At 41.7% G+C, this 72089-nt stretch overlaps 1 protein-coding gene across 1 annotated transcript; it reads right to left on the bottom strand.

Annotated features, from left to right (window-relative positions):
- Window positions 1-22238: 22238 nt before the first annotated feature.
- LOC115154814 (GDNF family receptor alpha-4-like) lies at window positions 22239-70717 on the bottom strand. The gene is made up of 8 exons (XM_029701420.1): window positions 70125-70717; window positions 37517-37780; window positions 37326-37418; window positions 36279-36630; window positions 26867-26976; window positions 26446-26580; window positions 25840-25991; window positions 22239-24428 (listed from the first exon to the last, which is right to left on the bottom strand). The coding sequence occupies exons 1-8, from the start codon at window positions 70231-70233 to the stop codon at window positions 24234-24236; spliced, it is 1410 nt and encodes a 469-aa protein (XP_029557280.1). The 5' UTR covers window positions 70234-70717; the 3' UTR covers window positions 22239-24233.
- Window positions 70718-72089: the final 1372 nt, after the last annotated feature.

The following is a 72089-nucleotide window of genomic DNA, read 5'->3' as shown; positions in this document are numbered from 1 at the left end:
ATCCTCAGAGCAGTTGAAGCAACGTGTGTGTTTGTGATGGACTTTTGTATAACAGTGTGCCATCTTTGGCGACAAGATGGAGCTGTCAAGCTCGTAAAACGCATTCCAACAGAACCAAGTTCTCAGGCACACGCTGGCGTATTAACCGTACCATAACAGTCCCATCTGTTATCCACGTGTGTGTGTGTGTGCATGTGTGTGTATATGCTTGTTTGTGTGCACGTTAAGTACAAGTCAAAGGTTTGGACACACCTACTCATTCCAGGGTTTTTATTTATTTGTACTATTTTATATATTGTAGAATAATAGTGAAGACATCAAAACTATTAAATAACACATATGGAATCATGTAGTAACCAAAAAAGTGTCAAAATATATTTTTTATTTGAGATTCTTTAAAGTAGCCACCCTTTGCCTTGACAGCTTTGCACACTCTTGGCATTCTCTCAACCAGCTTCAGGAGGTAGTCACCTGGAATGCATTTCAATTAACAGGTGTGCCTTGGTAAAAGTTAATTTGTGTAATTTCTTTCCTCCTTAATGCGTTTGAGGCAATATTGACAAGGTAGGGGGATAGCCCTATTTGGTAAAAGACCAAGTCCATATTATGGCAAGAACAGCTCAAATAAGCAAAGAGTAATGACAGTCCATCATTACTTTAATCATTTTTTCAAGAATAATTTTTTTTGAAGAAATTTCTTCAAGTGCAGTCGCAAAAACCCTCAAGCGCTATGATAAAACTGGCTCTCATGAAGACAGCCACAGGAAAGGAAGACCCAGAGTTACCTCTGCTGCAGAGGATAAGTTCATTAGAGTTACCAGCCTCAGCAGAGGCTAATAGCAGACACATCTCTAATAGCAGACACATCTCAACATCAACTGTTCAGAGGAGACTGCGTGAATCAGGCCTTCATGGTCGAATTGCTGCAAACAAACCATTATTAAAGGAAACCAATAAGAAGAAGAGACTTGCTTGGGCCAAGAAACACAAGCAATGGACATTCGACCGGTGGAAATCTGTCCTTTGGTCTGATGAGTCCAAATTTGAGATTTATGGTTCCAACCGCCGTGTCTTTGTGAAACGCAGAGTAGGTGAACAGATGATCTCCGCATGTGTGGTTCCAACCATGAAGCATGGAGGAGGAGGTGTGATGGTGTGGGAGTGCTTTGCTGGTGACACTGTCAGTGATTTATTTAGAATTCAAGGCACACTTAACCAGCATGGCTACCACAGCATTCTGCAGCAATACGCCATCCCATCCAGTTTGTGCTTCGGGGGAACCAGGCTGTGTAAGGGCTAATTGACCAAGAAGGGCAGTGATGGAGTGCTGCATCAGATGACCTGGCGTCCACAATCACCCAACCTCAACCCAATTGAGATGGTTTGGGATGAGGTGGACCGCACAGTGAAGGAAAAGCAGCCAACAAGTGCTCAGCATATGTGGGAACTCCTTCAACACTGTTGGAAAATAATTCAAGATGAAGCTGGTTGAGAGAATGCCAAGAGTTTGCAAAGCTGTCATCAAGGCAAAGGGTGACTACTTTGAAGAATCTCAAATATAAAATATATTTTGATTTGTTTACCACTTTTTTGGTTACTAGATGATTCCATATGTGTTATTTCATAGTTGTGATGTCTTCACTAATATTCTACAATGTACAAAATAGCAAAAATAAAGAAAAACCCTTGAATGAGTAGGTGTGTCCAAACTTTTGACTGGTACTGTACGTGTTGTGAAAGTTATAAGAGCAACAGAAAGTGCAGAGAAGAAAAAAAACAGAGGAGATGAGGAGATGCATATTGATTAGCTATATAGGCAAGGTGGTATTGAAAAACAAGACACTCCAACAACACTGCTGTCTGTGATAGAAGTAGAGGCCCTGACTCCAACAACACTACTGTCTGTAGTAGTCAGAGGAAGGACAGGGTTGGGAGCCCTGGAAGCAGGGCAGGCACAGAGAAGCCTGCAGCCCAAACACAGCTGCCCACTGAATAAGTCAGGCCACCCAAAGGATGAGAGGAGCCAAAAAAGAAGAGAGGAAGAGATGGAGAGAGAGAATTTCCACAGACTATCAAAACAGCAGCACGAGAGAGAGAGAACGAGTGGGAGGAAAACAAAGATCCTCCCCTCTTTGTTTCTCAGACATATCCTCATCATTAAATAAAGAGAGAGTGAGTGAGAAGAACATTGACAGAAGCAATAAATATTAATAGCAGATTAAAAATGAGGAAAAATAAGAAAACAGTATAGTTATGGTGTTTATGTTGTTGCAGTACATTGCCACTACATACACAGGTTACCTGAAGCCACAGATGTACCTAGTGAAGGACTGGCAGGAACAGTTAGTGAGACACGAGAGAGAGGGAGAGAAGGAAGTGATAGCGTGAGAGGAGTGAGAGACATGAGGTGACAGATGGAGAGAAAGGAGCTATGGGGCTGACAGAGAGGTGACCCTCCAGAGAGAGAGCGTGAAGGAGAGAATAGAAAAAGATGGATGTTGATTCTAAATGATTGAGAAATAGATGTAGACTTATAGAGAGGAGGCCAGGCAGTGAGACAGAGCAGGTGCTTGAGTAGTGGAGAAAAAAACAGATTAAATCATAAACGCAATTCATCGATAGAGCAGCTTTGTTTCACCTTATTACAAACATCAGCGAAAGAGAGATTGCATTATAAAAAAAACAGAGCTGGTGGAAGGTGTGGGAGATGAAGTATGTCTGTTTTTGCGACAACAGGAGTTATAAACAAACACTTCAGAGATTAAAGGGGTTAAGAATCCACAATCTCAATAAAAAAAATACCTGCCTCGATAAGTGAGTTGTAAAGATGGGGAACAATTTGCCGAAAGCATCAGCAAATTGACAGCTTGATCAACTCCTGTTCCTCTACAGAGTGACTTGCCTCTACTGTTGTGCAGATAGATTTATGAATCTAGACACCTGGTGATATAGTTGTTCATATTGATGTAAGTATTGCGATGATATTATTATAACAATGCTCTAATATACTAGCTGTCATGGCAGTAAAGTAGTAGTACTGTAATGGATGTAATTGTATGGTGGTAACCAGAGGAATATATTTATAATAAGGTAGGCTAGTCTTTAAACTAAGAAAGTGACAGGCAGCAATCCCATAGCTATACAGCTCATGTAATCATAAAATAGCTCAAAATGCCATTTGGTAAATGCTGCATGAGCAGAACTTGGCATAGCAGTGATGGGATCCTCTGAGCGGAGGGAACTCAGGTCTGGACACAGATGGGAGGTCATCACCCTCTAATGGAAAAAATATTATATTCCAACCCAAGTCTTCTTTTGGGGGATTTGTATCTTGTCCAGGCAAAGACAGCAATCTGAATGTGCAGAACTTTTCTCCACTTCACTGGGATTTAAATGTTTAATCTCGCCAGGCTGAATTTACAACAGTCCAAAATAGGAATCAATATTTATGGAAGTTGGAAAATAACTGAGTTAGAGGAATAGAGTCCATTTGGTAATACTTCATTTTAAGGGGTCTGTAATTACAGTGTAATTACATGTGTAAATACATTAAAAGTATTGTAACTAATTGTAATAATTCATAGTTACACTGTTTTCACAAGTAAATGGTGGTAATTGTGATCTGTAACTACAAAGGTGTAACAATGAACGCTTGTTATCATGCTTGTTACAAATGTTCAAGTTTCCGATAGCATCCAAATGCAAAAACGTTCAGCCTGCACAAACCATGTAATAAGTGTTAGCCAACTGAAAACCAACCACTTCATTGACACAACTCTGCTATAAAGGGCTCTGGAGTCTGATGCCCAGGACCAGATCAAGATTTCGTTTGAAATGCATGGACGCTTATGAGCGCTACGGCAAAAACAGAGGGGTTATATCAACATTAACCTGTTGGGGTGTAGGGGGCAGTATTTTCACGGCCGGATGAAAAACGTACCCAATTTAAACAGGTTACTACTTTGGCCCAGAAACTAGAATATGCATATTATTAGTAGATTTGGATAGAAAACACTCTAAAACTGTTTGAATGGTGTCTGTGAGTATAACAGAACTCATATGGCAGGCATAAACCTGAGAAAAATCCAAGCAGGAAGTGGAAAGTCTGAGAATTGTAGTTCTTCTTTTGATTCTCTATCGAAACTACAGTGTCTGTGGGGTGACTTTGCACTTCCTAAAGCTTCCATTGGCTGTCAACAGCCTTCAGAAAGTGGTTTGAGCATTCTCCTGTCACTGGGCAGATAATAGGAGCTCAGTTACTGAGTGGACGGCCTGGAGACAAAGGGATTGGATATGCGCAGTCACGCGAGCGCGCCGTTCCTTCTTTTTCTTCTTGAATGAATATGCTATTGTCCGGTTGGAATATTATCGCAATTCTACGTTAAAAATACCATAAAGATTGATTTTAAACAGCGTTTGACATGCTTCTAAGTACGGTAATGGAACATTTTGACTTTGCGTCTCTGGTTCCGCGCTCGCGCGTTATGCCTTTGGATAAGTGATCTGTATGCACGAACAAAACGGAACAAAAACAAAATTTCTTGTGGAAGTAGCAGTCCTGGGAGTGCATTCTGACGAAGATCAGCAAAGGTAAAAGAATATTTCTAATACTAATTCTGAGTTTAGGTTGCCCCGAACTTGGCGGGTGTCTGTATAGCTCGCTGTGATGGCTGAGCTATGTACTCAGAATATTGAAAAATGTGGTTTCTCCGTAAAGCTATTTTAAAATCTGACACAGCGGTTGCATCCAGGAGTAGTCTATCTATAATTCTTTAAATAACTGTCATATATTTCGTCAATGTTTATGATGAGTATTTTTGTAAATTGATGTGCACATTCACCGGAAGTGTGAATGTAAAATGCTGTTTTTGGATATAAATATTAACTTTATCGAACAAAACATCCATGTATTGTGTAACATAATGTCCTAGGAGTGTCATCTGATGAAGATCGTCAAAGGTTAGTGCTTCATTTCGCTGTGTTTTGGGTTTTATTGACACATGTCCTTGCTTGGAAAATGGCTGTGTGATTATTTTTGTCTATGTACTCTCCTAACATAATCTAATGTTTTGCTTTCGCTGTAAAGCCTTTTTGAAATCAGACAATGTGGTTACATCAAGGAGAAGTGTATCTTTAAAATGGTGTAAAATAGTTGTATGTTTGAGAAAGTTGAATTATGACATTTAGTTGTTTTTGAATTTGCCGCCCTGATATTTCACTGGCTGTGTCCCGCAGGTGCTAGCATCCCACGTCGCCCATAGAAGTTAATGATGCATTTGATCTACATAGCGACAGTAACTAAGCAGTGCGGGGCTTAACCATCAATCAATACATGTTAACACATTAATAAGCAGTTATGGTTAAAGCTGCAATCCATAGCGGTGAAACTGCCACGTCCGTTTGCGACATAACAACAATGATATTATTTCAAACAACAAAAACTGTTTTCTTTTGTACATCATTGCACGCACGGTAGAACAGCAGAGTACAGTATGTACTACGATTTCTTTTTACCACAATGCTAGATTCTCATTTGCTCAAAACAAAAACAATAACAAATGCACCTGGGGCGGCCAGTGACGCTGCTTCGCCTATCGCTGATCTCATCTTTAAAACCGTCAGAGAGTCATTTAGTGTTTGCCAAATTGTGACCCTATTAAGCTCGGTTGAATAATGGTTTGTAAATGCACTTAAAATGGTCATAAGACAACGTCTTATTTCATCACGTACTGTTACAAGGGGTTCACGGTTGATGAACATTTTCACTTTTGGATGGGATGCATTGGTGCACTTATTTATTTATCCGAGGAATTAAGACATTGTGTCAAGATATATATGCCCATATGCACAACGCACTCAAAATAACACCGACCACGAACGTGCTAACAATTTGTGTTGACACGGATGTCAGAAGCCCCGTTTATACCTGGTGCTAACATGTGTCCTTTATCCTGATCTTGTCCACATTCTGATTGTGCCCACATCTTCAGACAGGTGCAGATGATTAAAAGACACATTGTGACACGAATCCGGATGCTTATAAGAAATCCTGTTACGCCCACCAACGAACCATCAAACAGGCAAACCGTCAATACAGGAGTAAGATCAAATCCTTCTACACGAGCTCTGATGCTCATCGGATGAGGCAGGGCTTGCAAACTATCATGGATTACAAAGGGAAACCCAGCCGAGAGCTTCCCAATGACTCGAGCCTGCCAGACAAGCTAAATGCCTTCTATGCTCGCTTTGAGGCAACTAACACTGAACCATGCGTGAGAGCACCAGCTGTTCTGGACTGTGTGATCATGCTCTCCATAGCTGATGTAAGGCCTTTAAACAGCGTAACATTCCCAAGATGTGTACTCAGAGCATGCACTGACCAGCTGGCAAGTGTCTTCACTGACATTTTAAATCTCTCCCTGAACTAGTCTGTAATACTTACATGTTTCAAGCAGACCACCATAGTCCCTGTGCCCCAAAATGTCAAAGTAACCTGTCTAAATGACTACCGCCCCGTAGCACTCACATCTGTAGCCATGAAATGCTTTGAAAGGCTGGTCATGGCTCACATCAATACCATCAACACCATCATCCCAGAAACCCTGGACCCACTTCAATTTACATAACGCCCAAACAGATCCAAAGATGACACAATTTTTATTACACTCCACACTGCCCTCTCCCACCTGGACAAAAGGAACACCTACGTAAGAATGCTGTTCATAGACAACATCTCAGCTTACAACACTATAGTGCCTTCCAAGCTCATTACTAAACTAAGGTCCCTGGGACTGAACACCTCCCTCTGCAACTGGATCCTGGACTTCCTGATGGGCCACCACCGGGTGGTGAGGGTAGGCAACAACTAGGGCAGTTACGGTGACCATATTACCGTCATGCAGGCGGTCACGAGTCACGATGGCAGTCAAATTCCACGTGACCGTTTAGTCACGTAATTAGGCTTCTCCAAGCTCTGATACTGCTGATGGTCATTAGTAGCCTACCAAACTTGCTAACTGCCTGGTACTCAGCACTCTATTGTCCCTCTAATCACTCTGACATCAATGCAAATGTAATCGAAAATCTAATCAAACACCTCCTGAGTGCCCATGACCTCATGATGCGCAACATTTCTATAGGCTGTGCAATTGTGTGAGAAAACAGTGTTTTGATGACCTCGATTAAAAAGAGGAGGATCCCATCAGCTTTCTATAGGCTAGGCCTATTACATTTTATTTGTCAACTTTCCTATTTATAGCCTACCTGGCTGGCATGAAAATGAACCATGTGAAAAGAGTCGTCCATTCACTATTTAAGTGCAACGATTAGATGTTTTTTCCCACCCCAGAACCCTGCTCCCGAGACAGGTGCATGATAATGGTCCATTCTAAATTGCAATTTCACACATATATTATTTAGTATGTGTAAAGACACTTGTGAATGATGCCCAGCTTGCGCATTAAGGCAAGAAATAGCGCATAAATAAGATAATTAAAAATGATAATTTTGTAACATTCGCCCTTGTAGCCTTGTAGCGCATTGCTGAGCTTATAATGTGAAAAAATTGCCTAATAGTTTATCAACATTTTAAGCTAAACAATCAGCCTCATTGCTTTTAAAAGGTTTTTTAAAAAGGTTGCCCCCAAAGTATGTTTGGAATATGTATCTATTGCACAGAAGGACAAGTTGACCAATAGAATAGGTCAACTTCTGTACTATGGGGGATAGTAGATTGACATAGGCTAGTGCTTTTGCTGTTTGTTAGGCCTACTCATCTTGTTGGCTGAAGAAAAGTAGGCTAAATGTAGACAGTTCTAGCATCTTCAATATGTGTCTGTCTTCATTCACTTGTAGCTGTCTTCTTGGTAAGCAACTCCAGTGTAGATTTGCGTTGTGTTTTATGATGTTGTCCTGAAAGGTGTATTAGTCTCCCAGTGTCTGGTGGAAAGCAGACTGAACAAGGTTTTCCTCTAGGATTTTGCCTGTGTTTAGCTCCATTTCATTTATTTTTTATCCTGAAAAACTCCCAGTTCTTAACGATTACAAGCATACCATAACATGATGCAGCCACCACCATGCTTGAAAATATGGAGAGTGGTACTCAGTAATGTGTTTTATTGGATTTGCCCCAAACATAACACTTTGTATTCAGGACAAAAAGATAATTGCTTTGCCAAAATGTTTTGCAGTATTAATTGAGTGTTTTTTTTCCAACAGGATGCATCTTTTGGAATATTTGTATTCTGTACAGGCTTTCTTGTCACTCTGTCGTTTAGGTTAGTATTGTGGAGTAACTACAATGTTGTTGGTCCATTCTCAGTTTTTTTCCTATTGCCCTCATGGTGAAATCCCTGAGCAGTTTCCTTCCTTTCCAGCAACTGAGTTAGGAAGGATGCCTGTATCTTCGTAGTGACTGGCTGTATTGATATTGATCATTATTAGCGTCACCATGCTCAAAGGTATATCCAATGTCTCTTTGTTTTTTTACCCATCTACTAATAGGTGTCCTTCTTTGCGAGGCATTGGAAAATCTCCCTAGTCTTTGTGGTTGAATCTGCTTGAAATTCACTGCTCGACTGAGGGACTTTACAAATACTTGTATGTGTGTGGTACAGATATGAGGTAGTCATTAAAAAATAATGTTAAACACTATTATTGCCCACAACTTATTATGTGAGTTGTTAAGCAAATTTTTACTCCTGAAATTATTTAGGCTTGCCATAACAAATACTTATTAACTCAAGACATTTCAGCTTTTAATTTTTTATTAATTAGGAAACAATTCGAAAAACATAATTCCACTTTGACATTATGAGGTATTGTGAGTAGGCCAGTGACAAAGGCATCTCAATGTAATCCATGTTTTGATTCAGGCTGTAACACAACAAGATGTGGAAAAAGTCCAAGGGTGTGAACACTTTCTGAAGGCACTGTATAGGGAGGAGGTCAGAGACCTGGATGTGTTGTGCCAGGAAAACAACCTCTCCCTCAACGTGGGCTAGAAAAATGAGCTTATTGTGGACTATAGGAAATGCAGGGCCGAACGTGCCCCCATTCACATTGACTGGGCTGTAGTGGAGCGGGTCTTATTTATCTTTTCGCCGAGTCACTTTCCACCTACCTCTATGTACATACTGTATCTACTTCAATTTCTTCGTACCCCTGCACATCGTCTCGATACCCCATATACTATATATAGCCAACCTATTATTGCTCAATGTTTATTTATTCCTAGTGTTAATTTTTTTTCTTCCTATTATTATTATTATTATTATTATTATTATTCTGCATGGTTGGGAAGGGCCCGTAAGTAAACATTTCACTGTTAGTCTATACGGATCAGGACAGTGAAACCATTTAAATCATCATTATCTCACCTTCTAAAATCATTGACAGGTGGCCCCATTGATTTATGGCATAAATATGTGTCTTAAAATAAATAAATAAATAGAATTTTGAAAGACTAGCTGTCAAATCATTTTCATACAGGGAATCTGGTCACAATGTGGACACAGTGGACGGATGTGAGATTCATTTTAATACCAAATGTAGCACAGGAGGTTGGTGGCACCTTAATTGGGGAGGACAGGCTCATGGTAATGGCTGGAGTGGAATAAATGTAATGGTATCAAATACATCAAACACATGGCTTATATGCATTTGATGCCATTCCATTCACTCCGTTCCAGCCATTATTATGAGCCGAGCTCCCCTCAGCAGCCAAGACATATTTAAAAAAATGTGGGCACAATCAGAATGTGGGCAAGATCAGGGCGAATGTTTGCACCAGGTACAGTATAAACAAGGCTATAGTGACAGTGCGCAAAGAACCGGGATCAAGAAGATGGTTGTGTGCAATATCCAGCTAGCTAGCCAACTACCTTAATCATCCAGCAGAATGCCAAAAACTACCTAGCTAGCTAGCAAGCAAACGTTAGCTGCCGTTTTTGTAGGCCTACTAACTAGGATAGCTAGCTTGCTAGCTTCGTTTTTGTATTTGAATTTATTAGAGATCCCCATTAGCTGCTACCAAGGCAACAGCTACTCTTCCTGGGCTCCAAACACATTAAAGCACTTACATTACATATAAAACAAAAGATAAAACAGTATATCATATAACATTACTACAGCACTACATATCTACAAAACAAAATCTATAATACCAACATGCAACAATATTACAATGTATGTGTGTTTAGAGTGCTCGCGCTTGCATGTGTCTGTACCTTTGTGAGATTCTCCCCATCTTAGCTGCTGTAGTATCAATATGTTTGGACCATGACAGTTTACAATCCAAGGTTACTCCAAGCAGTTTAGTCACCTCAACTTGCTCAATTTCCACCTTATTAATTGCAATATTTAGCTGAGGTTTAGGGTTTAATGAATTATTTGTCCAAAATACAATGCTTTTAGTTTTAGAAATATTTAGGACAAACTTATTCCTTGCCACCCATTCGGAAACTAACTGCAGCTCTTTGTTATTAAGTGTTGCAGTCATTTCAGTTGCTGTAATAGCTGATGTGTACAGTGTTGAGTCATCCGCATACATAGACACACTGGCTTTACTCAAAGCCAGCTGCATGTCGTTAGTAAAGATTGAAAAAGGTAAGTGGCCTAAACAGCTGCCCTGGGGAATTCCTGATTCTCCCTGGATTATGTTGGAGAGGCTTCCCTTAAAGAACACCCTCTGTGTTCTGTTAGACAGGTAACTCTTTATCCACATTATAGCAGGGGGTGTAATGACATAACACGTACGTTTTTCCAGCAGCAGACAATGATCGATAATGTCAAAAGCCGCAATGAAGTCTAACAAAACAGCCCCCATAATCTTTTTATCATCAATTTCTCTCAGCCAATCATCAGTCATTTGTGTGTGTTATGTTTTGAATGTCCTTCCCTATAAGCGTGCTAAAAGTCTGTTGTCAACTTGCTTACTGTAAAACACATTTTTTTCCCAAACGTTTACTAAGGGTTGGTAACAGGCTGATTGGTTTGCTATTTGAGCCAGTAAAGGGGGCTTAACTATTCTTGGGTAGCGGATTTACTTTTGCTTCCCTCCAGGCCTGAGGGCACACACTTTCTAGTAGGCTTAAATTGAAGATATGGCAAATAGGAGTGGCAATATCGTCCGCTATTATCCTCAGTAATTTTCCATCCAGGTTGTCAGACCCCGGTGGCTTGTCATTGTTGATAGACAACAATACTGTTTTCACCTCTTCCACACTCACTTTACAGAATACAAAAGCACAACGCATGTCTTTCATAATTCGGTCAGATATACTTGGATGTGTATTGTCAGCATTTGTTTCTGGCAAGTCATGTCTAAGTTTGCTAATCTTGCCAATGAAAAAATAATTAAAGTAGTTGGCAATATCTGTGGGTTTTGTGATAAATGAGCCATCTGATTCAATGAATGATGGAGCCGAGTTTGCCTTTTTGCCCAAAATTCCATTTAAGGTGTTCCAAAGCTTTTACCATCATTCTTTATATCATGTATTTTTGTTTCATAGTATAGTTTATTTCATTTTTATTTAGTTTAGTCACATGATTTCTCAATTTGCAGTATGTTTGCCAATTGGTTGTGCTGCCAGACTTATTTGCCTTACCTTTTGCCTCATCCCTCTCAGCCATACAATTTTTCAATTTCTCATCAATCCAAGGGGATTGAACAGTTTTTACAATTATTTTGTTAATGGGTGCGTGCTTATTAGTAACTGGAATAAGCAATTTCATAAATGTGTAAAAGTGCAGCGTCTGGTAGCTCCTCATTACACACCAGAGACCATCAAGATAAGAATCACTAGAAAAGTAATTGTATATTAGGCCCAGCCTTTGGAACATTGGTTTTCCTAGATATGACTACCATATTGTGATAACTACAGCCTATGGATTTGGATACTGCCTTAAAGCAAATTTCTGCAGCATTAGTAAAGATGTGATCAATACATGTTGATGATTTAATTCCTGTGCTGTTTGTAACTGCCCTGGTAGGTTGACTGATAACCTGAACCAGGTTGCAGGCACTGGTTAACATCTACAAGAGTGGTCACCAACCAGTCGATTGTGATTTTTTTAAACCATTTCATGTGTCTTAGGTTAGAACTCCGCTTACCCGGCAGTCCCAGAGAGCAAATCAAGTGTACTTATAAGCCTACCGCTGACCAACCAGACAGCTCAGATCACTGTGTCTGTGTAACGGTCGTCGTATGGAGTAGACCAAGGCGCAGCGGGTTGAGTGCTCATATTTACTTTTATTGAATACATAAAGAAAACAAGAAAACGAATGAATGACAAACAGTCTTGCAGGCTAAACACAGCAGTGCAAAAACAACTTCCCACAAAAGACAGGTGAAAGAAGGGCTACCTAAGTATGACTCCCAATCAGCAACAACGATGTTCAGCTGTTCCTGATTGAGAGCCATACCAGGCCAACAAAGAAATACACAACATAGAAAAACCATAGAAATACAAAACATAGAACAATACCAAAAAAACCCAGAACACATAAAACAAACACCCCTCTTACATAAGAACATATCCCAACAAACCCCGAACCACATAAAACAAACACCCCCTGCCACGTCCTGACCAAACTACAATAACAAATAACCCCTTTACTGGTCAGGACGTGACAGTCTGCACAGTTTCCTCATACCATAGTCTGTAAAATGAAGCCTTGAACGCATAGCAAAGTTGATAATGTGAGATTTCAAAACTTTTAAAACCATAGCTAGAGACTCAACGAATACAGCAAAGAACTGCTGTTTTTATGATTAAGTTAATTTTTAAGTTGTTATTCAGCACTGTCAACACTTTCTCCAACACTTTTATAAGTCATAAAATGTGCGTTTTCCCTACTTCCGCTCATGCTACAACCAGCAATGCAGCAGCAATGAATGAGTAGCAAAGTGTTTCGACAAGCTTGCGTTGTTATTGTTAGCGGCTTGTGTCTTTTTTAATATCGAGGAATATTTCACTTTCGCTGGTCATAGGAGTAACAACATGAATTGGTGCATGAGGCAGAAATAATGCAGTGAGACTTAAGTTTCGCCATCAGCTGGAAGACTGTGTCCTCTTTTCTCAGGAGAGAGGATGATGATTCGGGTGAGAGGCAGCCTCACAGCTGCTCCCTTCCCTCAGACTGACCATCAGATGCAGGCCATCAGTTCAGTAATAAAAACTCATGATTATGCTCTCTCAGCTGTTCCTCACAAGCAATACAACCAAGTATCTATTACCAGTGTGATCATATACAGTACCTAACATTTTGAAATATAATTTCAAAATGGTCTGAGAAGAACAACATTGGCAGGGCAATTCAAACATAGCCAATATGTAGTGGGAATTTATTGGGCCTATAGCCTACTGCACAAACCTCATTGCTACAGAACTGTTTTTAATTGGTTAATGTTGCATAGACTTACGTTTTTTAAGCTACTTGTGTCAACACACCTCATTTTCAAGAGCGGAGGTGCATAGCAGAGGTGCACTTACCAAAAATATTGGTAAGTACGCCGTACCCCCTAAAAAATATAAAAATAAAGTTTGCGGGATTGTACATTGCCCTTTACTACTCTTTTTTTGGCAATGATTATTAGCACAGTATACATGATCCTAAATTTTGATTCAAGACGCCCGGAAAATTGAAAAAACGAAAAACTAGATTGTGCTGATTTACTGGCACATATTGGCCATAGTTTATAAACTCAGTGGATAGTGCTAAAACAATGACGTCATACCTGAATCTTTATGCACGTTCGCCAATGAAACACTAGCTAGCGTCTTTGTGCTAGCAAGCAACATTTTTAGTATAATGCTAGCTGGATAACACAACAACTAGGTAGCTAGGCCTAACTATAGGCCTAAACCCTAAAAGATAGAAATCATGACAGCTAACGAAGCTAGAAGAGATATTGGAGGAAGGTCTCTATATTGTCTCTGACAATAGCTAGCTAGGCTAATTGTAGCGTGTCTTTTCTAAATTGCCATACATTCTTCTTCTCTACCACAAAGTCCCACAAGGTCTCAGACTCCAGGAGGGGAAAATGCTTACAAGAAAGAAACAGGTGAAGACAAAGATGTTGTCGATTTCCATTGTTACTTGTAATGTGGATTTCCTGTTTTCTCTGAATTGGCTAGCTAGTATTTTCACTTGCTAATGACTGGTAAGTAAGTATATGTTAATTGCTATATATGTAGGTAACTTACTATGTAGGTACATAATAATTACAAGTACCACTCAAGATACACTTCATTCTAAGTAGCTAAATCCTGTGTAACACCTAGTAATTACAGTACTTGTACTTAGGCAGATATTACATGTACTCTGTGTTGTACTAGTGTGTTTATCCTCCAACTTGGATGGCAAGGAGGCTTAAGTTGTCATAATTGGTAACGTACACATTCATTATATATATGCTTTTTTTAAAATTATAATCAGGGATCACACCTGTATCACCCCCAGCGATGTCGACCTATATTTGAGCTGTTTCTGTAAACACAACCAAGTTAATCCATACGGTACACTTTTTGGTGCTAGTTGAGTGGAGATTTTGAATAGCGCATTCACGGGTAGGTAATTAGAGCCCATTGAGCCTCCGACCTTTGCAACCTCGGATACCCACAGCACATCTATCCACGAAAGACTACCTTTGACAGTTGCTACTGAATTTGATGCAGCTGAGAGGAAACAAAACACTACGTTCAAATCTCCTAAGCTTTGTCAAGTGATAGACAGAAGAACTGACCAAGTGACTAATAAACCCATCAAAAACAAAGCTGTGCTCCATTGGGCATAACACACATAGTGTGTTATTCAGTGTTGTATAGCGCAACATAGGAGCCACTCAGCTATCATCTAACAGCACCCAAAGGGTTACACCTAATCCTTTACAACTCCTTATCCAGGCCCGAGGGGGCCTTCTGTATTACCCTCAGTCCCCTTTCCCCAGGCTCCTCTCTGAAGTAAGCTGGCCTCTACCAAACTTTTAGATATTCATTCACTTATTTATCTTTTTCTGCTTGCTCCAGCAGGTATATTTAATTTATTTACATTTTACCGATTTTCTTTTCTTCTGGAAGTTTGTAAGGGATTCGCTTCGGGACTGCGAGGAGAGATAACTCGCAAACCCTTTTCCGTACACACATGCGAGGGCGCATACACACACACATGCCACACAAACACGAACACTCCCCTTCCCTTCATCGGTGGGAGTCAATCTCTCTCTCTACCATGTGCAGTTATAAAGACTGCATAAGCCACATTCACATGGTACTACTAAACTTCAGTTAAAGTGGAAGTAATCTTTCACACATTTGCCTCCCAAACATTTTTGCCTGCCCTCATGAACAACAGTGGAGTACCACACACCCCCGCAGTGAGGGGGGACCCACAAGCTCTGGGGGCCAGAGCTTCCCACCAGATAGAATATGAACACATCATAAGCCATTATGTTTTTTTTTAGAATAACAGGAAATTTGTTTTAAAGCTGTAATAATTTCTCTCAGCCTCATGGCTAAGTGTGTAGAAGGCTGGCAGCCTAGCTGTTAAGAGCGTTGGGCCAGTAACTGAAAGGTTGCCGGTTCAAATCCCTGAGCCAACTAGGTGAAAAATCTGTTATTGAGCAAGGCACTTAACCATAATTGGTCCTGTACGTCACTCTGGATAAGAGTGTCTGCTAAAACGCAATATGTAGAACTGCAGGAAATTAGCTATGAAACGGCACATTTTTCTCTCTGTCCCAGGGCAGAATTGCATGAAATTTGCTGTGTGTTTTGGGGGGGGGGGCTTGTTCGGACATTGCAGGTTGGCCCTGCGAAACTGCGGAATGCCAGTGTGAAAAAGGTCTATGATCACACTGCTTTCCTCCTTAAACCCTCTGTACATATATTCTCATGATTCCAAAGTCTTTGAGTTTGAGGATCCTGAATTAGCTTCAAGATAAAAATGACTCCTCCATCCACCCGTTTAATCAGGCCAAGTCCAACTACAGATGTGCCGCAGGAAGCGTGCGTGCCCAGTCCTCTTGTACACACCTGGCTGGCTAGCTGTGTGCCCATTTCCCACCAATCGTAGGACTTTCTTCGCCTCAGGCTGATAGTACAATGTCCCTCAGTCCAGACAGACATACTGTCACAATGTATTACTATGAAGGAGTTATTCACCCAGTCTCTCACAGACATCTTAAAATCCCTACTATTCCCTGCTTTTTGGTTTCTGTTATGTATGTGTCTGTGTCCTTAGTTTGGCCTAGGTCTATTTAGGCTGCTCTTTATGTGGTCCCTTCCCACAAAGTGGCAAGTGTATTCTGATTAGGCTATAGGTTACATGCTGCATGCATTAGAACATCGACAATATAGGCCCATTTGAGGCCCAGATAATTAAATGCTCTTATTAAGGATATACACTATATATGCAAAAGTATGTAGACACCCCTTCAAATGAGTGGATATTTCAGCTGACAGGTGTATACAATCGAGCACACAGCCATGCAATCTCCATAGACAAACATTGGTAGTAGAATGGCCTTATTGAAGAGCTCAGTGACTTTCAATGTGGCACCGTCATAGGATGCCACCTTTCCTACAAATCAGTTAGACAAATTTCTGCTCTGCTAGAGCTGCCCCGATTCAACTGCAAGTGCTGTTATTGTGGAAACGTCTTGGAGCATCAACGGCTCAGCTGCGAAGTGCTAGGCCACACAAGCTCACAGAACGGGACCGCCGAGTGCTGAAGCGTGTAGTGCGTAAAAATCATCTGTCCTTGGTTGCAACACTCAATACCGAGTTCCAAACTGCCTCTGGAAGAAACGTCTGCACAAGAACTGTTCGCCGGGAGCTTCATGAAATGGGTTTCCATAGCCGAGCAGCCGCACACAAGCCTAAGATCACCATATGCAATGCCAAGCGTTGGCTGGAGTAGTGTAAAGCTCGCCCCATTCGGGCTAGGCCCCTTAGTTCAAGTGAAGAGAAATCTTAACGCTACAGCATACAATGACATTCTAGACGATTCTGTGCTTCCAACTTTGTGTTAAAAGTTTGGGGAAGGCCCTTTCCTGTTTCAGCATGACAATGCCCCTGTGCACAAAGCGAGGTCCATACAGAATTGGTTTGTCGAGATCGGTGTGAAAGAACTTGATTGGCCTGCACAGAGCCCTGACCTCAACCCCATCGAACCCCTTTGGGATGAATTGGCTACGAGCCAGGCCTAATCGCCCAACATCAGTGCCCGACCTCACAAATTCTCTTGTGGCTGAATGGAAGCAAGTCCCCGCAGCAATGTTCCAACATCTAGTGGAAAGCCTTCCCAGAAGAGTGGGGGCTGTTATAGCAGCAAAGGGAGGACCAACTTCATATTCATGGATTTTGGAATGAGATGTTCGATGAGCAGGTGTCCACATACTTTTGGTGTGTAACCAAATACGGACCTATAGCCATGTGGCTTTTAGGTCTAATAATTCTTGCTATTATAATTCTGCTCACAGATGCAGGCAGCTCTGATAGAATGTCGCCCGTTACACAAAGCCATTAACGGATTAAAAGCTTTCTGTGGTCTTCTGGTTGCTTCGCCTACCTCATCCTTTAGAGCAGTCAAAAGACAAGATGGACTCCCCTGAGAGTTAAGCAAAAAGGGAATCAGAAGATATTTCACTGTGCACGCGCCAAAGACTGGTGAGGCCGGAACTGAATCAGCTCAAATAGGACGGGAGACATCCCAGGTGTGGAGGCTCTTCTGTTTCGAAAATGGCCATGATAAGTACTTATCAAGCACTTTCGCAGGGTAAATCATTGGGCCCCACCATGGCAGCGATATGGACGTGAGGAGATAAGAGTGCTGAGTAGTTGAATTAAAACAGCTTATATGCATTCTGGAGCTCAGGGTTGTGGTTCGTGATAGACTACCCTACTAGCAGTCACCGATTTGGGTCCGTAATGGACTTGTTTGTTTTCTATGTGGTTGCATTTTGCACAAATAGGCAAAGGTTTTCTAAGACAGTCGTGTGACCGTTCTAACAATGGAAACACCTAATCAAATAAAATGTATTTATATAGCCCTTCTTACATCAACTGATATCTCAAAGTGCTGTACAGAAACCCAGCCTAAAATCCCAAACAGCAAGCAATGCAGGTGTAGAAGCACGGTGGCTAGGATAAACTCCCTAGAAAGGCCAAAACCTAGGAAGAAACCTAGAGAGGAACCAGGCTATGAGGGGTGGCCAGTCCTCTTCTGGCTGTGCCAGGTGGAGATTATAACAGAATACCTGTCCTCAAACATTTCTAATAACCTGTTTTCGCTTTGGATTAATTTTTTTTTGATCCATTTTAGAATAAGGCTGTAACGTAACAAAATGTGGAAACAGTCAAGTGGTCTGAACACTTTCCGAATGCACTGTATATCAGTGCATTTGCAACAGCCTAAACACTATGAAACTTCTATTCGATCAAATAAGCCTCATGTACAGTAATTCAGCACTCTCAGACTTTCATACAAACAAATCCACACTTAGTCGGCTTAACTCACGCGGACAGTTTTTGGGCGGAATAAATCCTCTCGCTTTACCTCTTCCTCTCTGGTTGTTGTCAGTGCCACCAAAGATTTTCTATTATCTTGACAAGATAGGGACCGGTCTAACAATGGAAATACTGTACATGTCCTCAAAGATGGAAGGCAGACAGGAGGCGAGATCAGGTGGGACCATTCTAGCCAATGAGAGGGCAGATACATTTGAACATTTTAGTCATTTAGCAGATGCTCTTATACAGAGTGCCTGTACAGAAGTGCATTCATCTTAAGATAGCTAGGTGGGACAACCACATATCACAGGCATAAAAAGTAAATGTTTCCTCAATAAAGTAGCTATCAGTAGAGTCAGAGCTAGAAATGGGGGAGGTATTGTGCAAGTGCTGGTTCAGTTTTATTTATTCATATTTCTTTTTTTGGGGGGGGGGGGCGTTAAGATGAGGAGGAGGTTTATTTAAAATACTGTTTGAAGAGGTAGGGTAATCAGATGTTATCGAAAGATGGGCAGGGACTCTGGTGTCCAAGCTTCAGGGGAAGATGGTTCCACCATTGGGGTGCCAGGACAGAGAAAAGCTGGGACTGGGCTGAGCTGGAGCTAAGGGCCAAGAGACTTGAGGTGGCAGAACGGAGTACTCAGGTTGGGGTGTAGGGTTTGAGCATAGCCTGAAGGTAGGGAGGGGCAGTTCCTCTTGCCGTTCCGTAGGGAAGCACCATGGTCTTGTAGTGGAACAACAGGCACAACTCAGAATAAAGTTTTTATTTTCAAAACTCTTAATAAAGTTTTTATTTTCAAAGTTGACGAAATGCCACGTGCTTCCACTTATATCAGTTCATTCGTAACAAAACTTATATTCGACCAAATAAGCCTCACGTAGCAAATTAGCAATTCAATTTTTTGTTGGCCAAATTCGACACTCTCTCATTGACCCACTTCGTGGTCTTATATACGAGGACAGATTTTGGGCGGAGTAAACCCTTTTACTTCGCCTCTTCCTCTTTGGTGCTACACTGGCCTTGTCTATGGTCAGAGATACTGTATATAACGACGATGGTCTTATCTCCGCCCAAACAATGGGAGCCATTGTCCCAAAGGCGCTGTATTCCTGCATGGACAGATTTTGACAGGAGTGGACCCTCTCGCTTCGCCTCTTCGTGTCAAGAATGGTCAAGTGAACGAAACAAGATTTGGAAAGATGGCATTGGCCACACGAGACTAGTACTAGGTTGCCTATAGGTCTTAATACGGTGTCTTCATTTTTTGAATGAGTGGACATTATTTAGGCTAATGCATGAATCTGGCGGGACGTCCTTGAGATTTGTCCTCAAAGCTTTTCCAAACATTATCATGTCAACTCAGATTTTGGGGGTTGGCAAGTCAGAAGGGTCCCCATCTTTTGTCCTTCCTGATTAGTCTACTTTATGCACCTGCAATAACACTGCATCACACAGTCATCGAAACCATCTATTCCTCTAACCTTTAATATGCTCAGATAAAACTGCGGAACAGTGTCGATCTACGCGCCAGAGAAAGGGGTCGGCATGTTGGTGTAAAGTCAAATCATCCAGATCCCCATCCAGACATGCAAAAAGTTCCACACCGAAAACAATCATTTTTACATTTTTATTATTGTATGTAGTCTTTTTCACACAGCATTGTAAATTCTCACATTTGATGGAGAACCACACAGTGCTCACACCTGATTGTAAACTCACACCATCAGGCATGAATAGGGCACGGCGGAACTCATGGCCATGAAGGTGGATGGTGTGACACAGGTAGGGATGAGGAGGGCACTGTGTGGCTTAAAGCAGCGGCGATGGCTGGGACATTTTGGCATTGCTGAACTCTGAAGTTCTAGACACCTCATTGTCAAAATAAGGATCGATATTGCCCCTAATCCAGTGGCTGTTTCATGTTAAACTCAGCCCACTGTAGTGTCCTTCATTCCTTTCTCCAACTGAAGTCTACATGGGCACGTTCAGTGCAATGCGCTTACTATGTTACTTGGATAGTTTCTAAGTCTTCTCACTGGCCTCATCCATAAATAACAAGGGTCCATTTTCTAAATGGCGACCATTTTGATACTAATGGACAGAGCCCAAAACTGTTTTAGAGGGCTGGCAGAGAGGCCGGCAACGGCTCAAGTTGAACGTATTAACCAGCTTGCCAACTGAGGATCACTTTCAAGAAGTGGCCTTACACTATATCCACAGAGTGTTCATTCAACAACTCTCAGAAGTGGTGTGATTCAGACAGCTAATCCTATTTTACACAACTGAGCGGGGCTTGGTGGCATCGGCTGTGTAAATGAGCAGTTTGATTCAAATGTGGAACATGATGATCATCATATACCATACTAAAAATGACCATCAACATGGATATCAAGGTCAACACAAGCAGGACACCGCAGAACAACAGTGTTTCACTGTTACAAACAGACAGAGAGACTGACAGATGCTTGACCATAATCTGTACATATACACTTACAAGAGGCATACATAAGATCCAACATGTTCTGTAACAGGGCAGATCCAGCCCAATATGCCACAGCTCACTCTCAATGATAATTACAACAAGAGAAAAGAAAACACAAAAATATATACACATTTTCTGTTTAAAGCATACATAAGCCTACCATAAAATAAAGCTTTGTACAGGTATTTGATGGTACAGTGTTTGTTGTTTCAACATGAAAGGAAAAGAGGAATGGGTAGTAGATGTAGAGGCATGTTGTCTGTGAGGGGCAGCAGATGATTGTAAAATACACACGGTGGCAGAGAGTGATGGGAATGCATGTACGGGAGAGTAGCATTGTCTGTGTGAGGCCAAACTGAGGTGGAGGCACACAGTTCAGGACATTAAAGCAAAGGAGTAATAGAGTGGAACAGACACTCGCCTCATAGCCACAGGCATGAAAATAAATCTGAGAGGGCCTGACTACAACAGCAATGCTACTGAAAGCTTTAAGAGCCCTTGCTTTCTCTCTCTCTCTCTCTCTCTCTCTGTCTGTCTCTCTGCATCTACGTCTGTCACTCTCCCCATCTTTCCCAAATCCCCCACTGTCTCACTTTTTCATTCGCTCCCTCTCTACCTCTCCCTTTATCTGTGGATTTATTTGAGTACAAAAACATTATATCAACTCTGCATTGGGTATGGTAATAGAACACAAGAAAAATTTGAGTTCTGAGTGATTAACCAAAATGATTTGAATTTCATTTAGTTCATTTTTTTTCTGCTGTGAGCTCGTTGCTAAGTTTCTGTAGAGATAAATCAGATCAAGCCCAAACTGTGTGATGTAGTAGGGAGTTGTAGTTTCCAACAGGCTAATATTCTATATAGTTTAGTGCAGAAAATGTGGTAATTAACTACAATGACCATATTCCACACGGAGACCTCAATAATGGAGACGGAGAGAACGTACGAGATGGATAGAAAGCAGTTACTTTGTGAGGTATCTCTACATGAAAATACATGATTTAAGTGATTGATAGTTGGTATTCAGCAGTCATAAAAGTATGCCTTATTTACTTTGAAGAATTACTAAAAGAGTGATTTTGTCAGACAGCATAGGCGGCAGCTCTATAGAAATGAGATGATGACTTGGAATTAAATAATAAAACCATTAAATAAAACAAAATATTGTTTTGAAGCAAAGTAATGTGAATAAATGATGGTTAATAAGTGATAAGCATTAATGGACAGTCACTACCACCATGGGACTTTTGTTTGACTTTTTATTCTGTGTTACTGAATTCAACCCACATAATGCATGGTGCATTTAATATGTAAAAAAAAACATTTTTGAAACCGAAATCGAAAACCGTGATTATTTTTAAAATAATCGATTCGAAACCGAACCGACCTCAAGACGCGCCCTCATGGGTCAGCACTAACATCAGCGCTAACGTCATTGGATATTATTAAAACCATTTGGCCATGGGGGAAATGTGTGAATACAGCTGTACAAACAAAACCAACGTGATACATTTAGAGTTGGCACGCTCGTTCCCTCTTGCTGTTCGCTTGTACGGCTTATGCTCATATTTATTTCGGCTGTTTCAGTGGGTAAACCAAGGCTTGTCGCTCTCACATCATCTCTTGTGCGGTCACTCACTTTGATGATCACTAGCATAAGGATCCATTGCCAGGCAGTGAGAAATGACAGTGCCTATTAAAAAAGAACAGCAGCCATCATGAGCGTCACTGTCCAGATTGGAGATGGTGCTAGGCTGCACTAATGCCATCTTGCCTGCTTAATTAATACTCAGGATCAAGTCCCAGCGACTCCCCTCACTGGTGGCAGATGATGTAAAGAGCCGCAGCACAAATACGCCCTGTAAATATTTATCTCTTTTTAGCATCATGTATTATCTGTGAGCGCATGAGTCAGATCTAACATCTCCCTCTAGAACGGAAAGAAGTCGATGAATACAAGTCACGTACACAATTCCACAGTAGAGTAGTTTCCCCCTTTAACGATCACCAACAGCCCTTTACCTACTTCCCCTCAGGTGGGAGTTAATTTTGCAAGTTCACAAGAAAATGAGCAATGCAAGAAGAAGAAAAAAACCTTAACATCAGCAAAAGACTTATCAGGCAGCAAGAAAGAGGCTCAATGTGATGCTCAATGATCAGAGCTGCCAGAGGCTCTATAGTACCCCATCTCTCCCTTCCTATCTCCTCCTACTCAAACACAGGCAGGAAAGGTATAGCTAAGTGTGATATTGTCTCTCCAAAACTATAACAACACCTAGGGATAGAAAGCACTTGTGAACTACAGACAGCAGTAAATTGGTTCCTCTCTCCCCTGAGCTCAAATCCAGACGGCCCCAGCACCTGCCCGCTGAGCCATCTGATTTCATGTTTTATTGCTTATGTTGTTTTCCTCTGCCATTGTCATTATTCGAATTTGGTATAATTATTGTGCCTGTGGTGGGTTTCTCAGATCTCCTCCACAAGGCTGAGAATAAGTGGTGTACAAACTGGAGAGGTCTGTGGCATCTAGTCTGAGGTGGTGAAGAGGGTACAAACAAGGAGAGCAACATAGAGACAGGAAGGAAGTGCAACAGAGGTCTCTATGGTTTAAGCACAGAGTGGCTTGCCCAACAACCCTCCTATCCACAAGGGATGATGAAAGAAAGGAAGTTAACGAAGAAGAAAGTAAAGGTGAGGCATGGCACAAAAATCAAAGGAATGAACTGTCATAGTTCCACCAATCACTCGTTATGTTTTCTTTGAGATAGGTGCTGTTACTGGCCTTGGGCGATGAGGTCCTCATGAAGAGGGAGAGTGGCGCTGGATAGCCAATCTCGAGACAGGCACCGGACAGACAGCCATATTGATTCATCCAGACAGACCTTATTAATTCAGCCATTGACTTATTTATCGGCCCAGGTTGTTCAACTATGTCTACTTATGTGAGAGAGGAGCAAAGAGATGGGCAGCTATGACTACTAAAACAGACCGCAAGTAGACAGAGCAGGAGAGGAAAGATAGAGATTACAGAAAAGGACCAGTTGTTGGAAAGTAAGAAAGGAAAACAGAAATAAAGAAAGTAATGTAAACAGAAGAAATGTCCATTTCCTCCTTGTGGTCGTTCTTCCCTCAGCCTTAAGTCTCCCCATCTGTCCATTCTATCTCATTGCCATGGTGGAGGTGACCCAGTGAATGTGATACTGTAGCTGAGCGTAAGGGAGGTAGTAGGGGGGCTCGTTAACCCTGACACCCCCAGCCCAGCAGGGCAGCGGGCAGCAGCAGCAGAGGCAGCATGGGTACTGTTTGGCCTGCCACTCCTCTATGGCCCCCTCGGGCCCCGGAGCCCACACTAGACTTCTCCTTCTCAGAATATTGAGGGATAACGTTGAATTCCTGACTTTCCTCCTCTTCTTCCTCTTCAGTGTCTTCCACCTGAGAGAGAGAGGGAATGTGATAATTCAGAATTCAAACAGAGCCAGGGGCGCACCTTTGGTTTTAGAAGTGGGGGTCACACATTTTTTTTTTATCCAGTCGGATAAACACTCCAAACAGCCTACCCGACTGCTTGGTAGGCGTCCGCATGGTCCTAAAGCACACCTTTGCCTTGTTTTGTATCACATTCCAATGATAAAACTGGTGGCGGACAAAATTGCAATTTCAGAATGTGGGGGGGACATGTCCCGCCCGTCCACTGTGAAAGTTGCACCCCTGAATAGAGCGAATGGAATTTGCAGGTAATCAACCATCACATAGTCAGTCCATAGTGTATCTGCTTGTAAATATGAAACATCTTGGCAGTAAACAGGCTCGTTAAAACGATCCATTATTTGTGTGGAATAGGGAGGCTATCATGAGCCTCCTGACAGAGAAAAAAGCAACTCAGCGTTAAAAGTTGCTTTTCAATGTAGGTGTTGAATCCCGATTCGAAAGGTGTCAGCATCTTTATTATTAGAAAGAAAGGTGAGAGTCTTGGTCACGGAATAAGATCACCAGAGTGAGAGGAAGAAAGTGGAAGAAAATAAGTGTATTACAGAGGAACATCTAAAACCTGCACTCAGAAGGAGGGAGGTTTAGAGGTTAGGGGGAAAGAAGAGAGGGAGGGATTGGAACGGTGTAAAGGATTGTAGCGGAGGAGAGGAGAAAGTGAGTGAGAGGGATTAGGATGACAAGAGAAAGGGGGGAGAGGAGACAGATGGGTGTGAATAAATTAATATCAACACAAGAGGATTGATGCTCCCTCCTGCAAACACCTCCGGCTAATCCTCACGCACAGTGAGAGAGAGAGAGAGATAGGGAAAGGGACAGAAAGATAGGGAGAAATAAAGGGAAGTAAAGGTAAAAAGGGAGGTGCTGGGTCTTGTTCAATGCCACAGTAATGTGTTGACTGTGACCGTGAGCCTTGTGTTGAGTCAGATGTGTTGGGAGTATATATATATCAGGTCAGTTCTGTGAGTGAACTTTGACACTCAGGCAGCTCTGTTGGCACTCATGTCACACTGTAGGTGTAACCGATGTGAAATGGCTAGTTAGTTAGCGGTGGTGCGCGCTAATAGCATTTCAATCAGTGACGTCACTCGCTCTGAGACTTGAAGTAGGGTTTTTGTGGCGCGATGGGTAACGATGCTTCGTGGGGTGTCAGTTGTTGATGTGTGCAAGGGTCCCTGGTTCGAGCCCGGGTTGGGGCGAAGAGAGGGACGGAACCTACACTGTTACATAGGTCATCATGCAATTCACAGAGCATCCTAGTGAGAACCTACTCCAGAAAAACCCAAGGAACAAGCTTTTTGTCCACCATTGTTTTTAAGTTACTGTACAGTATTTAAGCAGTAGTACTTATACTCACACTGTTGTGTTCTGATAAAACGTTGACGTTGACATTGATCTTGTCCTGGAAGATGCGAGGGGAGGGGGTGGCAGATGCGTGGCGACGGGGTGGCAGAGTCGTGCTCTCCACAGGGCGAGGGGAAGAGCCACTCAAATAACTGATAGCATTACCTGAGACGCAACAACAGACATCATCATTACCACCACCATCCACACTATCATCAGCATTATGATCATCCCCATTATACCCACTGCCGATGAGGCCAATGTCCTCAGAACATTCCGTTATTCATAGCAGCCATGAAAGCGTTAATCAACTGGGCATTGCACCCTTAAGGCATGGCAGTCATTCAGTTATTCACCTCAGTTGCGATATGGGAATCAGACACGAATGAAACAGTTTCAATTAACACTGCTGTCCATCAATATTGTAATTAAGTGCTGGGCTACAGTATACAGTATCATACAGAACAAGTAGGCAGCTCTCTAGGTCTACCGGGCTACAGAGCGCCTGCTAATCTATTTGTGTGATCTGCTGATTTCAAGTGGGCTCCCAGGACCAGGGATATTGCTGGGGCAGCCTCTAGGGGATGTCATTGTAGGCGGTTGAGGGAGTGTTACTCACGCAGACAGACGTTGCTGTCAAACATGTGCAGGATGCGCAGACAGTCCTGCCACTGGTTCCCACTGCCCTCACAGCTGCACCACTGGGACACGTCCATACTGATATTGTTCACGTAGTTGGGGGTCATGATGGTGCCTGGAGGAGGTTGTTGATTAGAGATGTGTCAGCAGGCCTGACTTCTATACGAACTTTGGAACGTTTGCTCCAAAGCCAAACAAGGCAATTGGCTATGAAATGAGTGCCTACCTGTACCCTGGGGTTAGCAAGAGCTAACAACAATGATCTGATTATAAGGCCATTGGAGTCAACACAGAACTCCTTCTCTACCATTGTTCCTTGCTTGTGTTGTTAATCCCTCTTCCATCCCTTCCCTCTATCTCATTTCTTCCACCCCCTCGATCCTGTTCCCTCTCCAGCTCACCTATGAGTCCCGCGTAGGCCTTAAGGCAGACGGCTCCACTCTCTCTCATGCAGCCAGAGGGAGAATGGGACGAGGGCTGGCAGTTGTGCTGGAAATCAGCCAGCCGAGATCTGACAGACACACACACCAACACACACATTCACACAAACCCGCCCAAACACACACAAAGGGAGACAAACATAATTGTAAACAGGTGCCAATACTCGGTTGGCAACTTGGCGATGTCATTTTCTGAGGGCACCTTTAGAATTATGTTTTGGGGGATTTAGTACCTAGCGAAAGGCAGAATCCACAGCACATGAAAGCCTACAGAAAGATAACCCTCCACCTAGGAATCTTAGTGTTAGCACACGCAATGTTTATTTTATAGACATTTTAAAAACATTATCCAAAGCATGATGAGAGGTGCCGCGCCATTATTATGAACCAGTGTTCATTTGGGCACCGTTTTTTAGATTTAGTCTAGTCTTAGTCATTTTGACTAAAGTATAATTTAGTCTTAGTCACATTTGTGTCATTTGAATAATGACTTGGTCTAGTTATTGTCAAAATTATGAAAACAGTGGGCCATTTTAGTAAACTAAATGTCCTTTCATTTTAGTCACATTTTAGTCACATCACATGTGTATTCCCTCAGTAACCTACAGTAAACATAAATCACTGACATCCATATGCACCAACATACAGTATTTTTCTGCATAACATCCTATTCTCTTCCCAACAGAATAAATATATATAAGAATTATTTTGCCATGTAAATTCCTAATTCAGCTTACATAGATATTACATACAAAACAGACACAGAGGAGTGCAGAGAGAGAGAGAAAGAGAGAGAAAGAGAGAGAGTAGCGCAATCACCAGATGGTGATGCAAAGTATTGGCAATGTGGAATGGGTTGCACCTCCATCCCTTGGTTGTGTCCGTGCCATTGTTATCAGCATTCCACAGACGCCGCAGCCACACTGATGTCCAAAAGTAGAACGGGGGCTAATGACTTTGAACTGGAGTTAATGACTGTTTCGCCCAATGATGTAGTCGAGTCACTAAACCTCGAGTCCAAATCGAGTCCCAAGTCCCCTGTGCTCGAGTCACGAGTCCCTATGGCTGAAGTCAGAGAGCCAGTGCTCAAGTCGTGATCCAAGTGCTCAAGTCTGAGTCACTGGGTCAACATTAAACTTAAAATAAAGTTACTTCCCCCAGTGTGATATAGTGTAGTAGCAAGAGGAATTTAGTCAATAAATGATTTGCGATCCCTTTTCCATTCTTTCTGTGCCACCAAATATTTGCATTGAGGCTACTGGTAATGTTACCAGGGCCAAGTTCAGTTGCAAAACATTCTCGAACGTTGCATATGTAAATCCCATGAATAAAGCCAACGTTATTCCTTATTCAACATGTCAGAGAGACATGTTTGATCTACATAGCACATTTCTATCTGAAAGTTCAAAAACGTTGAAAAACTAGATGATTCCTTCTAGAATTTTTTTGGACCCCTTTCTGCTTTCTCAATGACATTCAAATCAGCATTGAAAAAAGGCACAAGTTTAAGTTTGTTCCACCTGAGCGAGTCTGACCAGCAGTCAGAAACAACTATAATACCATATGTGTTTGATAGATTGCAGGAAAAGAGCAGGAATAGCCATTTATTGTAGGTTATAGAGGTTGACCGATTATGATTTTTCAACGCCGATACCAATACCGATTATTAGAGGCACAAAAAAGCTGATACCGGTTAATCGGACGATTTTTGATGACAATGATTTTTACAACAATACTGAATGAACACTTTTATTTTAACTTAATATAATACATAAATAAAAACATATTTAGTCTCAAATAAATAATGAAACATGTTCAATTTGGTTTAAATAATGCAAAAACAGTGTTGGAGAAGAAAGTAAAAGTGCAATATATGCCATGAAAAAAAGCTAACGTTTAAGTTCCTTGCTCAGAACAGGTGAAAGCTGGTGGTTGCTTTTAACATGAGTCTTCAATATTCCCAGTTAAGAAGATTTAGGTTGTAGTTATTATAGGAATTATAGAACTATTTCTCTCTATACCATTTGTATTTCATATACCTTTGACTATTGGATGTTCTTATAGACACTATAGTATTGCCAGCCTAATCTCGGGAGTTGATAGGCTTGAGGTCATAAACAGCGCTGTGCTTCAAGCATTGAGAAGAGCTGCTGGCAAATGCAGGAAAGTGCTGTTTGAATGAATGCTTACGAGCGTGATGCTGCCTACCACCGCTCAGTCAAACTGCTCTAGCATATCAAATCATAGGCTTAATTATCATATATTAAACACACAGAAATACGAGCCTGAGGTCATTAATATGGTAAAATCTGGAAACTATCATATCGAAAACAAAACATTTATTCTTTCAGTGAAATACGGAACCGTTCCGTATTTTATCGAACGGGTGGCATCCACAAGTCTAAATATTGCTGTTACATAGCACAACCTTCAAAGTTATGTCATAATTATTATGGTCTTTGTTAGGAAGAAATGGTCTTCACAAAGTTCGCAACGAGCCAGGCGGCCCAAACTGCTGCATATAGCCTGACTCTGCTTGCACAGAATGCAAGAGAAGTGACACAATTTCCCTAGTTAATATTGCCTGCTAACATTAATTTCTTTTAACTAAATATGCAGGATTAAAAAATATACTTGTGTATTGATTTTAAGAAAGGCATTGATGTTTATGGTTTGGTACAACGACAGTGCTTTTTTCGCTAATACGCTTGTTAAATCATCACCCGTTTCGCGAAGTAGGCTGTGATTCGATGATAAATTAACAGGCACCGCATTGATTATATGCAACGCAGGACAAGCTAGTTAAACTAGTAATATCATCAACCATGTGTAGTTAACTAGCGATTATGTTAAGATTGATTGTTTTTCATAAAATAAGTTTAATGCTAGCTAGCAACTTACCTTGGCTCCTTGCTGCACTCGCGTAACAGGTGGTCAGCCTGCCACGCAGTCTCCTCGTGGAGTGCAATGTAATCGGCCATAATCGGCGTCCAGAAATGCCGATTACCGATTGTTATGAAAACTTGAAATCAGCCATGCCGATCAATCGGTCGACCTCTAGTAGGCCACAATCCAAACTATGTCTTCCAATGGTGCGACTGCTATCGGCATCCAAAGATTGTCCAACTTGAATAAACACTTGGAGGTATACGACAGCAGTCGTGTAGCCTACGGGCAATATGGATATAAATGATTATTGATATTTACATAGCACATTGATGAGAATCACGCTGCTGCTCTCTCATTTAGCTATTTGTGCCTTAAGGATTGTGGTTGTTGTGTATGGCTGTTCACAAATGTATATGTGTATTTTAACCCAATAATGGTTGAATTGAAGAAGTTTAAGCTGCTTATCAATCATTGTTTTTTTGACTAGCGGACAGCCAGTGAAAAATGCGCTCTTGGAACAGCTGCAGTGCAGAGCCCAGCCTATGGAATAAAAGTTTAAGGGAGTTCCTCCCTTCTAAACTCCCCCGTGGTGTTGTGCATTTATTTTTCAACTCGAAGCAATGAGCCCAATCAGTCCTCAATGACTCCAAAATCATAAACCACAGAGTAGGCTAATAAGTCCTTCGTTTTTGGGTTATACTCAGGCAAAACCGTTTGGCTATATAGATATATATTTAGCCATATTTCCAAGTCATATTCTTAAAGATCAAGGGATATTAAATTAATTGGAATGACTGTTTTTTTGTTTTATGTAAAGATATAGCCTAATAATATTATTATCTGTAGTAAAAGCCTACATATCCAAGTAAAATGCAACATCCATTTATGGCCAGCTATGTAAACTCTAACATTGACTTATCCTGCAATAGATGTCGTTCAATTTGTAATATTTGTTCTTCTTCATTTAATGCCTCTTGAGCAGGTTAACGTTTATTGGGATGAGTCTTGTCCTCGAGGCAGAACTAATTCTACTAGATGGGCCAGCTGCAAAGTCAAAATTGACTATATTGTACAAATTAAGGAAAACAAAAATGTGCTTTAACTTAAGGTTAAGCATTAGGATTAGCAGTGTGGTTAAGGTTAGGGTTTGGTTTAAAATCATCAGATTGTATGACTTTGTGGCTGTGCCAGCTAGTGACCACTCTGCAAAGCTGACTCCAGAACAAGATTCATGACGAAACACGCTAACCTGCGCCTCTTTAGGGGAAAGTAATATAAAAGTAACTGAAAGTAATCAGATTACAGTGCCTTTAGAAAGTATTCACACCCCTTGACTTTTTACAAAAAATGTTGTGTTACAGTCTGAATTTACAATCGATTAAATTTCTTTTTTTTTTTGGTCACTGGCCAACACACAATTCCTCATAATGTCAATGTGGAATTATGTTTTTATACATTTTTACAAAGTAATTAAAAATGAAAAGCTGAAATGTCTTGAGTCAATAAGTATTCAAACCTTTGTTATGGCAAGCATAAATAAGTTCAGGAGTAAACATTTGTCAAATAAGAAATTGCATGGACTCACTCTGTGTAAAGACTGAAAAGATTTGGCATGGGTCCCCATATCCTCAAAAAGTTATACAGCTGCACCATCGAGGGCATCCTGACCGGTTGCATCACCGCCTGTGGTATGACAACTGCTCGGCATCTGACCGTAAAGCGCTACAGAGGGTAGTGAATACGGCCTAGTACATCAGTGGGGCCAAGCTTCCTGCCATCCAGGACCTATATAATAGGCAGTGTCAGAGGAAAGCCCATAAAATTGTCAGATTTGATTTGTGTGCAATAATAGTTTTTTTTGTCTTTTTTTACCCCATTTTCTCCCCAATTTTGTGGTATCCAATTGGTAGTTACAGTCTTGTCTCATCGCTTCAACTCCAGTACGGACTCGGGAGAGGCGAAGGTCGAGAGCCGTGCATCCTCCGAAACAACCCAACCAAGCCGCACTGCTTCTTGACCCAATGCCCACTTAACCCGGAAACCAGCCGCACCAATGTGTCAGAGGAAACACCGTGCAACTGGCGACCGTGTCAGCGTGCACTGCGCCCGGCCCGCCACAGGAGTCTCTAGTGCGCGATGGGACAAGGACAGCCCTGACGGCCAAACCCTCCCCTAACCCGGACGACGATGGGCCAATTGTGCGCCGCCCCATGGGTCTGAATGTCTGCCTCATCTCGGAGAGGAAGAAAACCACTCAGGGATTTCACCCTGAGGACAATGGTGACTTTAAAACAGTTACAGAGCTTAATGGCTGTGATAGGAGAAAACTGATGATGGATCAATAACGTTGTAGTTACTCCACAATACTAACCTAAATTACAGAGTGAAAAGAAGGATGCCTGTACAGAATACAAATATTACAAAACATGCATCCTGTTTGCAACAAGACACTACAGTCAAAAAAAAAAATGTGGCAAAAGAAATTATATTTCTGTCCTGAATACAAAGTGTTATGTTTGGGGCAAATCCAATACAACACATTACTGAGTATTACTCTCCAAAACATTCACTGTTTTGCCAACATGAATGAGAGGAGGATGGCATTGGTGTTCAACTAGTCTACAAGTAGGTTGAGTCAAAAAAATACATTTAACTTACGCACGCAAACACACAGCCTTGTACAGCTAACCTTGTGGGGACACACAATTCAGTCCCATTCAAAACAATTTTTTCCCTAACCCTAAACCTTACCCTAACCCAAAAACATAACCTTAACCATAAACCTAACCCTAACCCTAAATCTAACCCTAGCTCCTAACCCTTAACATAATTGTAACCCTAACAGTAATTCTAACCTTAACCCTAAACCCCCTAGAAATAGCATTTCACCTTGTGGGGACAAACAAAATGTCCCCAGTTGGTCACATTTTTGTTTGTTTACTATTCTTGGGGGGACTTCTGGTCCCCCCATGAATAGTTAAACACGTCGACAGACAGACAGACAGACAGACAAACAGACAGACAGACAGACAGACAGACAGACAGACAGACAGACAGACAGACAGACAGACAGAAATCAGTACCATGCACAGCCACATGATATTTAGCAACATTGATTGGACTAAATTGTTTTTAAGTTGGCTGGATGTCCTTTGGATGGTGGCCCATTCTTGATACACATGGGAAACTGTTGAGGGTGAAAAATCCAGCAGCGTTACAGTTCTTGACACAAACCGGTACACCTGGCACCTACTACCATACCCTGTTCAAAGGCACTTAAATATTTTGTCTCGCCCATTCACCCTCTGAATGGCACACATACACAGTCCATGTCTCAATTTTCTCAAGGCTTAAAAATCCTTCTTTAGCCTGTCTCAGTATACAGCCTTGTTGATTTGATGATGTTTAAATGTTTAAGTTGAAATGGTGCTGGAATACCAGAGGCAGTGCTCCTGTAGTCTTTGTGCTGACTTGCTGTAACTCCATGGTTCTAAATCAGTAGTTGTTTATTTAGTAAACTGTTGAAAACATGAACTTGCTTGACCATGCTACAGGTGATATAACTGTTTGTTTCATGCAATATCTGCTTTGTGAACATCACCGGACAGATGTTGCTCTCTGGTTTTGTGATGAAACAAACGGATGTGTAGTTGAATTTATTCCGCCACTGTGTGACAGTTGTCTTTTTGTTGTCTCTGCCTTATTGTATATCACGGTGGCATATGAACAAACAGGTTATAGAGCAAACAACGCAATTATCACAACATAGGTTGCATTATGTCTTTTTTACTGACTTGGCTTCCTCAGTGATTTTACCCTCGTCCCACTTCTGGCTGTAAGACAACAAAATGTGGAATAAGTCAAGGGGTATGAATACTTTCTGAAGGCTTGATACGTTACTGAGTTTGGGTAATCCAAAAGTTACTTTACTGATTCAAATGTTGGACTTGTTGTAACTGTAATAGATTACATTTAGAAAGTAACCTACCCAACCCTGGTCCTGGTGAACACGCCCCCAGGTTGTTAGCTATAACTAGCTAATGAGGTACAGTAACATGACTGAACAAGGTGTAGCCTAAACAAATGGTTAACGGTCCAGTCCGCAAGTTGCCTGGTTTTAGAACGGCCAGCGATATACTTTATGGAGGTAAAACGTGGCCCGCCAACGCATGATAGAAAGTAAAACACGTAGCTTCGGTATCATGGGTCATATCTTTTGAACGGTAAGGGCTAGAATCAAGCTGTTTTCTCTGAAAAAAAGAGAGGGAGACTTGGATACGTTGGTTACAGAACCTGGCTATGGAATGCAGTTGGGAAAGTGGGAGGGTTGAGCGAGACTACAAATCCAAAGACAACCTACTTTTCTATACTTACAGGAGAGAAAAACATAGCTAGACTGCTGTTTACCATTAAACAAAAAATAATAATTTCGTAAAGCAGCTTGTGTTTCTTAACCAGGCTTAGAGTAGCTAACTAAGAAGGCTGGTGGTGACTGGCTAGCTATGAGGAAGAAAGAGAGTCGCCTGCGCGATGTGTATAATCGGAAGCTTGCTCCCCTACAGCTCACAATGCTGATGTAGGCTGTGTGTGGCGGGTGTGGTGTATCCTTCCCACTGCTGAACACACCTGCCCTGCGCATCTGTGCTGCTAATATTAATTGCGCTCATCACTGAAAAGCTGTCAATCTCTCCAAAAACTCTTGTCCAGTCCACTTAGTAGTCAGATTTTAGTCAGAGATCATTTCATCTCGTCTCATTCTGTTTAGTTATAGTTTTTTTAAGTCTATTTAGTCAGTTATAGTCTCGTCAATTGCAACTGAACAATGTGTGTGTTTGACAAATATTTTAATCACTATTTCTGTTGACAAAATTAACACTGTTATAAACATATCAGATATTAGCTTTGGATGTTACCTGTTGCGTGAATATTGACTTTATAGGAACACTGGGAAATAGACTCCGCTAGTCAAACCCAGGGGTGCATTCATAATTCACATATAGCTCAGACTAACGCCTCTAAGGCTGCTCCCCAAGCATACTCATCCATACAAAACACCTCTGAGCAGCCGGTGGAATAAAAACACTGCAGCCTGGGACAGAGCCCGACACGGAGACGTATCGACATATCATTAGTCTTTATTATTATGAACGTCGTCAATGTTATAAGTAACCATGGTTCCATCCAGCCATTTATGTGAATAAATTACCTGACGCACGGGAAAAAAAGTAATGACCGGGCTGATGGAAACATGAACAATTTGTTTGTTGGATATGGTAGGATCTTATTGAGGGTCTTATTCTGGTAAGATAATGATCGATGCTTGGCTGTCATTTGACAAATACAAATAATATCGCTCTTCTCCATAATAATCTCATAATTTCGGTAGCCTACCCCCCTCTATCGACAGCTGTTGGCTAGAGCGCATGTGCCAAGACCAGAGTGGGAACATTTTCTATATGATGCAATAGTTTTTGTGACAAAACCATCAGTAGAGTTGAAAGTGCGACGGAGACCCAATTTAACTTGTATTTTTCATTCGTTACATGGTATTTTAACGGGAAAAAGTTATTTTTATGTGAATTACGTCATCACGCATCTTCATAATTAGTTTATGCAGATTTTAGAATGTTTGCATGAAAATCTGTCGCAAATTGGATGGAAATTTAGCTAATTATGAAGATTATTGAACAACAGGGCCAAGTGGCGCAGTGGTCTAAGGCACTGCAACGCAGTGCTAGCTGTGCCACTAGAGATTCTGGGTTCGAGTCCAGGCTCTGTCGCAGCCAGCCGCGACCGGGAGACCCATGGGGCAGCGCACAATTGGCCCAGCATCGTCCGGGTTAGGGGAGGGTTTGGCCGTCAGGGATGTCCTTGTCCCATCGCCCACTAGCGACTCCTGTGGCGGGCTGGGCGCAGTGCACGCTGACACGGTCACCAGTTGTACGGTGTTTCCTCCGACACATTGGTGCGGCTGGCTTCCGGGTTAAGTGGGCATTGTGTCAAGAAGCAGTGCGGCTTGGTTGGGTTGAGTTTTGGAGGGTGCACGGCTCTCGAGTCCGTACTGTAATTGCAGCGGCGAGACAAGACTGTAACTACCAATTGGATACCATGAAATTGGGGAGAAAAATTCAAAAAGATTATTGAACAACTCAAACCTCTGAACTCTTTGTACTGTAACTACTGTACTGTATTTACGGATCTGAAGCTGAAGATTCAGGTGGTAGTTCATGAAAGACTTACTGTATGTACATCCAGCCCCTCTCCACCTCTGTCTACCCTCACACTCTCTACAAAACCTCCCTTCACACTCATGCGCTATAATTAAATCAGTTAAGCCCTCTGCAAATACTACGCTAGTTATGAACCTTTGCATTGTGATTATAACTGTTAATATGCCTCAATAAAGTACTGAGAGTTGAGTGGAAAAGTTGAATCAGACGTCACACCTCCCAGTAACCGTGTTTCCCCAGCCAGCTCAGCTCACCTACACAGCTTGTCCCTGGCACAGTAGCCCTGCAGGCTGAGGCAGTTGGGCTTGCCGTCTCTCTCCTCGTAGGAACACGACGGTACGATGGTCTTCCGCCGGCGCTCCCCACAGAGGGCATCGGAGCAGGGGCAGAAGAGCAGGGCAAAGCTGTACTCCTCTGGTACCCGCTCCAGGAAGCGCCGCAGCGCTCGGTGGCACTTCTGTCTGTTACAGCTGCCGTCGGAGCCCGGTGGCCGCTTGGTGCAGGCCACAACATACTCCGACCTCAGAGAACCACACTTCTCATACAGACCACAGTCCTGGGCTGCCTTCAGACACTGGTTCTGCCCATCCAGAGGCAGAGAGGAAGCTGGGAGGAGAGGGAGAAAACACAGAGAAGAATGGAGGAAGGTGGTTGTGTTTTGGGAAAAGGGGCAATGAATAAGAAAGGAAGACAAAACCATAAAATATATGATCCCGGAACGCAAAAACGTCCCAGACTGACAAGGGGTGCGTTTGTAAATTCACTCTGGGGTGCCAGAGTATGCTCAGAGTGCGCTCTGGGCGTACGTAAATTCAGAGCGTTGTCAGATTGTCCGTTCGCAAATTCTGAGCATTCCGCTCTCGGAGCGTTCAGAGTGCACACTGGACGCTCGGAGTAGGGTTGATCCAAGCGTTCTGACCACACATTGGCGTTCAAGCACCCAAGCTAACTGGCTAACGTTGGCGACCTTGCTAGCTGCTTCCAGACACAAATGAGAGAACACCTCACTCTGACCATTTTACTCTCCCTAGCTGAGCTGGTCAGGCTGTTTTTATGTTATCCAGAGCGTTGGTGGCTGTAACGGCTACTGGCAACAATTTAAATACACTTTTTTGCCGACCTTTACTGACACCGGCCATATTCCATGGGTGTTGAGCGTTCGTAAATTGATCAGTTATTCTGCACTCTGGCACATTCAGATGAGAGTGCTCTGAAATTGGAGTAGATAGCCAGAGCGAATTATTCAGAGATGTTTCAATAAGAGAGAGCTGTGTATTGACGGAGCAGTGAGCAGTATTTACCTGCCATGATGGAGGCCATGCGTGACATCTCTATGTGCCTCACAAACTCCACCTCCAGATCCTCATACGGAGACACCTCGTTCTCATCGTACACTGTGAAAACACAGAGGCCGTAAGGACAGAAACCATCTCACACGCACCAATACAAATCGAACACATAAAATACAAAACATAAACACAGTCAAACCCACCAGCGAATCTGACGGTCCAGTAGACCCTGAGGCAGAGCTCCTCCCGGCGGGAGCCGCGCTGACACTTGCAGGCCTGGAGGGGGTGGTAGTGTTGCAGGGCGCTCTGGGCCTCCAGGCACTCACGCCGGGCGTCTGGGCCCAGGGGCGACACAGCCTCCTCTGCAGCACAGTACTCCAGCACCCTGTACACCCCCATACAGCCCTCATCCTGCACACAGCCCCGCTCCGCCTCCAGACAGTCTATGGAGCCAGCCAGCACACTACCTGGAAGAGGTGGAAGATGGGGAACATGATTGTAATTGGTCACCTGTGTTCCTGAACAGCTATTTTTTACAGATGAGAATTGTTCTGTCGGTTAGCACCTGGGTCGTTCCACGAAAAGAGTGCTTTTTGTGTCCCTTTGATATTATAAAGTAGAAATTGTGCACCAATATTGAATTTGAATTGCCGGTTATATTAAATGAAGTGCCCTTTAATATAGACCACATGGAGAATTCAATAATTCTATAATTTTTTTTTATATGAATAAAGACTTGCTAAAGTGTCCCTCCATACACTATGGAAGATTTTAACCCACTTAACCCCAAACGTTCTCCAAGTTTTCACCATCATTGTAAAGCTGTAGTTATTTTTGTTTCTTATGACCAAGTCATTCATGAAGATTATTATTTATTTCATGTGATAAGTGATTCATTCATATGAGAACTGAACTCTCATTTTAATATAGTTAAACTATTCCCTTTTTTAAGTATTGTTTTTCAAAAGAAACATCGAACATCTAATAGTCAAATCATAGTGTAAAAGAAGGTGGAGCTGGTTCTATCCTTTTTTGGCAATGTTCTGATGTTGTGTGGTGGAAAACTGAGCGGGTCGAGCATAACATGTCAACCCTGTTACCCACAAATAGACAGGCTCGAACTGTTAACAATTTCCTTTTTTTTTGTGAAGCTTGCATTCAATTGCCACTCCCTGTTGCACACACCAAGCACCCATTCCTCCTGTCACAAGGGGATTTATGGCTGATTTAAAGTCGCCAACCCTGTTGCAGTCAAATCCTGTTACTTTATTTGGTACTTAATAGGCACTTACTATAGTCATTTCATTTATTTAACCTCTTGAGATGGGAAAACATGTTTTTTATGGAGTTGAACATGTGCTCTTTATGACAATGTTACAATTACGTGAAATATATACAAGTGAGGGAAAAAAGTACTTGATCCCCTGCTGATTTTGTACGTTTGCCCACTGACAAAGAAATGATCAGTCTATAATTTTAATAGTAGGTTTATTTGAACAGTGAGAGACAGAATGACATAAAAAAATCCAGAAAAACGCATGTCAAAAATGTTATAAATTGATTTGCATTTTAATGAGGGAAATAAGTATTTGACCCCCTCTCAATCAGAAAGATTTCTGGCTCCCAGGTGTCTTTTATACAGGTAACGAGATGAGATTAGGAGCACACTCTTAAAGGGAGTGCTCCTAATCTCAGTTTGTTACCTGTAAAAAAGACACCTGTCCACAGAAGCAATCAATCAATCAGATTCCACTCTCCACCATGGCCAAGCCCAAAGAGCTCTCCAAGGATGTCAGGGACAAGATTGTAGACCTACACAAGGCTGGAATGGGCTACAAGACCATAGCCAAGCATCTTGGTGAGAAGGTGACAACAGTTGGTGCGATTATTCGCAAATGGAAGAAACACAAAATAACTGTCAATCTCCCTCGGCCTGGGGCTCCATGCAAGATCTCACCTCGTGGAGTTGCAATGATCATGAGAACGGTGAGGAATCAGCCCAGAACTACACGGGAGGATCTTGTCAATGATCTCGAGGCAGCTGGGACCATAGTCACCAAGAAAACAATTGGTAACACACTACGCCGTGAAGGACTGAAATCCTGCAGCGCCCGCAAGGTCCCCCTGCTCAAGAAAGCACATACACATGCCCGTCTGAAGTTTGCCAATGAACATCTGAATGATTCAGAGGACAACTGGGTGAAAGTGTTGTGGTCAGATGAGACCAAAATGGAGCTCTTTGGCATCAACTCAACTCGCCATGTTTGGAGGAGGAGGAATGCTGCCTATGACCCCAAGAACACCATCCCCACCGTCAAACATGGAGGTGGAAACATTATGCTTTGGGGGTGTTTTTCTGCTAAGGGGACAGGACAACTTCACCGCATCAAAGGGACGATGGACGGGGCCATGTACCGTCAAATCTTTGGTGAGAACCTCCTTCCTTCAGCCAGGGCATTGAAAATGGGTCGTGGATGGGTATTCCAGCATGACAATGACCCAAAACACATGGCCAAGGCAACAAAGGAGTGGCTCAAGAAGAAGCACATTAAGGTCCTGGAGTGGCCTAGCCAGTCTCCAGACCTTAATCCCATAGAAAATCTGTGGAGGGAGCTGAAGGTTCGAGTTGCCAAACGTCAGCCTCGAAACCTTAATGACTTGGAGAAGATCTGCAAAGAGGAGTGGGACAAAATCCCTCCTGAGATGTGTGCAAACCTGGTGGCCAACTACAAGAAATGTCTGACCACCGTGATTGCCAACAAGGGTTTTGCCACCAAGTACTAAGTCATGTTTTGCAGAGGGGTCAAATACTTATTTCCCTCATTAAAATGCAAATCAATTTATAACATTTTTGACATGCGTTTTTCTGGATTTTTTTGCTGTTATTCTGTCTCTCACTTTTCAAATAAACCTACCATTAAAATTATAGACTGATCATTTCTTTGTCAGTGGGCAAATGTACAACATCAGCAGGGGATCAAATACTTTTTTCCCTCACTGTATATATATATATTCTTTTTTACCAGGTTACACTTTGCAAAAGTCACCGAATTGGTGGAAGGACCCACCTGTTTGACAATGAGCATCACTGCTTATTTGTTGAAAAGAAAGAGCCTAACATCAGAGGTGGACAGACAGACAATCTACAAAACACTTCACTTCAGAGTGTATTCTATGAAGAACTGGCAGGCCATCAGTTGTCAAGGATAAAGGCCAGGCAGAAGCACAGACTGAAGAGGTTGAGTAAAGCAGTGGCTAGCAATGTTATTTAATTCACAGCTGTCCTTCTTCTGTTTTCAGAGGGGACTTCCAATTCAGTTCATTTGTGGTAGCATTGAAATAGTTCCTGGCAAGTGGCAAATGCAGCTTTTTCCCTGAGGGTTTTAAGGATCAGACTACAAATGGAATCCGGATTTGCAGTTATATCCTCATTCAACATGTTTGTTGTGCAGACTATCTCTCTTGCTCACACCCACACATACCTGCAAACAAATAAATCTACTGTATAATACAGTACGACTATAAGCCCACATTCAACCACGCTCCTATATATACAAACACAAACACACACATACAGAGGGGAATACTGATTATGGTTACACACTTCAATTAAGCCCATTCTGGCTAGGAGCGCACAGCACAGCTGAAATCAAACTCCAGTGGCGCGTGGTTACAATCACAGGCGCCCCATGAGTTCCACATCTCACTCTGGCAGGAAACAAATCAAAAACAGATGGACACGCTCCGTCACCATAGGCAGGGGACCCTAGCAGACGAGGCCAGCAAGGCAAACACAAACTCTGGAGTTCCCACCAAGATACAGGGTGATGATGCATATACAGTCAAGTTCACAATTGTTGGCACCCTCGATAAAGATCAGCAAAAAAGACCGTATAAAATAAATAATAAAAATACTGAGCTATATTGTATGCTCAATTTAAAAATATATATATATTATACTAATACAATTTACAATTTTTGTTTATCAAGTAATAGTCATTTTTTCTTAAACGGAGGGGTTAAAATTATTGGCACCCCTGTTTTCAATACCTTTCAATACCTCAGCTGTCACGCCCTGACCTGAGAGAGCCGTTTCTCTCTGTTTGGTTAGGTCAGGGTGTGATATGGGGTGGGCATTCTATGTCATATATTTCTTTGTGTTTGGCCAGGTATGGTTCCTAATCAGAGGCAGCTGTCTATCGTTGTCTCTGATTGGGAATCATACTCAGGCAGCCCTTTTTCCCACCTTCAGTTGTGGGATCTTGTTTTTGTACAGCTCTGTGTAAACCTTCAGAATGTAATGTTAGTTTTCCTTTTCGTTATTTTGTTTAGTGTTCTGAGTTAAATAAAAGTAAACATGAGCACTTACCACGCTGCACCTTGGTCTCCTCCTTACAACGATCGTTACATCAGCTTGCGAGGATAATGGCACTAAGCCTTTTTCTAAAGTGTTTTATGAGATTGGAGAAACACTTTGGGAGGGATCTTAGACCATTCCTCCATACAGAATATTTCCAGATCCTTGATATCCTTTGGACTGCCCTCTTTAATTCAAACCATAGGTTTTCAACCCCATTGAACAATTTGGATTTTGTAGTCAATGAACCATTTCTTTGTGGATTTTGATGTGTGCTTGGGGTTATTGTCTTGCTGGAAGATCTATTTGTGGCCAACCCACTGGGCACAAACTGATTGCATCAACGTTGTTTCAACGTAATCTGTCAATGTATTGTGACGTGGAATCTACATGGAAAATACATTGGACTTGAAATAATATCAATGTCAGCTGTTGTTTTGAGGGTGACCTTTTTTTAAAAAAGAAAATTATATATATTTTATTATTAATTATCTGTTTTACAGACAGATAATAACAGCAAACAGTACATCAAGAATACCCCCCACCCCTCAACAGGACACAGAAAGAAAGAAAACAGAACACAACATGCTCTTAAGGAATTGGCACCTTACTTCATTGATATTTGACACTCTCTACAGTATAAGGATTATGCTTGTCGTTCAAAATACTTACTATGGATCAGGGTGGGTTGCAGGTTGTATGTTGTGTTGCCCATCATCACGTGGAAGATACGCTATAAAGGGCTGCCATATCTTAACGAATGTATTAGATCTGCCAGAGATATCATGGCGAATTTTAGGGTGGCATTTCAACCACAGGATTATGTCATCATGGTGACCAAATTTCAACATTGACAAACCTTGTATTAAATATGTGGAATTTGTACCTGTAAAAATAAGTCAGATTTTCAACCTTATTTCCACTGGGCTGAGCCTCCTACTGGAGAATGTATCTATATACAGCTTCCCTTTGGTCTCCCATCCAGGGTTTTAACCAAGCCCAGCTTAGCTATGATATTTGACACTATCACCAATGTGCTATAGTGAGAATGATAGTTCAAAAACCAAAATAGATTCACTGTTGCTATCGAAGTCCTTCCAAAGGGTAGGTTTAACAGAGTAAATGAAATGTGACCATAGTTTATCCCTCATACTGTCCACTGAGTGTACAAACCATTGGTGTATATCATCAATTATATTAATTAGGTCTACGTAGCATTTGCAAAGTCATCAACAACAATTTTTTCAATTCTACCCAGAATTGAACTAAAAATAGACAATTCAATAGGCTTAGGGCTTCAAGCCCTCAAGCCCTTGAGATCCTCTGCTTGGCACAGATGGATACATAATCAAGTTGGATTTGATTTAGTCCCATTCTTTAACTTCGATTTTTGCCTGAAATTGAGACGTGAATATAACATATCAATTATTAAATGTGCGGTCAAACTGGAATTAAATCCAGATTAAGTCAGTGGCACAGATGGAACCTTCCAAGCAGAAGATACATCTCCTTCACATGTTGATATTTGGTTGCGTTGACAAGCAAACTCAATTCAAAACCACTTTTTTAATACAATAAATAGCCTATTAACTTGCAGACAAGTTAACAAATGATATGTTGGATTCACGTCTCCATGTGAACTCTATGAAAATAAAGCTCTTTGGCCATGCACACCAGGGGAGGGTTTGGTGTTGAAAATAGGAATCATATGTAGAAAAGAACCCCATATCAACTGTAAAATATGGTGGTGAATCTTTAATGTTATGGGCATTTTGCTTCCACTGGTCCTAACCCTAACCCAAACCCTTGTTAAGGTCAATGGCATCATTAACTTTACCCAGTACCAGGACATTTTAGCCAAAAACCTAGTTGCCTCTGCCAGGAGAAATCATGAAAATCCACATTTTGCAATGGCCCTCTCAGTCTCCAGACTTGAACCCGATTGAAAACCTGTGATTTGAATTGAAGAGGGCAGTCCGTAAAACAGACAAAGGACATCAAAGATCTGGAAAGATTCTGTATGGAGGAATGGTCTAAGATCCCTCCAAATGTGTTCTCCAATCTCATAAAACATTTAAGAAAAAGGCTCAGTACCATTATCCTCGCAAGGTGAGGTATTAAAAGATATTGAAAACAGGGGTGCCAATAATTTTGACCCCTATCTTTTTTAGAATGGTTTTTATTACTTGTTGAACAAAATGTATTTTTTGGAGCAATTCTATTTGTATAAAATAATATAATTATGTTTAGCATACAATACAGCTCAGTATTTGTATGATTTATTTCATAGTCTTTTTTGCTCATCTTTATCAAGGGTGCCAATAATTTTGAACCTGACTGTATATGGTAACGAGACCAAGCATGTAAGTGTAACTGATAATATTAATGACGCCAAGTACTTAAATACATTCCTATTAAACTAAATGCAAGATGTGCATCTTTATGAAATCCAGAACGCCATACACATCCTAATGGAACATGTTCAAACGAATAATCACATTCTAAGCTCATTGGATAGTTTGGGGAATACGGAGACCTTGGGGAATATGAGACCAGACAGCATGTTCATACAGATGAGAGTGCTGCCCTTTTCAAAGTCCTATTGGATTGATTGAAATGTGAAGAGCGTTAATTCCCAAAGAGTTCAACTCGTCGGCTTGCATTGCTATTGTTGTCTTTCAGCTATCGCCACATCATGTCCCTAGCAAAGTGTGGTGGGCGAGGCACAAGTAATAGGAGGAGATGTGACACACACACACACACACACACACACACACCATTGTGAGTTCTTGACACATAATAAAGTAATATCACAGAAAAGCAGGCGGGGCCCGAGGCTTAGGTTGTGCAATTAAACAGCCTGCCAGTAATCTCCATTATGGGCAGTGGTTTGTTCATTACTCTCCACTCCAGCATGTACGCTCCCTAAGGCTGACCAGGCCCAAGATAGACACCATCAGCAACATTTGTTTCAAAAGGCCTATCTTAATACACAGGCACATAATTAGAACCCATGTCAGGTACAGACCAGCTCGGTTAAATCTTGTCAGGCAGAGAAGTTATAATTATGGTAATGACTTGAGCGTTCTTTATTGGCACGATGATGAAGAGTCGCCACGCTACATTGGGCAGTTTCACTTACGACAAAATGGGTGGGGTGGAGGAGGGAAGGGGTGTGATGGGTGAAAAGTAAGTGGTAACTAAAATAATCTTAAGAGTGAGGAGGAGAGATGAACACCTGTGATATGTGAGGCTTAATGTGCACTATTGATTTCTCACTGGGGCGATTTATAGAATTTGTAAGGCAAAGCTGATGGCTTGCTAGCATCAGTGACCCGCCTTAGGTTAATGTCATAAGAGCAGCGCCACACCGCACATCAACACACACAGACCCGCACACTGAACCACATCATTTAAAGTAAACACACATTTACTTACTCATCCATTCTAAACCCCGAAATAGTTAGTTAAACACACAAAACCACTACACTGCCCAGCAACATAAGAGGACAAGCACCCAGAGGGAGCAGTTCTGCAACCAATGAATTCCACCATCTACCGTCTCTGGGCTACAACAATTTCTTAGAGGGGTCTTGGTAAGCATTTTGTAAACATGGAAACGCTGGAGGAGTTTCGGGATCTAATATGCTCAGTGCTCACCCAGGGCACACCAGCCTTGTTTTACTGGGGTAATTGAGGGTCGAATATTGGATAATAACTCTGCTACAAACATAGGGGCAAAGAGGAACAAAATGAAATAAATTAGCTCAACCTCAAGTGAACTCTGTAAAGTGGTGATGATGACAGACATGTTGGGAGGGCTGGGGTCCACTTCAGAGCTTCTCACTCCCGGGGTTTACATATCACAGGGCTACAAGGTCGGCCCAGTATAAGGTTTCAAAAACAACTCCATACCATGGGGGAAAGACATGGAATTACACTTCACTTCAAAAATAATGAGAAGAACAAACAGTAGGCGAGACAGAAGGATATCGTAACACCTTGAATTTCTTCAAACAGAAACAAGGTAGAGTGATAAAACTCTTAGTTTAGGTCCATTTAGGTTCTCTCCCGAAGCCACATATCTCACTCTTTGCACGTTTTATGGGCAAATGTTTGTTTTTGGGGGTGAAAGTAGTTTTTTCCACCTGCTGTAATTTTCTTATACTGTACTGAGTATTATTGTCCAAAAATTCAAACTAGCATAATTGTCAGCACTTTACCGCATAAAAGGGTATTCTTTTTCTTCTTCTTCTTTCTTTTACATAACATAAGTGTTTGAGGTGAAAAAACAACATTTTACCAAGAAAAAAACATAAATATGAAAACATGTACATTACAGTCAATGGGTACAGTAGTTGTGGCATCTGGGTGTCCACTCCAGAGGACATTTCGTGATATGCTCTTATTTAGCTCTTATTTAATGTGAAACATTTCTTACACAGTCCTAACTCACTTAACTATTCCTGAGATATTCACTTACTAGAAAAAAATCTGAATAACAAACTCACAGAAAGGGTCATTCCTAATTACACATACTTATTTTCAAATTTCCATAAAATGTACACATTTTGACGGCAGCCATTTTATAAGAACCAGGAAGATAAAGTCGTCAAGGTCACACCCCCACACGTGTGGAATCATTGAAAAGACAAGAATATCCTCTCAAAGTGACAACAGTACTTAATACAGTGGCTTGTATGGCAGCGATACGGACAAAGAACTGATGTCTACTAGAGAGGACAAAAATGAATTGATGGGTCTCAGGAGGCTATATGTTGGCTAAACATTGACATGATTGTCATCTCACTATTGTTGTCACTGTGATTTTAACTTTAGGATTGTAAAAATTATACAAAAACAAACTCTAAATAACAATGGGGACCTGTAGAGTACCAAATAAGTTAATAATAAGTATATAATATAGTTTGGTTATCATCATACTATTCAGATGTTTTGAGAGGAACCGAATGGCCATCCACAAAAAAAAGTCATCTTTAATAATTATGAAATTATGAAAAATATTAATAACATTCCACCCATGAGGCCAAAAAGGGTCGCTTTTGGTCAATGACTGCAGGAAAGAGCAACGGGTATTTGGTTAATTCTTTAGGTGTTATATTTGACCCCAGCTACTGTTACAATTCAATTGCCCCTGGCACAAGGGCAAATGTAATGTCCGGACTCCGGACTTTTCATATTAATATCAATATAGTGATCCAACTAGTGTTGTCACGATACCAGAATTTTGACTTAGATACAGAGACAAGGTTTAGTATCACGATACTCGATACCATCCCAATACTCAATACCAAAACGATACCACGCAAAAAAGAAGGCATATTAGCCAAAGTCACAGAATGACACTTGATCCAGACAGATAAACTCAGCTACTGCTTTGATCAATCGTTTAAGTTCAATATCATTAAATTCAACATTTTCCAGAGACAGCCATTGTATGCATTAATTAATCAATTACACAATCAATTTGACTTTGTTTTTACCAATCTAACTACATAACAACCTAATGGTAATCATGTATTTCAATAGTAAATCTCTATTGATAAACTGGGTGAATCAAGATGTAGTCTAGGCCAATTCACAATATAGGTGAATGAGTATTCAATAGGAGTGTGTGCATGCATTGAGTTATTGAGCTTATTTTGGCTGATTTCATGGGGCTACAGACAGATGACAAACAATCTGTTTCCCTTCTATTTGGGACTTATTTTACTGTACTGATCAACAACATTAGCATACATCTGTCTCTTTAACCAGCAATGACGTCATTCACGAGGCAAGAGAGGAGCGACCCATCGGAGCCCTATTCACACACACAGTCAGTTCGCTGAGGCAATAGATCATCTTAGGGAGAGACGTGAGAGAGGGACCGATTAAGTGAATGAATAAAGTTTTGGTGGCTTTGAAATCAGCATATTTTCCATTATGGTTTGCATATTATCACAAACAAAGTACCTGGATATAGGGCAGTGGCGGTCATTAAATTTTGTCAGCCGGTGATTGCCAAGCAAATAACTGCTGGTCTCACGGTAATTGACCGTTAATTAACATAAACACATTTAGCATCTCCTGGCTTCCACGCATGGCCTACAAGCCACTGATGCAGACCTTTGGAACATCTACATTTTAAAAAGTCTAATAAATCCATGTAATATCGCCTACACCATCACAATAAATCCATTATAAATTTCAAACAGGTCTAAAGAAACATGATATGAAGAAAATGTAGTCTATTTCAGAAGAACAGAATAGCATACTCTGAGTTGTCCTTATGTTGGGCTCCCGAGTGGCATAGCGGTCTAAGGCACTGCATCTCAGTGCAAGAGACGTCACTACAGTCCCTGGTTTGAATCCAGGCTGTATCACATCCAGCCGTGATTGGGAGTCCCATAGGGCTGCGCACAATTGGCCCAGTGTTGTCCGGGTTTGGCCGGGGTAGGCCTTCATTGTAAATAAGAATTTGTTCTTAACTGACTTGCCTAGTTAAATAACATTTTTAAAAAAATGTTAGGCTGATCTGGCTATGCCATATGGCTGTGGGCTACACTAGTTTATTTAGCGGACAAGATTTGCTTAGAATTCTGTGGAATTATTATTTTATATTATATTATTTTCTAGTATGAGGAATACAATTGAACATAGCTGAATAAAAGTTTAGGGAGTGCGCACGTGTTGAGCGGTTAACAAAGAAACAGGTACTCCTATATGCTTAATTTAGAGTTATTTATGTAACTTTAGTTGTGATACAAACGTTGGGCTATATGTTTCGATTTTTAATGCACTCTAAGGCTGCATGATGCGACTCTAAAGATGACTTGAAAAAAGTTGCATGAAAGGCATGAGCTCTGCTTTGTTTTTTGCTCAGGCTGTACACACTTCATCAGTCTCTCATTTATAATTTGACAAGCATTTGATAATGCCTTGAATTTCCCGGCGGCATCCCCTTTGTGTGGCCGTAATGCCCCCTAAAAAATCCATGCCTTTTGCGGCCAGTGGTCTTTGTGTCCTTGAGCTGAATATAATAATTATAATTCCCTTGTCCCGGCTGCACGCTCTGAAGAACCTCTCACTCACATGGCTCTCTTTCACATGATCGGGTCTTTCTCACAGGCTACAACTGAAGACGCACCTGCGCACGTCCTTATCCAATTCCGAGGAGCATGTTGAAGATATAGGAAGAACTGTCCACATTTACTTTTCGACAGCCAACAAGATGAGTAGACCTAACGAACAGCAAAAGCACTAGCCTATGTCAATCTACTATCCCCCATAGTACAAAAGTTGACCTATTCTATTCTGTGCGAGAAATAAATATTCCAAAACATAGCCTGGGAGGGTTGTGGGATGCGATAGATCCCAAATGAATACAACCACTAGCATCAATTTTTTTTTTTTAAGTAATGAGGTTGACGCAACAGATCAGAACATTTAGCTTAAAATGTTGAGAAACTATTAGGCTATTTCTTCACATTATACACGCAGCAATGCGCACACAGCAGTAGACTATAAGCGCAAATGTTCCATTAGCAGGAAAACACCATTCTCAAAATTGACCACAAATGCGATTATGCATGTTATGCTTTTATTATAAAGGTGCATTTTTATGGTGAAAATGATCTTCCCCAAACTTGAAACTCCCGCTGCATATGTATGCCAGTTAGGCTCTGCAGCCATTGTAAAGCGGCTTAAGTTTAAGAAATTATTTGGCTACTTTAATTGTGATACAAACCTTATCAAAACATATAGTCCTCGTTGCTAGGCTACATGAGGTGTGAGACTATGATTTGAAAAAAGTGATAGGCTAATATTGTCACCCATCAGACTATTCTTGATTTAATCCTGTCTTTACATATACTGAACAATATATGTGTAAGGTTCTGCTTTTCTTTTCTTAGTCAACCTTGTGTTCCTTTTCTTTGTGTTCTTGAACGTAGCCCTGTTTCTTTGTCTTCTGGAACGTAGCCCTGTCTTTCATTTTTGTTCATTGATTTCACCTGTGTTCGTTTCTCACCTGGTCTCATCAGCTCCCAATTTAGTTCAGTTCTTTCTGTTTGTATGGTTGTGAGGTATTGTTTGTTTTTGACTACCTACCTGTGGTTGACCATTGCCTGCCTGTGACCACAATTCCTGCCTTCTGCAAAGGCTTAACCTCTCTTGGGTAGGGGGCAGTATTTTCACGTCCGGATAAAAAACGTACCCGATTTAATCTGGTTATTACTCCTGCCCAGAAACTAGAATATGCATATAATTGTTTGATTTGGATAGAAAACACCCTAAAGTTTCTAAAACTGTTTGAATGGTGTCTGTGAGTATAACAGAACTCATATGGCAGGCCAAAACCTGAGAAGATTCTATACAGGAAGTGCCCTCTCTGACCATTTCTTGGCCTTCTATAGCCTCTTTATCGAAAACAGAGGATCTCTGCTGTAACGTGACATTTTCTAAGGCTCCCATAGGCTCTCAGAAGGCGCCAGAACGGGGAATGATGACTCTGCAGTCCCTGGCTGAAAAACAGTAGGGGTTTTGGATAGTGGTCGATCTGAGAACAATGACACGGGTGCGCTCGTGCATGTGAATATAACCATTTTCTTCTTTCAGTCTTTGAACGAAAATGTCTCCCGGTCGGAATATTATCGCTATTTTACGAGAAAAATCGCATTAAAAATTGATTTTAAACAGCGTTTGACATGCTTCGAAGTACGGTAATGGAATATTTAGAATTTTTTGTCACGACATGCGTCCGCGCGTCACCGTTCGGATAGTGTCTTGAACGCACGAACAAAACAGAGGATATTTGAACATAACTATGGATTATTTTGAACCAAACCAACATTTGTTATTGAAGTAGAAGTCCTGGGAGTGCATTCTGACGAAGAACAGCAAAGGTAATCCAATTTTTCTTATAGTAATTCTGAGTTTAGTGAACGCCAAACTTGGTGGGTGTCAAATTAGCTAGCCCGTGATGGCGAGCTATCTACTCAGAATATTGCAAAATGTGCTTTTGCCGAAAAGCTATTTTAAAATCTGACACCGCGATTGCATAAAGGAGTTCTGTATCTATAATTCTTAAAATAATGTTGTTTTTTGTGAACGTTTATCGTGAGTAATTTAGTAAATTCACCGGAAGTTTTCGGTATGTTTGCTAGTTCTGAACGTCACATGCTAATGTAAAAAGCTGTTTTTTTTATATAAATATGAACTTGATTGAACAAAACATGCATGTATTGTATAACATAATGTCCTAGGAGTGTCATCTGATGAAGATCATCAAAGTTTAGTGCTGCATTTAGCTGTGGTTTTGGTTTTTGTGACATTATATGCTAGCTTGAAAAATGGGTGTGTGATTATTTCTGGCTGGGTACTCTCCTGACATAATCTAATGTTTTGCTTTCGTTGTAAAGCCTTTTTGAAATCGGACAATGTGGTTAGATTAACAAGAGTCTTGTCTTTAAAATGGGGTAAAATAGTCATATGTTTGAGAAATTGAAGTTAGAGCATTTTTAACCTGTTAGGGCTGGGGGCAGTATTTACACGGCCGGATAAAAAACGTACCCGATTTAATCTGGTTACTACTCCTGCCCAGTAACTAGAATATGCATATAATTATTGGCTTTGGATAGAAAACACCCTAAAGTTTCTAAAACTGTTTGAATGATGTCTGTGAGTATAACAGAACTCATATGGCAGGCAAAAACCTGAGAAGATTCCATGCAGGAAGTGGCCTGTCTGACAAGTTGTTGTTCTTCTTGCCTATGTTTATTGCTGTAACGTGACACTTCCTACGGCTCCCATAGGCTCTCAGATCCCGGGAAAAAGCTGAACGATATCGAGGCAGCCCCAGGCTGAAACACATTATCGCTTTTGACAAGTGGCCGATCAGAGGACAATGGGCTTAGGCGTGTGCCCGAGTCGACCCCATGCTTTATTTTCTTTCGTCTGTTTACCTAATTGCAGATTCCCGGTCGGAATATTATCGCTTTTTTACGAGAAAAATGGCATAAAAATTGATTTTAAACAGCGGTTGACATGCTTCGAAGTACGGTAATGGAATATTTAGAATTTTTTTGTCACGAAATGCGCCGTGCTCGTAACCCTTATTTACCATTCGGATAGTGTCTTGAACGCACGAACAAAACGCCACTGTTTGAACATAACTATGGATTATTTGGGACCAAACCAACATTTGTTATTGAAGTAGAAGTCCTGGGAGTGCATTCTGACGAAGAACACCAAAGGTAATCAAACTTTTCTAATAGTAAATCGGAGTTTGGTGAAGGCTAAACTTGCTGGGTGTCTAAATAGCTAGCCCTGTGATGCCGGGCTATCTACTTAGAATATTGCAAAATGTGTTTTCACCAAAAAGCTATTTTAAAATCGGACATATCGAGTGCATAGAGGAGTTCTGTATCTATAATTCTTAAAATAATTGTTATGCTTTTTGTGAACGTTTATCGTGAGTAATTTAGTAAATTGTTAGTAAATTCGCCAGAAGTTTGCGGGGGGTATACTAGTTCTGAACGTCACATGCTAATGTAAAAAGCTGGTTTTTGATATAAATATGAACTTGATTGAACAAAACATGCATGTATTGTATAACATAATGTCCTAGGTGTGTCATCTGATGAAGATCATCAAAGGTTAGTGCTGCATTTAGCTGTCTTCTGGGTTTTTGTGACATTATATGCTAGCTTGAAAATTGGGTGTCTGATTATTTCTGGCTGGGTACTCTGCTGACATAATCTAATGTTTTGCTTTCGTTGTAAAGCCTTTTTTAAATCAGACAGTGTGGTTAGATTAACGAGAGTCTTGTCTTTAAAATGCTGTAAAATAGTCATATGTTTGAGAAATTGAAGTAATAGCATTTCTAAGGTATTTGAATAACGCGCCGCAGGATTCCACTGGCTGTTACGTAGGTGGGACGATTTGGTGCCACCTACCCTAGAGAGGTTTAAGGGTTTCGAATATCGCGCCACTCGATTCCACTGGCTGTTTTCGTCCCACATACCCGAGAGAGGTTAATAAGCATCTGCCGCGCTCTGCGTGTGAATCTACACCTTTTTCTCCCGGAGTATTCATTACAATATGTGTGAAATTTGTCTTGATTTAGAACGGACCATAATCATGCACCTGTCTCGAAATGGGCAGGGGGAAAAAAAACATGTCATCTATGCACTTACATAGCGAATGGAGGACTCTATCCCGTGGTTCATTTTCATGCCAGCCAGGTAAGCTATACACCTGTTGTAAAGCGAACCAATGTGCTTAATATTAGGAAAGTTGGGAAATAAATATAGTAGGTCTAACCTAAAGAAAACTGATGGGATCCTCCTCTTTTTAATAGAGGCCATCACTCTGTTTTCTCACGCAATTGTATAGCCTATAGAAATGTTGCGCAACATAAGCTCATGTTTGATTAGATTTTTGATTACATTTGCATTGATGTCAGTGATTAGAGGGACAACATAGTGCTGAGTATCAGGCAGTTATCACATTTGGTAGGCTACTAATAACCATAAGGAGCATCAGAGCTTGGAGAAGCCTAATTACCGTGACTAAACGATCACATGGAATTTGACTGCCATCATGACTCATGACCGCCGGTGTGGCGGTAATACGATCACCGGTCATCATAACAGGTCTACCTGGGTAGTGAATTTATGTTCGCTTCAGCTGTGAACTACCAAGGAAAGTTAGCCTACAAAGCTGGAAGCTACTGGTATCATCTTGCATTGTAAAGTGTTTTGCAAACAGCAATTAACAGTTTCTACATGCCGTGTTGCATTATTCAAGTGTGTTAACTTCTGTGCAGCGGGGATTAGCTCATGTGGGGATTAGCTCATGATGCAGCCCAGACACCCAGTGCAGGCTAAATGGAGCAGGCACGGTGCACTATAACTGGGTCATCGGCTGCGCTAATAGACAGACGTGATCCATGAGACACTTTTGACAGAAGTACAGAAAGTAACAGAAATTGTAGTACCGAACCGTTTTTTTCATGTTCTAGTATCGACAAGGTACCGAAGTTTCGGTATACTGTGCAACATTAGATCCGACTGTCTTATTTACAGACCTATAAATGATTAGGAGACAAGATGTAAGTTTCTTATATAAAAAAAATTGCTGGCTTAGCTGAAGTGGTCCTTGAGCAATAGAGTAAAAGACAAAACCATTTACAATTGCCCCCAGTCTCCTCTACCTCTTATACAGGTGTAGGATCTTAATTTGATCACCCTGTTGCAGGATAACTTTCCTGCATGTTTTACTTGTAGTGTATTTGAAGTTTAAATGTCCAATGCAGCCGTTTTTATCTAAATATCAAATCACAATTAAGTACCCTACTATGATTGTTTTCAATTAAAATGGTCAAAAATAAACAAAAATAGCTAAAATGCAGACCCACTATAAGCGGAGGGAATTCACGTGTTATTATCACAACTGTGTACATACTGCCACTGGAAAATATCAAGACGGCAATCAGCGAACTGTACAAGAACATTAGCCAGCAAGAATCCTCTCACCCAGAAGCAGACATTATTGTCGCGGGAGATTTTAACCAAGCAAGTTTAAAACAAATTATTGCAAAATATCACCAACATGTAGGGCTGGGTGATATGACCAAAATATCATACACAATATATTTCAAGTTTTTGACGGTATGGCGGTATTTTATGTTTTTGAATAGTAAAAGTTCTAAATATGCTTTATAAGTAGTTCATGACCCTAGGGGGGCAACACATACATTATACATGATTTCAATGGTGCTTTCTCTATTCTGATTGTTTTATACTGTTAAATCTAACTTAAAAAAATATAAAAATTGCAATTTCTGCATTTCCTGCACTTTTATCATTTACATTATGTGTCTTGCAGGGCTGCATGATATGGGCAAAACATCTAGGCCTAGTTAATTGGTGAACTGTTGGACTCGTGGAAATAGAATGATTATTGTAATTCTACAGTTGGAATATAGTGCATTGTTGTTTATTAATAAGCCAGGGAGGAATTATTGACAGGGTAGGTCAGTGTTTTCAGGTGACCCTAATTAGATGTTACATTACATGTTTTCTTACCTCATGTAGCTAGCTAACATATTCATGATTCGCCTATTCCTCTTGATTTAGAAGATACCGTTGCACAAACAACATGGTTATCTAGGCCTACACGGGCACTGGTACCAGGCTGTATTAGATCTGACTCTTAGTAAATATAGCAAGCTAGCTAGCCTGCTAACTAGCAATTAGCATTAGCAGTTAACAAGACTTAATTTAGCCACATCTTGCTAAGAAAAGACAAACTAACAGACAGTAGTTTGCAGACAGTAAGATACACAAACTAATAGCGTAATTATAGAACGCTTGTGGAAAGCAGTATGTCACCAACATCTAGTTGCATCTATCTGACCATGCAGAGTGAACGTCAATAAAGTGACTCCAGGGTCGAGCAACTGCTCTCTCCTTCAGTGACATGCGGGCAGGGCGTGGTGTGAGAATCGACATGCAGTAGGAGGAGACAGAGAAAGACGAATCAACTAGCAAACGGATTAAACTATAAACTGACATAACATAGGCATATCACATTTAACAAACCAAATATTGAAATACCGTTATAGAAGGTAAAGTAAAAGCCCAAACCGGTCCGTGCATCAATACCGGTGTATATAGTAAGATACGTTATACCGCCCAGCCAACATGTGCCCCACGAGGGGAAACAACGTACTGGACCATGTGTATACAAACATAACGAGATGGCACTGCAGTAGATAGCAGCCGTCTTACGGGCTCCTGACCAATTCTGCTATTTTGTAAGGGGGTTTTACGCTGATCGTAAGTTTTGTTGTACATAATGTCTCCTCCATCATTTCCTATGACCGAAAAAAGCGTCTGGATATCAGAACAGCAATCATTAACCTCAATTTTGATGAAAATGTGTCAATGAGTCTGCAGATCTGGATGTTCTGTTTACTCCAGACCAGATCCCCGGGACTCAAAAGAGGAAGCGACGGCGAAAAAAAGAGGCAGGCAAGGCAGCATCCTGATGAGACTACGTCGGTGAACAAATAGACCGCCATTGCCCTCTGTTCTGTTGGCGAACATGCAGTCGCTGGAGTACGAACTGGATGATCTCCGTTTGAGACTATCCTATCAACGGGACCTGAAAAACTGTAATATCCTATGTTTCTCAGAGTGTTGGCTAAACGAGGACATGAATATACATCTCGTTGGTTTTTCTATGCATCGTCAAGACCAGATGGCAGGCTTGGGTAAGACGAAGGGAGGACGGGTGTGTCTCTGTTAAAAACAGCTGGTACGCAATCTCTAATATAAAGGAAGTCTCAAGTTTTTGCTTGCCTGAGTAAGAATACCCCATGATAAGCTGCAGACCATACTATTTACCAAGAGTTTATCTATATTTTTCATAACTGTCTGTCTATTTACCACCACAAACTGATGCTGGCACTAAGACCGCACTCTACGAGCTGTACAGGGCCATAAGCAAACAAGAAAATGCACATTCAGAGGCTGCGTTTTTCGTGGCCTGTGATTTTAATGCAAGGAACTGAAATTTGTTTTACCTCATTTTTACCACATTTTTACCAGCATGTCAACTGTGCAACTACAGTTGACAAAACTCTAGATCACCTTTACTCCACACACAGAAACACATACAAGGCCCTCCATTTGGCAAATCAGACCATAACTCTATCCTCCCGTTTCCTGCTTACAAGCAAAAACTCAAACAAGAAGTACCTGTGACACGCTCAATACAGAAGTGGTGCGATAAAGCGGATGCTAAGCTACTGGACTGTTTCCCTAACACAGACTGGAATATGTTTCGGGATTCATCCGATAACATTGAGGAGTTTACCACATCAGTCACCGGCTTCATTAATAAGTGCATCGATGACATTGTCCCCAAAGTGACTGTACGTACATACCCCAACCAGAAGCCATTGATTACAGGCAACATCCGCACTGAGCTAAAGGCTAGAGCTGCCGCTTTCAAGGAGCAACTTCCGACGTGCCCTCAAACAGGCAAAGCATCAATACAGGACTAAGATTGAATCCTGCTACATCGGCTTTGACGCTCAATGGATATGTCAGGTCTTGCAAACTATCACAGCTTACAAAGGGAAACAGCCCTGGGATGCCAAGCCTACAAGATTAACAAAATGCCTTCTATGCTCGCTTTGAGGCAAGCAACCCTGAACCATGCTTGAGAGCACCAACTGATCCAGAAAGACTGTGATCTTGCTCACCATAGCCGATGTGAATAAGACCTTTAAACAGATTAACATTCACAAGGCCATGGGGCGAGATGGAATACTAGGATGCATATCTTAGAGATAACTGGCAAGTGTCTTCACTGACATTTTCAACCTATCCTTCACCTGGTCTGTAAAACCAACTTGTTTCAAGCAGACTACGGGAGTCCCCGTGCCAAAGAATGCCAAGGTAACCTGCCTAAATGACTATTGCCTCATAGCACTCACAACTATAGCCATGAAATTCTTTGAACCACTGGTCATGGCTCACATCAACACCATCATCCCAGACACCCTGGACCCACTCCAATTCGCATACCGCCACAACAGGTCCACAGTGTGGAGTACAAATCTATATTGTACCCCACACTGCCCTTACCCACCTGGACAAAATGAATACCTATTTAAGAATGCTGTTCATTGACTACAACTCAACATTTAACAGCATAGTCTCCTCCAAGCTCATCACCAAGCTCAGGACCCTGGGACTGAAAACCTTCCTGTATAGCCATGTTATTTTTACTTGTCATTGTTATTCTTTATTCACTGTGTATTTATTCCTCCTGTCACTATTTAATTTTTTTGTTATCTTTAACTCTGCATTGTTGAAAAAGGACCCGTAAGTAAGCATTTCACTGTTAGTCTACACCTGTTGTTTTACGAAGCATGTAACAAATAACATTTGATTTGATCACGGACGCGTAGAAAGCTGTTCCCCGTTCCCACTTCGGCCAATCGGATCACACCTCTCGGTTCCTACTCCCTGCTTACAAGCAGCAACTCAACAGGGAGCCACCAACACAGAGAATAGTTAGGCGCTGGACAGAGGCAGACTCAAATCTGCAGGACTGTTATGAGAATACTGACTGGAATCCGCCCAGGACTCATTGATCAACATTGAGGAATATACATAGTCAATCACTGGCTTCATTAGAAAATGCATTGATTATGTTGTACCCACAATAACAATCCGGACCAACCAAAACCAAAAACCCTGGATGAATGGAGAAATCATTGCTGCGAGCCCATAGTACAGCATTCAAAGTCAGCAGAAAGAACATCGGTGACGCATACAAGGCAAGCAGTACGAGCTCTGCAAATCCATTGGGGACGCAAAATGATAATACAAACTCAAACTTCTTCAACAACTCAGACTCCTGATGGGACACATGTGGCAAGGACTACAGACTATCATGGACTACAAAGGCAAATCCAGCAGTGTTGTGCCCACTGAACCACATTCTATGCTGTCTTTGAGGCAGACAATACCAAGCCATCCAGGAAGGCTCACGCTGCTCCGGACGACCAGGTGTTTTCACTCTCTGAGGCTAACGTGAGAAACTCTAAAAATAGTTAATACTCAAAGCTGCCAGCCCAGATGGAATCCCTGGCCGCGTGCTGACCAGCTGGCAAGCGTCTTCTCGGACATCTTCCACCTGTCCCTGTCCCAGGCTGTAGTCCCCACTTGCTTCAAGGAGACCACCATCGTCCCAGTGCCCAAGAAAACCAAGGTGGCATGCCCAAATGACTATCGCCCCGTTGCATTCCCCCCGGTCATCATGAAGTGCACATTGGACCCACTCCAATTTGCCTACCACTCCAACAGATCCACGGAAGATGCCATTTCCATCGCTATTCATACGGTTCTAACACATCTAGACAAGAGGGACACCTACAGTATGTGAGAATGCTGTTCATTGACTACACTTCAGCATTCAACACTATTGTTCCCTCCAAGCTCAGAGCCCTGGGTCTGGACACCACCCTCTGCAACTGGATCCTGGACTTCCTGACGGGAAGACCACAGGCTGTGAGGATTTGCAACAACCCCCACTCCACACTGAATCGTAACACAGGGGCCCCCCAGGGGTGTGTCCTCACTCCCTGTTCACCCACAACTGCATGGCTTTGCATGACACCAACTCCATCATCAAGTTTGCTGACAACACCATGGTTGTAGGCCTGATAACCAACAATGACGAGTCAGCCTATAGAGAGGAGGCAAGTGAACTGGCATTGTGGTGCCAAGACAACAACCTCACCCTCAACGTTAGCAAAACAAAGTTGATTGTTGATTGTTTACTCCAGGAAGCAGAGAAGGAAACGCATCAACGGGACTGCAGGAGAGAGAGTCAGCAGTTTTATGTTCCTTGGCGTTCACATCACCAAGGACTTGACATGGACCAACAGCACCACCACTCTTGTCAAGAGGGTGCAACAGTGCCTCTACTTCCTAAAGTGGCTGAAGAAATTTGGCATGCCACTCTGGCACTGTTAATTCATCAACAAAAATAGAGGATTCATCAAACACCTATTTTTCAGTGGAAATTGACGAGACTATAACCCAGCTATCACGTAACGTTCTGAGAACCATATGTTGCTGAGAGCCTAGTTGTCCTATGATTATTTTGCATACATCCTTCCCACAACTTTCTGGGAATGGTGCAGGATAGTTGCTTGGCTTTGGACTATTCTCATTACATTCAAGAAACTTGACAAAAAAAACATTTTCTTGGTATTTCAATACTTCAACAGAACGTTTCCTAAAAGTTCAAACCTTCAAATAACAATTTTCGTTTTTCATTTTACCTTTCAGGAAACTTCAGGCTTTGTTCCCAGAACCAATGGGGAAACCCAAAACCTAAAAAAAAATCACAACTTCCAAGGAACCGAATGTGCTAGCTGGGAACTAACTGAATAGACCCAGAAAGGTCAGTTACCTGAGTGAGACGAGACAAAATTATCTCTGTGACTAAATTCTGACTAAGTGTACTGGACAGTAGTGATAAGCAGAATTAATATTAGCAGCACATGTGCACCGCACAGTTGTGTTCAGGAGTGTGAAGGACGCGCCACATACCACACACAGCCTACATCAGCTGGTGAGCTGCGGGGGAACAAACGATGAGTGTAGGCAGACAGGCACACAGGCTTCGCTCCGGCTCCTAGCTATAGCTAATAACTTGGGGGGCGGGGCATTCACCAGGATGGAAAGTTTTGGAACGTTCAGATAGAAATATGCTATGTAGAACCAACATGCCTCTCTGACATGTTGAATAAGGAATAACATTGGTTCTATTCATAATATTTCCATCTGCAATGTTGAAGATTATTTTGCAACTGAACGTGGCCCTGGTACCATTACCAGTAGAAACAGAAAGAAAGGAAAAGGGATCGCTAAAAAATGTCTTGACTAAATTCCTCTTGCCATTACACTATATCTGACTGGGTAAATAACTTCATTTTGAGTTAATGTGGACCCAGTGACTCAGACTTGAGCACTTGGACAAGGACTCGAACACTGGGACTCGGACTTCAGCCATAGGGTTGGTCGACTCGTGACTCGACCATTGGTGACTCGGACTTGAACTCGATTCGGAACCAAGGTTTAGTGACTCGACTACATCATTGGGCGAAACAGTCATTAACTCCAGTTCAAAGTCATCAGCTCCCAGTCTACTTTTGGACATCAATGTGGCTAGAGGTGCAACCCATTCTAATTTGCCAATACTTTGCATCACCATCTGGTGTTTGTGCTTCTCTCTGTCTCTGACTCTGTCTCTGACTCTGTCTCTGTCTCTGTCTCTGTCTCTGACTCTGTCTCTGACTCTGTCTCTGTCTCTGTCTCTGTCTCTGTCTGTGTGAATACAGTTGAAGTTGGAAGTTTACATACACTTAGGGTGGAGTCATTAAAACTCGTTTTTCAACCACTCCACAAATTTCTTGTTAACAAACTATAGTTTTGGCAAGTCGGTTAGGACATCTACTTTGTGCATGACACAAGTAATTTTTCCAACAATTGTTTACAGACAGATTATTTCATTTACAATTCACTATATCACAATTCCAGTGGGTCAGAAGTTATACACTAAATTGACTGTGCCTTTAAACAGCTTGGAAAATTCCAGAAAATTATGTCATGGCTTTAGAAGCTTCTGATAGGCTAATTGACATCATTTGAGTCAATTGGAGGTGTACCTGTGGATGTATTTCAAGGCCTACCTTCAAACTCAGTGCCTCTTTGCTTGACGACATTGGAAAATCAAAAGAAATCAGCCAAGATCTCAGAAAAAAAATTGTAGATCTCCACAAGTCTTGTTCATCCTTGGGAATAATTTCCAAACGCCTGAAGGTACCACCTTCATCTGTGCAAACAATGGTACGCAAGAATAAACACCATGGGACCAAGCATGCCTGTTAATTTATCATCGACTCAGTCTACTTCGCGAAACGGGTGATGATTTAACAAGTGCATTCGCGAAAAAAGCACTGTCGTTGCACCAATGTACCTAAACATCAATGCCTTTCTTAAAATCAATACACAAGTGTATTTTTTTAAACGTGCATATTTAGATAAAAGAAATTCATGTTAGCAGGTAATATTAACTAGGGAAATTGTGTCACATCTTGCGTTCTGTGCAAGCAGAGTCAGGGTATATGCAGCAGTTTGGGCCGCCTGGCTCGTTGCGAACTGTGTGAAGACCATTTCTTCCTAACAAAGACCATAATTAATTTGCCAGATTTTTACAGAATTATGACATAACATTGAAGGTTGTGCAATGTAACAGCAATATTTAGTCTTATGGATACCACCCATTCGATAAAATACGGAACGGTTCCGTATTTCACTGAAAGAATAAACATTTTGTTTCAAAATGATAGTTTCCGGATTTGACCATATTAATGATTTAAGGCTCGTATTTCTGTGTGTTTAATATATTATAATTAAGTTATGATTTGATAGAGCAGTCTGACTGAGCGGTGGAAGGCCGCATCAGGCTCAAAAGCATTCATTCAAACAGCACTTTCCTGCGTTTGCCAGCAGCTCTTCGCAATGCTTGAAGCATAACGCTGTTTATGACTTCAAGCCTATCAACTCCCGAGATTAGGCTGGCAATACTATAGTGTCTATAAGAACATCCAATAGTCAAAGGCATATGAAATACAAATGGTATAGAGAGAAATATTCCTATAATAACTACAACCTAAAACTTCTTAACTGGGAATATTGAAGACTCACGTTAAAAGGAACCACCAGCTTTCTTATGTTCTGAGCAAGGAACTTAAACGTTAGCTTTTTTACATGGCATATATTGCACTTTTACTTTCTTCTCCAACACTGTGTTTTTGCATTATTTAAACCAAATTTAACATGTTTCATTATTTATGAGACTAAATAGATTTTTATTTATGTATTATATTAAGTTAAAATAAGTGTTCATTCAGTATTGTTGTAATTCTCATTATTATTATTATATATATATATATATATATATATATATATATATATATATATATAAAATCGGCCAATTTAAGTATCAGCTTTTTTTGTTCTTCCAATCAGTATCGGTGTTGAAGAATCATAATCGATCGACCTCTAGTCTGAGACAATGTAACTCTTTGGCCTAAACGCAAAGCGCTATGTCTAGAGAACCAAGCACAGCTCATCACCCGTCTAACACCATCCCTACTGTGAAGCATGGTGGAAAGACTTGAAGACTTCTGTTCCCATCTAACTTTACAGAGTTTGAGTATTTCTTGCAGGGAAGAATTGGAGAAAATCCCCAAATATAGATCTACAAGGCTTATACAGACATACCCAAGATGACTCAAAGCTGTAATCGCCACCAAAGGTGTTCTACAAAGTGTTGACTCAGGGATGTGAATACTTATATATTCCATGTGTATCCTGTACATACGACTAACAACACTTGAAACTGAAACTTGAGGTTTTAATTTCCACTTTGAAATTTCAGGCTTGATTATCCCTTACGAAAAATGTATCAACCCCTAACAAACTGTCCATGAATTATAATCCACATAATAATTAATATTTCCTGTTGCTGCAAGATTATTTTCCTGCTGTAGCAAACTGCCTCAAATTAAGATCCTACATCTGTAGCAAGCCCCAAATATCTAGGGTGTGAGTTATTTTGTTTCAAATAGAATATCCAAGTCAAGTAATTCAATCTGAAGTTGCCATATACACAAAGGTAGATCATTTGTTTGTTATTTGACCTGAATCTATGAGTATGATGAAATATGAATGAATCTTGAAATCACTGATCATCAATTCCCTTTTACAGGCAAAAGTCAAGACGGCAAGGGATGACCTCATTCATTTATTCATACTGACAAACAAAGAGTGGAAGGATGAAGATACGGGGATAAGAGGAAGGGTAACAGGATGATAGCAGAAATAATCTCTCCTTTTCTTTGTGTTCTTTAGAACAGTCTTAAAAAGAGAAGGACATATGCATTGATTAGTCAGATGGAAGGAAACATGAAAATAAATAATCTACTGGGATGTGTGGAAGTTTGTCTTGTGCTCTTGTAAGTGTTTAATAAGACTGGTTAAGACATACCCTTGATAGTGCAGGGGACAAGGGGTGCATCTTGTGGGGAACAAATTTGATGAACACAGCCAAATACTGGTACAAAGTCACAAGAACACACACACGCTCACCTAGGCCAAAGCTGTGAAATGCACAATTGATATACATGCAAAGAGGGCAAAATATATCTAAGAAAACACCTGACAGACATACAAATGCAAGACACACACAAGGCTTACACACAATGGCACACAGACAGACACACCCACTCTGGGCTACCCTCCCAACCATGGATAGAGCTCTGTGCCATCTGCTCCTGGAGACTGACAGTGTGTTCCAAATCGAGGTTATCAACAAAACACACACATGCAAACGTTCCCTCTACCGACTGACTCCCTGACTGTACTGTATGTCTTTGCCTCTCCACTGGTATGTCACTTTCAAACATCTGCGTTTACACCATGTCAACATTACTGCTAGCTGCGACCCAGTTTGTGACTTAGTGGTCTCCCAGAAGTTGTTGATGACACTTTTTAAAAGGTGACATTTCTTGCATCAATCTCCAGAGATAAGAGCATATTGTACATGGCTCCTGGTAACAGTGAAGTAATCGTATCGGACATGCCCTGTCTGCGATAGACAAAGGGGTTTATGGGTTCGATTTTACAGTTACAAAAGGAGCTCATAGACTACTGTTTAACAAAAAAATGAAAACAAAGGACGTCGTCATTGGATACAATGGACTAGCATAAGCAGCAACAGTGTGTGTGTTCCTGATTTATTCTGTAACAGGTTTGACTTGTAGGTACATTGACAAGGCACACTTACAGTATGTTGTTGTGGCGTTATTCTGACCGTGTACTGTCTGAGGTGGTAGAGAGGTGTGGCCGATTTACTGATAGTACTACTAGATTATGTATGTCCCTTGCCATATAATTTGAAGGTACCAGACAGGGATAGAAATGGGCATCACAGGGAAACTGCCAGGATTAACTCTCCACTGCAGATGACGGGTCTGGACCATTCTGAATAATGGTCAGCCTCAGGAGCAAAATGGCTGTCTGTCAATCTCTGATCCATTAAAACAATTGTAAAGATGATCGAGTGCTCCAGTGTCATTACACTGAGTCCTTCAAAGTCTTCAAAGTGACCTAAGGTTCTTTCTACTCATTGTAGTCCTTGCTATGTGGACACCTTCTTGCCACTTTATGAGTTGCTGGGCAGAGGCACACAGTTATCCCTTTTTTGTTTGGTCTGGTGACTCTCATTTTGTTTGGAGGGATTCGAAGTTTGATTCAAGCATACCTCTAACTTTATTATATTGATGTCAGAAGTAGGATGGTGACTGATGAACAGCTCAATGAACAATGACAACTACATTGTCTTGAACGATGAACAATCATTCAAAGAGAAACTTCCTGAACAAACACAGCAATTTTAAATACACTGATTTAAATATGTGAATGTTGAGGAATATCAAAAAAATCTAATTGTGTTTGTCACATGCACCGAATACAACAGGTGTAGACCTTACAGTGAAATGCTGAATACAACAGGTGTAGACCTTACAGTGAAATGCTGAATACAACAGGTGTAGACATTACAGTGAAATGCTGAATACAACAGGTGTAGACCTTACAGTGAAATGCTGAATACAACAGGTGTAGACATTACAGTGAAATGCTGAATACCACGGGTGTAGACCTTACAGTGAAATGCTGAATACAACAGGTGTAGACCTTACAGTGAAATGCTGAATACAACAGGTGTAGACCGTACAGTGAAATGCTGAATACAACAGGTGTAGCCCTTACAGTGAAATGCTTACTTACAAGCCCTTAACCAACAACCCAGTTTTAAGAAAATACTTTAAAAAAAGTAAGAAATAAGAATAACAAATAATTAAAGAGCAGCAATAAATAACAATAGCAGGGCTATATATGGGGGGGTACCGGTACAAAGTCAAAGTGCGGGGGCACCGGTGTCGAGGTAATTGAGGTAATATGTACCTGTAGGTAGAGTTATTAAAGTGACTATGCATAGATAATAACAGAGAGTAGCAGCAGCGTAGGGGGGCAATACAAATAGTCTGGGTAGCCATTTGATTAGATGTTCAGGAGTCTTATGGCTTGGGGGTAGAATCTGTTTAGAAGCCTCTTGAACCTAGGCTTGGTGTTCCGGTACCGCTTGCCATGCAGTAGCATAGAGAACAGTCTATGACTAGGGTGGCTGGAGTCTTTGACAATTTTTTGGGCCTTCCTCTGACACCGCCTGGTATAGAGGTCCTGGGTGGCAGGAAGCTTGGCCACCCTCTGTAGTGCCTTGCGGTCAGAGGCCGAGGAGTTGCCATACCAGTTAGTGATGCAACCCGACAGGATGCTCTCGACAGTGCAGCTGTAAAACCTTTTGAGGATCTGAGGACCCATGCCAAATCTGTTCAGTTTCATGAGGGGGAATAGGTTTTGTTGTGCCCTCTTCACAACTGTCTTGGTGTGCTTGGACCATGTTAGTTTGTTGGTGATGTGGACGCCAAGGAACTTGAAGCTCTCAACCTGCTCCACTACAACCCTGTCGAGGAGAATGGGGGGCATGCTCGGTCCTCCTTTTCCTGTAGTCCACAATCATCTCCTTTGTCTTGATCACGTTGAGGGAGAGGTTGTTGTCCTTGCACCACACGGTCAGATCTCTGACCTCCCCACTATAGCATGTCTCATCGTTGTCGGTGATCAGGCCTACCACTGTTGTGTCATCGGCAAACTTAATGATGGTGTTGGAGTCATGCCTGGCCGTTCAGTCATGAGCGAACGGGGAGTACAGGAGGGGACTGAGCACGCACCCCTGAGTGATTTATGATGATCGATTGGGTCATTATAATACATTCTTCACAGGACTATATTAATAGCCACAATCAAAACGATCAGTTTGGCAAAAGCCTGAACAATATTTTCAACCTCTGCTTTATTTGTGGTTGGTGTGTTGATAAAGATGGTGCCATACTGGATGGCCGCCGTTTTGCAAGCTCTGACCCAACTTTGGTATTTTGTGACGCCAGTTACTTACCTCAATTCCAGCTTCAATTTCGACTTGAAGTTCGACTTTCTGTTATTCCGACCCAATTTTTAGGCTACCCAAGAGGCAACGCCGACGTTACAGGGGGGGATCCCTCCATTCTACTGGTCAATGCACAGTCACTTGATAATAAGATGGATGACCGCCGATCGCGGATTTGCTACCAACGGGACTCTCGTAACTGCAATATTCTCTGCTTTTCTGAAACATGGCTCTCGGACAAGATACCCCCCTTGGCTCTCCAACTCGATGGATTCTACATTCACCGTGCCAACAAGGCAGTGGAGTCGGAAATCGAGGGGGGAGGGTTTAGCTCTTCATCAACAACAACTGGTGTGCTGACTCGAGCGCGGTGGAAGTGCAACCAATTGTTCACCCATTTTGGAATACCTGATGGTCAAATGTCGACCCTTTTACCTCCCGACTGAGTTTTCAGCTGTTATCGTGACGGTTGTATACATTCCACCTCAGGACAAGAAAAATAACAAGCTGGCACTTAAATTGTACAAGGCTATAACCAAGCAAGAAAACATACATACAGAAGCTGCTTTTCTGGTTGCCGGCAATTAGAATTCTGAGTCATTAAGACACGTGATGCCCAACTTCCATCAACACGTCTCCCTCGACAGTAGGGGAGATAAAGTCCTAGATCACAGTTATTCTACCCACAAGCAAGCATACATGGCCCTCCCTCGTCCGTCATTCAGCAAATCAGATCATGACTACTTACTCCTGCTTCCTGTTTACAAGCAGAAGCTCAAATAGGAATTACCCGTGACTCGCTCCATTGAGAAATGGTCACCAGAATCAGAGACTATGCTACAAGACTGATTTGCTAGCGCTGACTGGAATATGTTTCAATCAGGGGGGCACTCTGAACACATTGACAAGCTAACCACCCAGCTTCATTAGGAAATGCATCTGTGATTTTTGTCCCCACAGTTAGGGTTTGCTGCTGCTTCCCCAATCAAAAGCCGTGGATTAACACTGAGGTTGGCGCTAAACTAAAGGATAGGTCTAATGCACACAGGGCTATCGCAGACAACCCTGAGGCTACGGCTAAGGACAGGAACAAGAAGTCATGTTATGACCTCTGCACAGTCATCAAACGAGCAAAAGGACAAAATAGGAATAAGGTGGAATCATATTACACAGGCTCCGACACCCGCCGAATGTGACAGGGGCTACAGTCCATTACGGATTACAAAGGAAGACCCAGCCGTGATCTGCCCAACCATGCCTCTCTACCAGATAAATGCAATGCATTTTATGCACGCTTTGACAATAACAACATCATGCTAGGTGTGAGGGCCACCACCGACCCAGAAGATTGGGTGATCTCGCTCTCCGACGCCGATGTGAATAAAGTCTTTAATAAAATAAATACCGCATGGCCCGATTTGGTATTCCAGGGCATTTTCTCAGAGCATACACAGAACAGCTGGAAGGTATATTCACAGTCATCTTCAACCTCTCCTTGTATCAGTCTGTAATCCCCAAATGTTTTAAGATGACCACCATCATTCCTGTTCCCAAGAACTAAGGCTTCATGCAACAATGGCTACCCCCCTGTAGCACTCACATCTGTAATCATGAAGGTCTTTGAGAGGCTGGTTATGGCACACATCAACTCCATCATCCCAGACACCATAGACCCACTCCAATTTGCATACCATCCCTACAGATCCATAGACGCAATCTCATTTGCACTCCACACAGCCCTCACCGTTCCAGATAAAAGAAATACCTATGTTAGAATGCTGTTCATTGACTACAGCTCAGCAGTCCCCTCCAAGCTCGTCAACAAGCTGAGGAACCTAGGACTGAACACCTCCCTCTGCAAATGGATCCTGGACTTCCTGAAGGGCCGTCTCCAGGTGGTGAAGGTAGGCAACATCACCTCCGCCACGCTGACCCTGAACACGGGGGCCTCACAGGGGTGTGTGCTTAGTCCCCTCCTGTACTCCCTTTTCACCCACGACTCCAACACCATCAAGTTTGCTGACATCACGACGGTGGTGAGCCTGATCACTGGTGACGATGAGACAGCTTAAAGGGAGGAGGTCAGTGACCTGGCAATGTGGGGCCAGAACAGCAACCTCTCCCTCAACATCAGTAAAACCAAGGAGCTGATCATGGACTACAGGAAACCGGGGGGGGGGGGGGGGGGGGGGGGGGGGGGCACGCCCCCCTCCACATCGAAGGGGCTGCAGTGGTCCACACACGCACTCAGTCGTGTAGAAGATGCAACAGCACCTCTTCCCCCTCAGGAGGATGTGAGGGCATGGGCCCTCACATCCTCAAAGTTCTTCAGCAGCACCATTGAGATCATCTTGACTGGCTGCATCACTGCTTATGGCAATAGCACCGCTCTCGATCACATGGGGATACAGCGCGTGGTGCGGACAGCCCAGTACATCACTGGGGCCGAGCTCCCTACCATCCAAGATCTCTATATCAGCTGGTGTGACAGGAAGGCCCGGAAAATTGTTCGACTCCAACCTCCCAAGCCATAGACTGTGCTCTCTGCTTCCGCATGGCAAGCGGTACCGGTGAATAAAGTCTGACACCAACAGGCTCCAACAGCATGCCTCTCATGGCAGAATGCATTAAATGTGATAGCAGCCTTCTGGTTCACACCTTTGTGATAATTTGTCTTGGACGAGCGGTCAGTGGTTTTTCCAATGACATCACAATTAACTAGGGTAAGAGCATGATGAGCTTTATCTGTATCGGTAAAAAAAGAATGGTCAGGAAAACAAGTCATAAAAGCAGAGTAAAGCTGTAAAAGGACCAGGAAGAACACTTTTTCCACTCTAGTCGTGTAAGTATAAGAGCAGGACAAGACCTTCAAAATGATGTCATCGAGCTATGGCCTTAACTGTATCGATAACCATAGATCATACTGTCTCATGTTCTTGCATGCCTTTTGGGAGTTGATTTCAGTGCTTCAGTTTTAGTCACAATCTTGGTATGAAAGATTACAACACATTTTATAGAACCAGCAATTAAATGTATTGCTCCTTTTGTCAGCTATAGCAAGAGAGGACACATACATTAGTTTCCTATGATAAATGAATATGCTAAATGAAAATGACCACAGTAGAGCATTCATTTTGGATAGGCATCATGAATCCAATTCTACATTCAACACTGCATGCAATTCTTAATTTTGTGTGAATTGTAATTTTCATGAAAACACATAAAACACTATCCATATTGATCCTAATGAGTACTTTGATTAAAAACATTTTAAAAAATGGGAGTTGCCTGCCTAAAATAGAGAATTGAGCTGAAGGGAGAGTTTTGATGTCGCTTTAAAACTAATAATAGGCCTAGCCTACTGTAAATTATTAATATTGTCTAATTTTAAAGGATTGTCAATATTCTATTTGTCATTGAATTGTTATAAAAGTCAACTAAAACCATTGTAGCAGGTTTAACTTTTTGTCTCATCCAGTGAGTGCTTTCTGAACCAACGACCTGCTATATTTAGAAATAGAAGCAAGCTATTATGATCCCTGGAGATGCCTTGGAAAAAAATAACTCCCCAGACCGACTGTCCATCGGTTGAACCCTATTTTGGAAAGTGACAGACAACTAGAACATTTGATAACGGCTTTTACAGCATTACAGTTCGGAGAGACTGGATTTTCTAAACAAGGTGGAACATTTAGTTCAAAATGCGCCGGGTAATATTTCATCACTTTAGAATTGACTACATGATAAATAAACAATTATTATAGTGACTGACGAATTTCGCTTACCATGACTGAGGACATTCAGAAGTATTCCAAGGACAATCATCATGCACGGCATCAGGTAAGAGAGGTCGGGGAGTTGGGGACTTCGGAGGCACTTTGTCCTCGCGCTCATTGACCCGCATGCAACATCCAGCCACAACGCGTATGTCCCAGGATCGACTGAGTGAATAAGCCAAGCCGATTCTCGCAAATGTGTGACAATTCCCAAACCTGGACTCGCAGGGATACAACGTTTGCAGTTGTCGCGTATTTTTTTCCAAAGAGAGGACTTGCAGTAAAATAAATTACATTTCTATTATAATTAGACGAGTGGTCAATAATAGGTTACCCCAAATACCGTGCATCACACACAGCAAGCGTTCCCCGGTCTTTTCAGAACAATGTCCCTCCAAAGTTTCCAAAAAGCTTAAGCGACACACAGGCTGAATTTGTTTAGAATAATTCTCAATTGCACTTATGTCGCCTTGCGTCGTCGGTCCTCAATTGCGCTTGCAAGACTTGAAAATAGAATAGTCAGACTGCAAATGCGGCTCAAACACAGAGCTGTGTTGTGATTGGCCCCCGAGTAGCCTAGTACACATACAGAAAAAGTCAGTGAATAAAATAACCATACTCCAGTGACGCTGCGCGCCTCTCTGTGTGTGTGTGTGTGTGTGTGTGTGCGTGTTTACTTAAAAGAACGCTACATATTTTGTTTACAACTGTAATTACACTAGAGGAAAACGGATGTACACATATCTACACCCGCAATAACATCTGCTAAATATGTGTATGCGACCAATCCAATTTTATTTGATGTACCTCCATTTTTGAGAGGATAGAGTAGGCTACATATGTGCTTCAGCATGATGAGATGGAGTGACTTCATTTTTTATTGCATCCGAACGTAGGTCTCAGTTGTGCATGCATATTCTGTACAGTACGTTTGGGGAAAATATTTAAAATATGCTAAGTCAGAAACCAGCGTCTGAAAATCAAATTGGCGGGAAATACATGTTTACCACATTAAATGTAGGCCTATACCTCACACATACATCAGCTCTACACAGAGTCATAAACTTACTGAAGAACTCGATTCTAATACACCTCAAATACTTCCAGCCTGAGCAACAGCAGCATTATCCCACCACTGCCACCAGAAGGGCCATCCTGCACCCCAAAAATCTGAGGGGGCACAAAGTATGTGAGGATGGCTGGGGGGTGGTCCAACCTGGTCTCAGAGCAGTTCATATTATTCTGTCAGTAAATCTGAGAATCTCCAATTAGTATGATATGTTACGTTTCATATGGTATTTATTCATTTGTGGATGTCCATCGTCCATTTTATATGATATGTTACGGATTACAATTCGTATGATATGTCACGAATTGCAATTCGTACGATATGTTACAAATTTGCAATATATATGTTATGAATACCAATTTCTTGTGGCTAACGTTGGCGAGGGTTTAGGAATTCGGTTAAAGCGTTATTAAGGTTATGAGGTACCTTTTAAGGAGTTAGGATTAGGGAAAGGGTTAGCTAATTTGTTAAGTAGTTGCAAAGTAGATAAAAAGTTATAATAAAGTTGTCCATGATGAGATTCGAACACGCAACCTTTGGGTAGCTAGACATTCATGTTATACGCCCACCCTACCACCCTCATTTCGTTTTTGACTTAAGTAACCTTCTGCCTTATGTAACCATAGCAAACGTAACAAATCAACCTAATTTTGAGTGCCCAGGATGTACATTTACTATGTTACGTCTAGTCTATGAAACCAGGCTGAGTGGTCAGGAAGGGGGCTAGGCATTTCAAACCCCTGAAACAGCTTTTACCCTGCAATCTAGAGCCATAATCATTATGCTTCATTCTCTGTAAAAAAAAATATTTCTCCAAACATACCTCTTGAGCTGTCTCTATCCTCCTGACAGGTGGTTATTATTTTAAAGAAACAAACTATGCATCTCTGCTAAAAATCTGTGTA

The sequence above is a fragment of the Salmo trutta genome, chromosome 19 (genome assembly GCF_901001165.1).
Source record: "Salmo trutta chromosome 19, fSalTru1.1, whole genome shotgun sequence".
NCBI lineage: Eukaryota > Metazoa > Chordata > Actinopteri > Salmoniformes > Salmonidae > Salmo > Salmo trutta.
Note: the sequence above shows the minus strand (reverse complement) of the source record. Positions and strands in the feature narration are given on the sequence as shown.

What these genes read in the sequence shown, in the direction of transcription:
- LOC115154814 (XM_029701420.1), bottom strand. Translation starts at nt 70,233, where the DNA reads ATGAGCGCGAGGACAAAGTGCCTCCGAAGTCCCCAACTCCCCGACCTC. An exon ending in CATGGCCTCCATCATGGCAG is followed by an intron (nt 36,631 to 37,325) that starts GTAAATACTGCT and finishes CTCTCCTCCCAG; the next exon opens with CTTCCTCTCTGCCTCTGGAT. An exon ending in TGACAGCAACGTCTGTCTGC is followed by an intron (nt 25,992 to 26,445) that starts GTGAGTAACACT and finishes GTTGCGTCTCAG; the next exon opens with GTAATGCTATCAGTTATTTG.